The following is a 72,089-nucleotide window of genomic DNA, read 5'->3' as shown; positions in this document are numbered from 1 at the left end:
GTTCAGGAAACATAATTATCATAAACCAGGAATTATAAGTCTATTATTCTAGTTGGGTATTGTGTTTAAATTTAGTTATAGAACTTTATTTCAAATAGTGAATAAAAACTAAGTCCGGAAGATTATTAGAAATGTTTCCCCCCTCTGAGAAAAATATAACTCTTGGTAGAAACTGGATATATACATATATATGTACATATATGTGTGTATGCAACAGAGTCTGAAACCAGTATTCTGAGACTATAATAGAAGCCTTAAGAGTAAAACAAATTTGTTGAGAAGAAGTAAGACAGAAAAATCCCATCACTGGTGCCAGCTCCGAAACAGCACAGCCAGATCTAGACATCACGGTTGCCAGTTTTACACACACTTTCTTGACCTACAACACTAAACTGAGTACCTAGTGTAGACTGAAATTATTTATAATCACATTACCACATAAGAAAAGTGAGTTATCTGTAGAACTGTTCATTTAGACATTGCGTTTAACCAATTTCTCTCCAATATGGAGCCAACAGAACTGGTTCGTCAGGTGTGGTTAAGAGGATTATTTCTGGTTTGTTTCTGTTCTCCTTGTTGCTTTACTCTTATGTACCAGAATTTTTGTTACCATTTATAGAAAAAACAATAATTCAAACAATGAGGCAACTGACATTTCATTTAAAGTCCTAGACATATTCCAAGATAATGATGTATGTTCTGAATTGTGCCCACCAAGAGGGATGATTATTTTAAAAAATCCATTTGCTTCCATTTATATACATCTATTATTTATTTGTATATTTAGCATTTATGCATGTGTGTTGTGCCTATGTGCATACCTGATTATCTATTCACCCATCACATGAGTGCAGTGTCCTCAGAGGCCAGAAGAGAGTATAGGAACCACTGAAATTAGAGTTAAGCATTGTGGACCACCTGATGTGGATGCCTGTTGGGCCATCTCTTCAGCCTCTACCATTACTTCAGCCTTGCTTCCCAAACCCTTTGTGTTCTGTCTGTACATAAATGACTAAAAAAATTCCAGTTGCTGTTCTAGAGGAAGATTTTGCATATTTCATATTTTCATGCTACTCTTGGTTAATTTAAATTCGTTTCTCCAATGTAGCATCAGAAACTTTTCTTCTTGCCATGTTTAAAGCAGACCTCTCATAACATATTCAACACGATTCTGTGATGTAAAGAATGCATACTGATTTATAATGTCCAAGAGACAGTGAGCTACACTTCATCACTCTTTCTGTTCAACCTCCAACTGGGAATTGTAATCTAGCTAATTAGGAATGTAAGGCCACTTCCCCTTATCCCTTCCAGTAAAGAAGCAAGTTGACTTGTAGAACCAGACTAAAGAACAAAGAAAAATTTTACCCAGTTCTCTGCCTGTGAGGACACAGTTCTCTTCTAAGCTGAAAGGGAAAAAATATCAACAAAGCTTCTAACTTAAAAACAAGTGAAACCAGCATAAAACAAACATTATATAAAATGACAACTCCAAAGTAAAATCAGATTTATATATGTTTCCATATGGGCAGCTGTGACTGTCTGTAGCAACTGTTTTCATAATCTTAAAAAATATATTGTGTTTGTATTTTATTGTTTCTATGTACCATAAAAAGAATATTCCCTCTAACTTTGATGCATTGATCTTTTAATCAAGCATTACTTGATTTTTTTTTTTAAATAGAGCTTTCTGTATGTGACATAGAAAGTTTTGAAAAGTGTTTTTTCCACTCTTAAATCAATTGTCTTGTTATTTTGGCCTCTCATTTGCATCATCCACCTTCACTGAAACCCTTGGGGCATCTCTACTGCTGCCATTTCTTAATTAATCATTTCCCTTTCTGTTTAACTGGTAGGAGGCCTCCCAGTTTGTCATTCAGTCTCTTTGGCTCATATTCATCAAATTCTTCCTGCTTCCATGTGTGTTCATGTTCTCCACTGAGGTTTATTTTTTCATCTAGTCATTGATTAGAGGGTCACCCCAGGGGGCGGGGGTAGAGAAGCTAATTCACAAGTGGGAATCTTGTGCAAGAGGAAATTGTGAAGATCTTTATTTCTGGGGAGATTTAAAATAAAAAAATAAAAAAATGACATAAGACAGAACACACTTTCCAGAGATTTGAGTAATAGGACAAAGGCTTTCAGATTAGCCAAGATCTGTGATGACAGGATTTCCTCCCATAAAGCTCTACCTCCTAATCCTTCAAAGAACAATTCTATCAACTGGGGTCCAAACATTCAAATAAACAAGCCTTTCAAGACCATTCTTATTCAAGCCATCATATTCTATCCCTGGACTCCATAAGCTTATGGCCATACCACAATGCCAAAAACAAATAAGCAAACAAACAAAACACAACAATAAAAAACATTTGATTCGAATTTAAAAGTACTCATAGTCTTTCACAGTCTCAAGATAGTTTAAAAGTCATCCAAAGCCTCTTCTGAGACTCAAGCCAATCTCTTAACTGTAATTTCAAGTAAAATCAAAAGCAAACTACATACTTGCAATTCCAATAGCACAGAATATACATTATCATAATGAAAGAGAGAAAAAAGGGATAGTGAGGAAACACTGTACCAAAGCAAGACAAAAATCCAGCAGGGCAAACTCCAAATTCTGTAGTTCTATTTCTGTTGTCAAAGAGTAGAAATGGCTTTTCAGGTCTCCCACTCCTTCCAACTTTGTTGACTATAATACACTTCTCTTTTGGATTAGTTCCACTCCCTGAATGTAGCTCTTCCTGTAAGACATCCAAACATCATGGGGTATCCAACCCAATTGTGATTTACTTTTACATCTTCACCCAATGGCTTTTCTGGGTGTCCATATAGGGTCTTCCCTGCCACATGTTGACCTCAGCATCTTTCCTCATATGTGGAGGAAGATTTTACATCCCTTTACTTCTGGATCCTTCATAACTTTAAATCCAGAACAATGTGGTTGATGCTGCCAGTTTCTGTGGCCTGTCTGGGACGAAACATGACCCCTCTACTTGAATTACATTTACATAAACTTTGACCTGTTGCTGTTCTTAGGACTGTTACTTCCTTAGGCTTTTCCTCCCCATAAGTTGTAGTCTTTCCCTGAGAGCACCACTCCCTCTATTCCACTTAGCACTGGGCCTTTCTATATATTTCTCATCTCTTTGAACACAAGACTTGGCCAAAGCATTAAGTTTTCTGATGCTCTTTTTCTTCTCAAATTATAAATTTTGTATTTCTCTTTTCCCTGCTTGTTCTTTTTTCACTGTAGATCTGAGTAAGAGTGACCACTAATAGCCATAAGACAGAGTCGGTTTCTGGTTGTCTTGAAATCTACTCTACTGGAGAAATTAGTTCAAAATGCTTTAATTTGGGCTCAGGCAGATTCTGTGGACAAGGACAAAAGCAACCACATTCTTTACTAAAATATCACAAGAATAGTCTCTAAGTCAGTTGCTAGCATTATTTCCCTCTTAAAACTCTTGAGCTAGGCTTCCACAGTCCACATAGCTCTCAGCGCTACTATCTTCCAAGATTTTACTAGGATGACCCAATTCAGTGTCCCACCACTTTTCTAGTCCAAAGTCCCAACATCTTTCATATTTCTCCAAAACCCAGCATAGTTGTCATGGCAATATTCCAGTCCCTGGTACCAACTTCTGTCTTAGTTTCTTTTCTATTGTGAGGAGATGCCATGACCAGGGCAACTTATAAAAGACAGTATTTAACTGGAGGCTTTCTTACAATTCCAGAGGTGAATCTATGACCATTAAGAAGCATGGCATCAGGTATGTGGCACTGGAGTAGTAGTTAAGAGCCTACATCTGATTTAGAAGCAGAAAGCAGAGAGAGAGAGACAGAGAGAGAGACAGAGAGAGAGACAGAGAGAGAGACAGAGAGAAAGACAGAGAGAGACAGAGAACTTGGCCCAAGAGTAGATTTTGGAAACCCCAAATTCGACTGTAGTAACATAGCTCCTCAAATAAGATCACATTTCCAATCCTCACAAAAAGAGTTCCATTAGCCTGGCGGTGGTGGCGCACGCCTTTAATCCCAGCACTTGGGAGGCAGAGGCAGGCGGATCTCTGGAAGTTCGAGGTCAGCCTGGTCTACAAGAGCTAGTTCCAGGACAGGCTCCAAAACCACAGAGAAACCCTGTCTCGAAAAACCAAAAAAAAAAAAAAACCAAAAAAAAAAAACCAAAAAAAAAAAAAAAAGTTCCATTTACTAGAGATCCAGCATTCAAACATGCAAGCCTATGGGGTCATTCTCATGCCAACCACCCATAACTGCTACTGGCATTATGAGTTGCCTTATCTACTAAGGGTTTTCTTCAATTTTGGATGAAGTTAATCCAAATTATTTCCTAGTCTTTCTCAATTTAGCTTTAAAATAAGGAATTTAATTGTGCCCATGAATCTGTAATTGCCCTTTTAACTGTGTCATTTTGTTACTCGCTATACTCAAAGGACTTTGTGTAGGTGGGCACATTCCAGGTGAACTCTGTAGGTTTTCCATGAACCTTATGTACATATTCAAATATTAAAAATAGGTCCTACTGAGGTCAACTTATGTATATAGGTGGTATATCTAGTATTGACTGTTGGTCTTTCTACTATGTTCTCTTCCTTAATGTGGCATTTGAGGTCCTTGATATTTTTCTTAATTAAAATCTTTAATCTGTGGCATTTTATTATAGAAGTTTTAATATATTTATTCCTTAAAAGAGAGAGTTGAGTCTTTTCTTAGTTCTCATCTCAGCAAATAAGCCTAATTTATTCTCTAAGTAAGTTAGTTGAACTTTTCCAATGCCAAAACCTTGGAAAGAGAAGTCTTAGTCAACTCATAGGAAGTCCTCCCTTTCATTAAAAAATGGTTACAATCCACTCACTATGCTGTTGTATTTCATCAAAACCATAGCAACAGAGATCAATAGTGATCTCTGCTACCATCATTGAGACTGAACTATCTAGAAACTTCTTTATATTGACATCTCATCAGTTTCCTCTTTGAGGAGGAGATCCATGCATCCCTCTCAGAGATCTCCTTGCAACCTAGCTTCTCTAGAGCTGAGGACTGTAGCTTGGTTATCCTTTGTTTTACATCTAATATCCACTTATGAGTGGGTACATACCACGTTTGTCTTTCTGAGTCTGGGTTACCTCACTTGGGATGATTTTCTTTAGTTCCATCCGTTTGCCTGCAAATTTCGTGATGTTACTGTTTTTTTTTTTTTTCTGGCCGAGTAATACTCCATTTTATAGATATATAATCCACAAGGATGACCCCAGCTAAGATACCTCACAATAGTGGAGAGGATGCCTGGTCTGGCCTTCCCCTATTATTAAATTGGTAACTGTCAGGAATATTTCCTAAGCGAGCTCTCTGACGATGCAAAATTCCCAATCAAGCCAAATCAAAACAAGCCAAATTAAGAAATATCCAGGTTTAATGGGAGATCTGCGCTCTCGCGTGGCCCCGAGGGGAAAACCGGGAAGACACAGGAACACGACCCCCGGGAGGAAGAAAGGGAGACCACATGTTTTTCTTTTGGGGCATCACTTAAGTACCCTGGCCTGCTGGGATTTGAAGTCCAGACCAGGGCTGGTGGCTGAGATAGATGCCAGGAACTGGGGCCTAGGCTCCCAACCTAACAGTAACTACCCTAATTGTCATCATGGAGCCCTTGTACAGTACCTGATTGAAGTGGATGTAGAGATCCACAGTCAAGCACTGAACTGAACTCCAGGAGTCCAGTTGAAGAGAGGGTGGAGGGCTTATATGAGCAAGGAGGGGTTAAGATCATGACGGGAAATCCATAGAGACAGTTGACCTGAGCTTTTGGGACATCACGGGATCTAGATGGACAGCTAGGGAGCCAGCATGGGACTGACTTAGACTCACTGCATAATGGGTAACAGTTATATGACTTTGCTTTTGTGGGGCCCCTAGCAGTGGGACCAGGACCTGTCCCTGATGCATGAGCTGGCTCTTTGGAACCTATTCCCTATGGTGGGATGCCTTGTTCAGTCTTGATGCAGGGGACAGGAGCCTGGCCTACCTCAACTTGATATGTCATGTTTTGTTGATTCCTAGGCCTTACCCCATCTGAATGGAGACAGGAACGGATGGTGAGGTAGAAGGGAGGTGGATGGGGGAAGGAACAGGAGGAGAGGAGGGAGGGGAATCTGTGAATTAAAAAATAACTTGGAAAAAGTAAAAGCTTATCAGAACACGCTTTGCAAATATTTAGTTCATTAACTGTTTCAATGGTCTCCTTCCTTTTGTGTCGATGAAGATGGGCAGATTAATTGCCTGGTCAATGGGCCATATCTCCAGAAGACTGATCCACCACAAACAATGCTAAGGTGATAGGAGGAATAATTATCCTTTTAGTGAAAGTATGTACTTTTCCTTCCCAGAATTCCAGACCTCCTAAGGTGGTTCCTGTCTCTATAAGGTTCTGCTGGAACTACCAAATTTTCTGAGAAAGTTGGACCCAGAACAATATACCTTTTCATTTATCTTCTTCTGTTTCTTTCTTTTTGGTGCCAGCCAGAGCCCAAGTCTGGGCTTCTTACCCTCTTCCCCATCTTTGTCATGAAGTTGCTTGCCAAATGTGTGGCTGACCTCTATGCCTAACTTAACATGCATAGCTTACTCTCTCTCTCTTCCTGTTAAGTTCCTGCCTAGGAATATATAATAAACTTATCTCTAAAAGTGAAAAACGATCTCAATAGTGTTAAATGCTAGTATTCAAGTGGAAACTCATGGGTACTACTCACCACAGAAAGCAATATTCTCAGAAAAGGGGACCAAAATCCTCTTGATCCTTTATACTCATTTCAACTCTGCATTAGACCATTACAGAAAATCCTCCCCACAGTACATTCAATTAGTAAGCAAATAATTTTATCCCAAGAAATTATTTTTCCTACCCTGATGTGATTCTGTTCTGAAAATTGCTTGATAATTACAGTAACAAGTGATATTTTAACCGTATATGCAATTCTATTAAAATTTTATGACTTAGTTGTATTGTATAAATTTCTAAAAGTCAAGTTACATAAAAGCAAAAGACTATTCGTGGAACACTAGAGAACACTATTGCATAAGAGTTTGTATTGTTTTTAATGTATAACATCATGCATTCCAAACATCTGTTTAACGTTATGTTCATAATGCCATTTTTATATTGTCCTGATTATAGAAATGAAAAAATATAAATTGAGTTTCATTCACACACTTCCAAAAGTCATACCGAACAATCAAAAGTCAAATCTGCTCTTCCCCAGTACTTTCTTCAAGAGGGATACTCATGTTAAGATTCTAACAAAAGGTTTAAGCTAAAGCAGTCATGTCCTACAAAGAGACAGCAGTCTATCTACAGACTCCTGGAGTAACTTAAACTTGAATGCTTACATTTATCCTGGTTCAAGAATCCTTTTCTATGATCCAACTAGTGTTGGACAATATGTATGCTTCATTACCTGACTCATATTAACCCAAGCTAATGAGATCAATGCCCCCCAAACAGATGGCTGATGTGGTAATTTAGAAATTTACAATGAGACTGTAACTAATGGGAAGAAAGGAAAACTCACCAGCAGATTACCATGGGCATCAAAATGATACTTTGAAAGTATGGAAAATAGTTATTACAGTCACTGTGTCAAATGTTATTATGCTGTGACAATAGTGTTCCCATTTATATAAAATTAAACTATCTATATTCAATAAACCCCAAGAAAGAGCTTTAGGAAAATATGCCATGATTTTATTACGTATCAGAACAAATCATGGGTATGCAGTGTTTATAAATAAATGTATTTTTGTGATTGGTAAAGAGATCTAAATTTCATTATGCAAAACTTCCCCATACATTATGGGACACTTAGCATAGCTAGCCCTTACTATAGAATACAGTGATGCTACCCAATCATTCCAATACACAAGAGAATCCTGTTTTTCTTTTAGAAAAAAAGATTTAGCCGGGCGGTGGTGGCGCACGCCTTTAATCCCAGCACTCGGGAGGCAGAGGCAGGCGGATCTCTGTGAGTTCGAGACCAGCCTGGTCTACAAGAGCTAGTTCCAGGACAGGCTCCAAAACCACAGAGAAACCCTGTCTTGAAAAACCAAAAAAAAAAAAAAAAAAAAAAAAAAAAAAAAAAAGATTTTCCTCTCTTAATTGACTTCACTGATTGACCTTAGATGAAATGGATCAAGAAATTAAAAAATCCCTTTCCAAAACTCCCTTCCCTCTGCATACCAAGAATACTTTTTTCTTCGCATCTTTCTAAGATTATTTAGTGAAACACTTCTTTTTTAAAGGAATCTCTGAGTGGTCAATGCCATAGATATAAGATACCCAGGAACATCTCATAGGAATCTAACTGGGAACCAGAATGGAGCTCATGTAGAATAAGTAGCCCTAAGTGTCTTGCTTGCATAGTCTGTGAGATATAATATACATTTTTTTTGTCAGAATTTTCCCAAGGAGATTCTAATGCTACAAAGAGCTTCATACCTGCCTTCCTTTTGTTTCAAAGCATGGGTTTTTCCTGATGGGAGAATGGTACTTATTTCCTGAGACTGCTATAGGGTGGAGGGGTGGGGCTATGCATTGGAACTGTAGGATCCTAAACTCCTGTTGATGCCCACCTGTGCTTTCTCCTACACTGTTCTATGGTCCCTGCCTACTTTTGACTACATATCACAGTATCCTTAGCTGTTCCCTAATTTTAGAGGCATCTATTTTTAGGATGATTTTCCATAGCTCTGTCTTAGTCTCTCTTTGTTATTTAACAGTATAGTGGCAGTCTTAGATTTCTTTGGAAATCTGAAGTGTGCTTCTGTGTTCCCCCTCATGTAACTTCTGTGGCTATGGGTAGGTAAATCCAGAGGGAGATCTGCAACAAAACTAAGAGATCAAAAGAAACCTTGACTTTCATTTTGTAGCATGCTCGTATCATATTTTCAGTAATTAGTAAGATGAACAACTAACAATGAGATGTTTCCTATCAGTCCCAAGTGGTGTATTGTAAATACAGAATGGAACATTTTTGACTGAAGTACAACTGAAGCAGAAACACCATCTGAACTTCCTCTTCATGGAAAATATTCACTGCCAGCCAATTACATGGTGAGTGTGTTTTCCAAATCTAAGGTTAAACTGAGATAAAACATCTTTTTCTTTAAAAAAAAAAAAACGCAATTATTAACTGTCTAGATTGGAATGACTCCTTTTCCCTCCCCTTACGCTCCCACTTTTGAAACTAATTGCCTATTTATTTCCTTTTTATGTTGCCACATCAGCTCCTTAATAATTATTCTTAACTTTAGTTTTTAAATAGTAACAAAATTATCTATTCTATTAAGTATATAAGATGAATGTTTATTGATTCCAGATATCGGGCAGTAAGGAGGTAAGTAAGCAATACATGTATGAGATGAAACTCTAGAGACTGGATGCCACTCTATGTGGACCCCTTCTCTTCCCACACTTCAAGGAAAAGGACTTGAGAAACTGGTCTACTTGAGCAACTTTAGCTTATCGGAGTTTATTGTTCATGTACGTAAAAAGTACTCGCCCTTCTAATTCTCTTTTATCTAAGAGAATGAGTAGATCCATGCCCTCATCTTGGCGTCTGTGTGGCCATTTCTTTCAGCATAAGACATAAACTATTCTGCAGAACAAGAAAGCTCACTTTGCACATCTCTAGATTTCCCTGCTCTATAGACTTCACTTGAGACATTTATTTAAGAAACACTGAAATCTATTTAGCACCTACATTTCCTTTGCTTACTTCAACCTCTCCTACCCGAATACTCCACTATGTTATGGGTGCAGCTATCGACAAAATGGCTATTGTCCTTTCATGGAGTTACCATAGATAATTTCACTGATAGCACTGAAGAGGGGAGTGAAGGAGAGGACAAATTTCAGCAAAATGGCAGCATTAATTGGCAGAACAGGACCAAAAAATCCTAGATCAGAGGCAATGATCATAGTGATGTGTCCCCAGTTCACTATTCTGATGTATTAAACTTGTTACAATTTAAACAGGTAATTAATTAATATCAGTCTATTGTCTGTACCAGATTGAGTAACTTGTATGTATGTTTCCAGTAGTATCAACACATCTTCCAGATTTGCCTGGTAGGTGTTATTATTAAAGTTTATACTTAGTTTAAAATCTGGCGTAGAAGAGCAAAGTATAAATATTTCATCACAATTGAAATTGAGATACACTGCACTTTCCTGAGAATTTTAGTTGGCTACATGAGACACTAGCTGTACTTAAGGTATGCTGAAGGGTGTTGGGAAAACTAAACAGTCTTGATGGTTAGCCCAGCCATTGGTATACAGCACCCATAAGGAGTAATCTCCAATAAATCCACTGCTGTCCTCAGAACCAAAGTTAGGAAAGTTATGGAAAGATAAAAAGACTGGCATTAGTCCTCAAAATCATGCAATCATAGTTTCTGACTTACAAGGCAAGAGGCTAAATGGGTACTCTCTTAGATCCTCAAGCTTATAATACAACAGGATAGATGCAGTACTAAGGAGAAATAATAGCAAAATAAGTTTGTCCCAAAAAAGTCTAGCTCAGAGCTTTACAAACACAGCCAAGAGACAGCCTGGGGCAGACGGCACACAACTCTGGACTTAAAACCAAGTGATGTGTGTGCTAATCTTCACACACTAGTTAGTGACTGCTTTCACTTAACCTCTCTGAACGCGTCTTCTTATTTGTAGGATTTTATAGCAAGAATGCTCCTCTAAAGTACAAATAAAAATAGAGTGATATTTTAGCTTTTCTTTTTGCACACGCATGTGTGTATGTGTGTTTGTGTGTTTGCATGTGTGTGGACATGTGTGCCAAGAAAACAAATATATGTGAAGGCCCATGGTTGATGTCAGGAACCCTCAATTGTTCTCTACCTACTTCATTGTAACAGGGTTTCTTGACTGAGCCTAGAGTTCATTGATACAACTAGTCTAGCTAGTGAGTTTGTTCTGGCTCTACCTTTTGGGAACTGGAATTACAAATGGGTCAGCACCAGGCATTTGCTTGGGCTCTGAAGTCTGAACAACAGTGCCATTACTTGCATAGCAAGCACATTATCTACTGAGCCATTTCCCTACCCTCAGAGACTTTCTGAGTGAATCAAGTTGCAATGAATTATGAGTATCAGTGAATAAAAAAATATTCATCTTCCAAATATCTAACATGGTATTTTATAAAAATAAACACAATTAAAGATCATATTTAACTTCAATAACACATCAGTAAACTTATACACAAAAACTGAAAGTTATTTATTGGGATAAGTTCAAAAATTTGTTTCTAGTTGATATTGTTTCTTCAATTTTTTCTAATTAATGTTGCCTTTATGAGACAAGCAGCTAATTACAGGGTTAATTCAATCTGGAAAATAATAACTGATGAAGTAAAGGTCAAGGTGCAGTGTGAGGCTCTATGGGGAAGTGGTAATCATGGCCTTGCTTCTGTACTTATGGACTTGGCCATGGTGAGCATCCATGCTCATTCATGCTTGCTTTGTAATGGTTGCTGCTTGCTTTGGCAATAAGCTGAGCATAAAGAGATGGATAGTATATATATATATATATATATATATATATATATATTCTTTTAGCCTTGTGTCATTTCAGTTAATCTAGTATATCAACAACATTTTATTGATTAAAATGTGTTCACTCTTTGATTTAGTTGATCCTCAGCATGTGTTTGGCCAATCTAACTTAAATTTAGATTTTATAGGGAAGATCTTTGGCTTCCTGACTTCACTGTTTCTCTGGTACTTTATTGAAGACAATCTCACTGACTGTTAATATAGTCTACTTATAAACAACTTGTATACCAGATGATATATTAAGCCTAGATCTACTAGTTACTTTGCAAAATCAATTCTATTCCCATTTATAAATCAAGTAGAAGTAATTTGTGCATGTCTGAAGGAGTAATGACTCAGGAAAGTAAAGGGGCAGACCCCAGGCCTACCTGTGCTCACAGCGGACCTTTCAACCATTTCTATTGAACGACTAGCATGGTTAACAGGACTTGTCCTTAGCATGGGTTCCACTTCTCTAGCTGTATTCCTCTCCAGCACTAATATTTTTTTCCCATCAGATTGCAGTTCCAAATGGAGGCCCATACTTACACAGTAAAAACCCAGAAGTTTCCTCTCTGGTGCTAGCTGTGAAGATAAATGGCATTTATGTTATGATCAGATGAAAACACATCAATTATTAGAACAGAGTGGGTAGCTCTTATTTAATTAAAATCCATTTCTAGAAATTTCATGAATTTATGGAGGGACAGGAAAACCTCCCATGAATATCTGTAAATCCAGACATGAAAGCCTCTAAGCATCATCCAAACCAGAAAGCTGGATGTTGTTGGACAGGGGTGAGGAGTGGGAGTCTGCTCATCGATCAGATCATTGCTGTATGAAGGACAATAAACTGGGGGTTTCATTTTCTCCTTCTGATTTGTGACTTGCCTTCACTGCAAAGCACCTTGTGACTCTGGCTTCTTGACAATTAAGCATGAGCCAACCTGTGCTAACCTTTGTAGATTCTGTTTGGTCTCATTTCCTGTTTCTCCTTCAGGTCTAGCCAGATTTTATTTAAAAGATCATTATTGACAGATTGCTTCCTAAGGATATTTTTAGTGCTATGGATAAGAAAATCTCCAACAAAGGTCAGATATTTTACTGTCTTAATTAAATTGCAGTGGAAAAAGATTCTATCATGAAGGGAACAGCCAACTCATTATGCTGTAATATACACAGGGGTGCCACAAGTCCCCTTCATTACTATGCTCACGGAAGAGTGACGTGGGGAACTAAGACCCGGTTTTAATTTAAAATGAGACTTTATAATTATTTAGTTATCTTCAGAGATGTCAAGGGATATTTAATAATGTTTTACAGATATACTGTGATCATAATTAGTTCATTTTATTGGGATACTATTTCATTACTTTCCCTTCTGATATGAGGAGGTGTTTCTAACACATAAGGTCTTGTGATTAGTCATTAAATGCCTCCAATGAATCTGCCCAGTTACTTTCAGAAAATATGTCTCTATTGGAAATTTTCCATAGCATTTTCCACTTATTTACCTCATCACATATTCTCCTGAGGACAAACTTGTTAGAGTCCATTTCAAAAGAAAACATTACACAAATTTCAGAAAAGATGATTTATTCTGTGGAAGAAATCCCATTAAAGATTGTGCAATGTTATGGCTGAGATGAAGGTGAAATACTGTTGCTCTTAGATGAATACATTCTCACTGATGCTACATCTCTCTACAGGACTACATCCCTACTGATGCTACATCTCCACAGGACTACATCTCCACAGGACTACATCTCTACTGATGCTACACCTCTACAGGAATACATCTCTACATCTCCACACAAATGATTCAGCTTTATCTGCTTTGCGGACTTAGCAGGCAGTCATGATTTTTTATTTCATTTTAAATTGGTTTTCATGGGTTGCAAATTAGATAATAACATCTTTATTTAAAATGCCAAAAAGTACTCTCAAAATTGCTTTTATGGGTAAAAGAAAGCTCTTATTTCAGAACTACTTATCACATGGAAACATTTTGTAAATTTATAGTAAGTGGTACCTATTATTTATCATCGTTCTATGTATCTTTCTATTTATCATCAATTATATATATAATTATATACGTATATATGTATATAATCAATTATATACAATTAATTATATATTTATATATATGCATATATGGGGTGTCTATGTATCTATATATCTATCATCTATCCATTCATCTTTGCTGGGGATCTATCTGTCTTACTTAGGGTTTCTATTGCTGCAATGAAACACCATAACCAAAAAGCAAGTTGTGGAGGAAATGGATTATTTGGCTCACACTTCAGCACTGCTGTTGATTACTAAAGGAAGTCAGGACAGGAATTCAAACAGGGAAGGATCCCAGAGCCCAGAGCTGATGCAGAAGCCATGGAGTGGGAACTGCTTACCGGTTTGCTTCCCATGGCTTGTTCAGCATACCTTCTTATAGAATCCAAGACCAGCAGCCCACGGATGGCACCACCCACCAAGGGTTGGGTCCTACCCCATTAATCACTAAATGAGAAAATACTTTGCAGTTGTATTTCAAGGAGACATTTCCTCAACTAAGGCTCCTTCCTCTGATGAGTCTAGCTTGTGTTATGCTGACACACGAAACAATCCAGTACAGAACTCATGACCTGGTACATGTTGGTCAAGAAGCACACTATGATTTAGCCATACTCCCAATCCAATAAGTGTTGCTGATTAAGCAAAGGCAAATATTGTGTCAATAAGGAATAACATCAAACTACACAAACGTACATACAATAGTGCTGGATAGTGGCTGTTAATGCTTTTTGAATGAGTTTATTCATACATCATCATATTACTTCATCATTTGTTCTCCAGAGGACAAACTTGTCAGTGTTAGAAAATGTAATATGATATAATATGATATGATATAATATATACATATATATGTATATATTATAAAATACCTGTGTATGTGTGTATCCTTAAAATTTATAAGAGAAGAAAAAGGATGTGGTAAAGATAATAGATGGAAGAAGGAAAGAAAGAATAGGGAAGGAGGGAATTAAAATACAGATTTACTTACCTTTGAGAATGATCCCAATGTCTTCCATTTTTACTCCCCTTTGTCTGAATGAGAGCTTCTCTCTCCATGTGCAAATTTAGCAGTAAGCCTCCATCCTGAGAAGTCTGTGAAAGGTATCCATTATCACAAATGACTACCTTCAGTGACAATCCTGTTCTTTGTACAGCTGTTTTCAGTCTAAACTCTGTCTCCCCTCTATTTTGTCACCAAAAACTGTTTTCTCAATCCAACAGTATAGACCACCATGAATTGTAGAAGGAGCAGCAAGTTGTGTTCCTGCTGCCTGGCTCCCGGCTATCTGGCTAGCTTATGCCCCGAAATAACAACACACAAATTGTATTCTTTTAAACACTGCCTGGCCCATTAGTTTCATCCTCTTATTGGCTAATTCGCACATCTTGCTTTAACCCATATTTAGTAATCTGTGTAGCACCTTGAGCTGGTGGCTTACTGGGAAAGATCTTAACCTGTGTCCATCTCAGAGAGGAGAGGCATGGTGTCTGCCTCACTGCCTTCTTCCTCCCAGCATTCTGTTCTGTCTACTCTGCCTACCTAATTTTCTGTCCTATCAAAGGGCCAAGGCAGTTTCTTTATTAACCAATGAAAGTAACACATAGACAGATGACCCTCCTCCATCACTGAATTCTCTTAAATATCTTAATCTCCAATGGGATCACAGTGTCTGACTTCCAGTCCATTGCATTAACCACTCCTCCATCCTTACCTGCTGCTTCATCCAGTTCCCAACAACTTTAGAATCTATCAGATGTCAGTAATAACCATTGATCTGTTCAGGTCACCTTTTTACTGAAAAAATTATTGACACACTTACTTAGGACATGTTACAAGCACTAAAATGTTAACTTGTTGAAGAGTGATTCAATCTTCTCTGTCCCAAGAACAACTGTTCAACACACATTCTCCCTATATTCTTCATCTAGACTGATCAGAATGTCTTAGTATTTTCAACACAGTCCTCTGTTGTTTAACTCTCTATTTAGTTTCTTTCTCCCTATTTGTAGGAGCATAACTTGCCTTTCTGAACTATAACCCCACATTCCACTCTACAAGCAGAATGATCTTTTTGTGATGAATATTTTCTCCCTGTTGAATTAAAACCACCTCATTAAAACCATTGATATCTTCCCAAAACTCTAAAGATAAGATCCAAATGTAACCTAACTAAATATTCTGTTCTTTGGAATTCTTTCTCCCTCTTTCCTTTTTTCCTTTCTTTTTTAAAAAAACCTCTTAGCACCTTCTCTTGATTGGCTTTAGATAATTCCTCTTTACACTTCTTCCAACGAATTGACTTGCTCTCCACCTGAGCATGATGCTTTTCCCTTCTCTGCTTTTGTATTCTCCTTTGCCTTTGAAATTGCTCCTCACATTGCCTCTAGGTTTCAATTGTGTTTTCCTTTTTATAATTTGTTTTAATTCTCACCTTCCTTCACAAGCTTTAAGGCACATGAAGGCAGAGACTTCTTATACATCACTATCACCTATCATCACTATCACCATTGATCTGTTCAGGTCACCGTTTTTACTGACAAAATTATTGACACACTTACTTAGGACATGTTACAAGCACTAAAATGTTAACTTGTTCAAGAGTGACCCAATCTTCTCTGTACCAAGAACAACTGTTCAAACACATTCTCCCTAGTCTTCATCTAGACTGATTCAGAATGTCTATCATATTATCACTATCACTATATGGAGTTAAGTATTCAGTGAGTACTTTCTGTGGTAATGAAGGAATTATTATTTTGGAAAAAACAAAATATTTTTTATGTTATATTAGTCCATCTTAACGTAGTTCATCAAAGACCATGGGGATATATTAAGCATTACTTACAACTATAGTAAGATGATTGACAACATGTATCTAAAAAAAGCAACAAATAAAATAGTATGAAACTTTATCTAACCAATAATAAAGACCATTGAACTTATGAAATGTGGTAGCCCATCAAACCAAGAATGGACTAAGGCAAATATTTGTAACTTCAATTTTAACCAATGTGAATTTTGGATTAGCTGTATGTCATCACAGTTGATATGGATGGACTACCTGAGATATATAAATTTCATTGAGGTAAAATGAGACATAAAATGTAGTAGTTCTCAAAAGTGTTAATAGCAAGAATTGGTTAGATCTTTGTGTTTACTTGCATACACTATCAGTTCTTTTCACAATGGACTTAAATTAGATTGCATATTCACTTCTTAAGAAGTAAAAGCCAAAACAGCTAATGATAGGTTTCATTGAAATCATAAAATAATCACAGACTTATGAGGAAGTGTTAATGATTCAACTTTGCCTGAAATAGTATGTTATCTGGAAAATAGACTTATTTCTACTTCAAAAGAAATGCTTAAATTAGCAGGGTGAATTGAGGATATGACAAGTGGTATTTGAAGGTTTAGTTGTGTTTGTGGGTTGAATAGGTTTTTGTATGTCACTGTCTTCTGGCTTAGGTGTCATTTTTTGGCCTCTGTATCTGAAATTTTTTTTTAAAAAAAATTAGGTCTTATAGAGTCTCATTAGGGCTATAACTCACTATATTAGTTACTTTTCTATTGTCATGATAAGATAAGGCAACTTATAGGAGAAATAGTTTATTTGGTTCTTACCGTTTCAGAAGGTTACTATCCATAATTTAAAAATCTTACTTAAAATAACATGAGCTGAAGATGGACCTTAAAAAGAAATCCCACACTAGCTTAGAATTGAGTATAATACAGGGTTATTTATTTAGGGGTAGACTCACAGATCACAGTCCTCTGTACAAACGGGGAAACAGGAACAGAATCCAGCAGCCCAAAGGGGGGAGGGGAGGAGAGAGAGAGATCAGGAACTCCTGTTTTACTTCAGCATTTATAGTATGAGAGGCCACACCCAAGTGAGCTGGTAACTTAAAGGCTACTGGCTGAAGGATTTGCTACAGCAAAAAGCCTCTTGGAATCTCAAAGCCCAAAACCAATGGCATACTTCCTCCACCAGTGCCATACCTCCTAATCCTCTCTGAACAGCCACCCACTGGGGACTGAGTATTCAAGTGTCTGAGATTTTATGAGGGGCATCTCAACCAAGCCACCATACTCAGTATATAAGTAGAGCTGAGGATGGCCTCGAACTCTCATCTTCCTGCCTTCCCAGCACTGGGCGTACCAGTGCGCACCTCTTTACTCCACCAAAAGGGTCTTTTTTACAAAAGTTTGCTTGATGAGAAAAATCAGTACTCTTCTATCTCCCACTTTCTAATCTCTTTTGATGCCACAACCCTCATTTTAGAAGTACTGATTATATGTTTCAGTGTAGTACTTGTGACCTTGATACTTGAGTCAAATCAGTACAGAAAACTCATATTCTTTCATCAAAAGTAATGATGAATATGGTAACTAGGAAAAAAGACATGCAGCTTTTTCTGTTAACAGTTCCTGAAATAGTGAAGAGTCACAGGGACGATATCCATAGCCTGTCCCTCAAACCAGGGAACACCAGGTATTACCATGGAAAGTTAAAGCCCTATGGGCCAAAATATGATGGTGATTACTGGAAGGGTAATTGAAAGCAATTGTGAAACAATTTCTGAAAACACATTGTGAATTGTAAAAGTCAACTATTTTTTTAAGAAAGGTACAGGTTAGCAGATTGATAAACCAAGTGTTAAGTATAAGACAAAGAAATAAATTGGCTACACAAGAGAGTGAAGAATCTCCCACATTATGTGTTCATGTCTGTGTCTGTGTCACCAACATCGCTTTCTTTATAGATATGCATTTCCTTAGGGAATCTTAAAAAATGATAAAAGAATTATCCTGCAAATAATAAACAGACTGATTTGCCTTTGACTTATGAAACGTTAGAAAAAAGTCTACTCTTTTTTACTTGCTAAGATTGTAGGAGTTTATGTGGTTTTTGGCATGCTGACTTACCATTAGTTACTACATCAACAACCCTGAAAGAAATAGAATTGATGTGTTGCTGAGTACTTTGGGCTTCATTAAATGGAATCTATGAATAGAATTTTTTTTTTTAAAAAAAAATCACTCATGGTTGGTATTGGGAGTGCTTTCTGTTCTACAGTAATCTAAGAATCTACAGTAATCTAAGAGCTGACAGCTCATATTGAGACAGTCATGAAGAAGATGTGTCAGGACATGTGTGTGTACGTGCATGAATGTGTGAAAGAGGAAAGTGTGCTCTCAAATTTCCTAATTATCTTCCTCTTTACTAAAAATTAAAATACTGTCAAGAATGTGAGGATTTCCCTGAGGGATACACATATGGCTATTACTCTCTGTTATGCATATGACTACCCCTCTTAGTTATACATAAAAATGGAACAGCTGAGGAAATGAGGGGTCTGAAATATATAATTTTATTAGCTGTTAGCATGAAAATGATTTTATGATCTTAGATGCCATAGCAAAGGTCAAGATTTGAGGAAAAAGAAGAGATATTTTTCTGTCCTGGACATTTATAATTTTTTTATTGTAGTTCTACCTAAATATTTTCCTGGCTAACTCTTAACATCACTATAGAATTGTTGCTAGGAGGCCTAATCAGTGGTAAATGTGTCATTATGTAAGTCTGAAAATTTTCCAAGTTAATGATGTCAAGAAATAATAAGGTCAAGCAAGTAGGCATAAACATGGGGAAAACAAATTTAGTACCATCTAAAAATAACCAGAAGCCCTGGATATGGAAAAATCAGTAATGGTGTTATAAATATATTCACTTTCACCTTTTAACACATATCAAATAGCTCTTTATTTCCTATGCCTGTTTTAATTTTACTTATGAGGTTACCACCAAAAGGGAAAAAAGTCTCAGTCAATAGCATTTCATATGCTTTTAGTTTAAATGTTATCTTAATATGGAATAGCCAACAAAACAGGACATTTTAGGAGTGACTTCTTTTTTGCCCAAGAGGGAGCAGAAGAAGGGTTCTGGTAGATACAGGAAAACTGCCTTCCCAGAGCAGGACAGCTACAGGCCTTCCTTGTCCACTGGCTGCCACTAGCTCCTTATTTCTCTCTGCTATGGTGCAACTGATCTGCTCTCCCTGAAACCAGTTACCTTGACTGCGACTGATTCAGTCTAGCCAAAGAGGAAACCGTCACCTTTCCTTGGACATAAGATCTCAACACCAAGCCTCTCATTTTGCAATCTCTTTTCCAGATTCCTTTTCTTTGTGCAATGTTTTGGCAATCCACAACTGGGTATGGGAATTTACAAGTTTCCTGCCTGCCACATATAGGCAGAGTGAATTAGCAAAGTAAATCTGTGCTCAACAGAGCATGCTACACACTGTGATCTTTCAGTTCAGAGGTTCCTCTACTGGGGTCCTTGGGTCCTTCTGACCCACTTTACAATAGTACATTGTGATTTGATGAAAACACTGCAGGGCCTGGAAATTCTGTTTACAATCTCATGACTGTTTTAGAATGGACAGGAGAATATCCAGAGATTTTATTATTTATGTTTCCCTGAAACTGGAGCTGGAAGTTAATCTTAGCTAGGATTTAGAAGTTTCAGTTTATGAGGTGCAGAGGGAAAAAACTTTCATGTTAATAAATTCTTATTAATTCACTCTAGATTAGGACACTACCTGAGGGTGGAGAGCAGGGAGGCTATGTACCTAAAAACTCTTTTAGTCTTAGTGCTTTATTTTTCTCTAGACTGACAAATGGGACATGCTGACAGAACTAGTTTTTAAAGTAGTATAAATACAAGATTGATCAAGAGTAATTACTAGTCTGAATCTGGGACCTTAAACCTCCTTACCCTTTTTAATAATAATATGTCATGTTGAAGAGAAAAGTTTTATAGCATTTCAACTCCAAACAAAGAAGTACAGTGAACAAATGACTGCTGAGAGAAGGAGAATTATCCTTTCCCAAAGATGAACCCCCATATTGGTTGTTCAATCTTTAAAACCATATAAACCACCAGCAAAACAGATTCAGGGCTTGAGGGCGCAAACTCCACAGGAGCAGGACTAAACCAATGACCTCGGCTGGAGTGGACCTGAGGCAGTGAATTGTACAGGAGCAGAACTGAACCAGCAACCTGGGCCAGAGTGGGTCTTGGATGGTGAACTCCACAAGAGCAGGATGGAGCCAGCAACCTAGGTAGGGAACAGGCCTGAGACAGCAAACTCGACAGAAGCAGGACTGAGCCAATGACCTAGGCCTGAGCAGAACCAGATTTAACCAAAACCTAGCCACAAACCCAGAGTCACACAAATTACTAGAAGGAAAACTCCATCCCAAGGAAGTTGGCTACATCAACAAAAACACAGACAATTAGTGATCTCACAGCAGTAAATCCCAAAGAAAGGAAAAACACACAAATTAACATCACCAACTAAAACTAAATAAAAAAGGAGTTTATAGTCACTGGTCATTATTATTCCTTAATATCAATGGACTCAATTCACCTATAAAAAGACACAGGCTAACAGACTGGATTCAAAAATGGAATCCATCCTTCTGCTGCATACAAGAAACACACCTCATCCTTAAAGACAGGCATTCACTCAGAGTAAAGGGTTAGGAAATTTTTTTCCAATCAAATGGACCTAAGAAACTGGTGTAGCTATTCTAATATCTAACAAAATAGACTTCAAACTAAAATCAATCAAAAGAGACAAAGAAGGACATTTCGTATTAGTCACAGGAAAAATCCATCAAGAGGAAATCTCAATACTGAACATCTATGCCCCAAATACAAGGGCACCCTCATATGTAAAAGAAACACTTCTAAAGCTTAAATTATACATCAAATCCCACACATTAGTAGCAGAAGACTTCAACACTCTATTCTCACCACTGGACAGGTCTGTCAGACAAAAAATTAATAGAGAAATAAGGGAACTAACAGATGTTATGACTCAAATGGACTTAACAGACTTCTATAGAATATTTCATCCAAACATAAAAGAGTATATCTTCTTCTCAAAGCACATCATGGAACCTCTTCAAAAATTGACCATATACTCAGTAATAAAACAGACCTCAACAGATACAAAAAATTGAAATAATCTGATGTATCTTATCAGATCACCATGACTTAAAACTAGAATTCAACAGCAACACTAATTGCAAAAATGCCACAAACACATGGAAAATAAACGATGCTCACCTGAATCACCAATGGGTCAAAGAAGAAATAAAGGGCCAAATTAAAGACTTCCAAAATTTCAGTGAAAATGACCATACAACATACCCAAATTTATGTGACACAATGAAAGCAGTGTTAAGAGGAAAGTTCATAGCACTAAATGCCTACCTAAAGAAGCTGAAAAAAAGCCTACACTGGTGAATTAACAGAACATTTGAAAACTTTAGAACAAAAAGAAGAAAACTTATCAAAGAGAACTAGACCATAAGAAATAATCAAATTGAGAGCTGAAATCAACAAAATAGAAACAAAGAAAATGATATAAAGAATCAATGAGACAAAGAGTTGGTTCTTCGAGAAAAATCAACAAAATAGACAAACTTTTATTCAAACTAACCAAAAGGCAGAGAGAAAATATCCAAATTAACAAAATCAGAAATGCAGAAGGGGGACATAACAACAGACAGGGAGGAAATCCGTAGAATCATCGGGTCATATTTTGAAAACCCGTACTCCACAAAATTGGAAAACTTAAAAGAAATAGACAACTTTCTGGATAAATATCACTTAGCAAAATTAAATCAAGATCATATAAGCAAATTAAACAGACCCATAATTGCTAAACAAATAGAAACAGTCATCAAAAGTCTCCCAACCAAAAAAGTCCCAGGATCAGATGGTTTCAGCTCTATGTGATTTTCAAAGGACTAATACCAATACTCTCTAAATTGTTCCACAAAATAGATACAGAAGGAATATTGCCAAACTCTTTTTATGAGGCTACAATTACTCTGATACCCAAACCACATAAAGACATTGCTAAGAAACAGAATTACAGACCAATCTCACTTATGAACATTGATTAAAAAAATACTTGATAAAATACTAGCAAATCAATTCCAAGAACACATTAGAACCATCATCCATCATGATCAAGTCACCTTTAGCCCAGAGATGCAGGGATGTTTCAACACACAAAAATCTGTCAATGCAAACCACCATATAAACAAACTGAAAAATAAAACCACATGATCATCTCATTAGATACTGAAAAAGCTTTCAACAAAATACAACATCTCTATGATAAAGGTCTTGGAGAAAGCAGGGATAGAAGGAACATACCTAAACATAATAAAGGTAACATACAATGCCAACAACCAACATTAAAATCAAAGGAGACAAAGTCACAGAGATCCCATTGAAATCAGGAACAAGACAAGGTTGTTTATTCTTTTTATATCTATTCAATACAGTTCTTGAGGTCCTAGCTAGAGCAATAAGATATCAAAAGGAGATCAAGGGGATACAAATCGGAAAAGAAGAAGTCAAACTCTCTCTGTTTGCTGAGGACATGATATTACATAAGAGACCCCAAAAATTCTACCAAGGAACTTCTACAACTCATAAACACTTTCAGTAATGTAGCAGGATACAAGATTAACTGCAAAAAATCAGTAGCCCTCCTTTACACAGATTATAAATGGGCTGAGAAAGAAATCAGAGAAACATCACTGCTCACAATAGCTACAAATAGCATGAAATATCTCAGAGTAACTCTAACCAAACAAGTGGAAGAATTGTATGACAAGAACTTTAAATCTTTGAAGAAAGGAATCAAAGAAGACACCTGAAAGTAGAAAGATCTCCCGTGCTTTGGGGTAGTAGAATTAACAGTAAAAATGGCGATCTTACCAAAAACAATTACAGATTCAATGCAATGCCCATCCAAATACCAGCAAAATTCTTCACAGACATTGGAAGAATGGTACTCAATTTCATATAGAAAAGCAAATATCCAGCCAGGCGGTGGTGACGCACGCCTTTAATCCCAGCGCTTGGGAGGCAGAGGCAGGCAGATCTCTGTGAGTTTGAGATCTACTCAAACTACAAGAGCTAGTTCCAGGACAGGCTCCAAAACTACAGAGAAACCCTGTCTCGAGAAAGAAAAAAAAAAAAAAGCAAATATCCAAGAATAGCCAAAACAATCCTGTACAATAAAAGAACTTCTGCAGGCATCACGATCCCTGACCTCAAAATGTACTATAGAGCTACAGTACGGAAAATTGGCATAAAAACAGACAGGAGGTACAATGGGACTGAATCGAAGACCCGGATATTAATCCACACACCTTCAAGCCCCTGATTTTTGACAAAGAAGCGAAAAATATCAAATGGAAAAAAGAAAGCACATCTAACAAATGTTGCTGGTATAACTGGATATCAACATGGAGAAGAATGAAAATAGATCCATATCTATTGCCATGCACAAAACTCAAGTCCAAATGGATCAAAGACCTCAACATAAAGCCAGCCACACTGAACCTCACAGAAGAAAAAGTGGGAAGTACACTTGAACGCATTGCCACAGAAGACCACTTCCTAATATAACACCAGTAGCTCAGATACTGAAAAAAACAATTCATAAGTGAGACCTTCTGAAACTGAAAAGCTTCTGTAAAGCAAAGGACACAGTCAACAAGACAAAACGACGGCCTACAGAATGAGGAAATATCTTCACCAGCCCTACATCAGACAGAGGGCTGATCTCCAAATATATATAAAGAACTAAAGAAATAGGTCATCAAAAGAATAAATAATCCAATAAAAAAAATGGAGTAAAGACCTAAACAAAGAACTCTCAACAGAGGAATCTAAAATGGCTGAAAACACTTAAGGAAATACTCAACATCCTGAGTCATCAGACAAATGCAAATCAAAACTACTCTGAGATTCCATCTTACAACTGTTAAGAATGTCCAAGATCAAAACCACTAATGACTACTTACACTTGGGAGGCTGTTGGGTAATGGGAACACTCCTGCATTGCTGGTGGGAGTGTAAGCTGGTACAGCCCCTTTGGATATCAGTATGGCGATTTCACAGAAAAGTAGGAAACAACCTTCCTCAAGACCCAGTAATACCACTTTTGAGTATATATCCAAAGGATGCTCAGTCGTACCACAAGGGCATGTGCTTAACTATGTTCATAGCAGCATTGTTTGACACAGTGAGAACCTAGAAACCACCTAAATGCTCCTTGACCAAAGAGTGGATAAGAAAAATGCGGTACATTTACACAATGGAATACTACACAGCAGAAAAAATAATGATACCTTGAAATTTGCAAGCAGTTGGATGGAGCTAGAAAACATCATATCAAGTGAGGTAACTGAAACTCAGAAAGATTATTATCATATATATTCACTCATAAGTGGCTTTTAAACATAACTCCTCCCAAAAAAAACCCAGCATACAAATAACAATCTCAGAGAACCTAGACAACAATGAGGACACTAAGAGAGACATACATGGATCTATTCTGAATGGGAAGTAGAAAAAGACAAGATCTCCTGAGTAAATTGGGAGCATGGGGACCACTGGAGGGATTTGAAGGGGAGGGGAGAGTCAGGGAGGGGAGCAGAGAAAAATGTATAGCTCAATAAAATCAATAAAAAGACAGACTTGGAAAGTTGTATTTGTTTATATTTCTGCATATACACACATATATGTAAGAATAATAAGCAAAGAAAAAGCCATGGACTCAAAGTGGGGGGAATGAGTGGGGTGAGAAGGAGGATACATGGAATGCACTGGAGGGAAGAAAGGTAAGGGGAAAGTGCTATAATACTATTTCAAAGAAACATAATAAAATATATAAAAATGAAATGCACAAGAGAAAATCTGGCTTTATTACTGATGTTATTTTCAAAACTACATTTAATTTTGTAGAAGAAAATAAATGATTGCTAAAGCAAAAAATATGGGGCTAATAACATGTACACTGTGTAGGTCCTTTAAAATACTGGTAGTTTCCTTCTTTTTAAATTTTCTTTGCAAAAGCTAAACCTAAATTCTATTAAAAGGAATCTAAATAGATTCCTTTCTCATACAATATATCCTGTTTACAATTTCCTTTTCCTTTATTCCTCCAAGTTCCTTTCCACCTCCCTTGCTCCTTAGATCCACTCTTTTTCAGTCTCTCATTAGAAAAAAACAGATTTCTAAGAGACCAAACATGACAAAACAGAATATTGTAATGTAAAACAAACAACATCAGATCAAGCATGGACTAGACAACCCAACAACAGAAATCTTTCAAGACTCACTCATTCACATATTCAAGAATTTCATAGAAACACTAGGTTTTAGAGCTGTAATATAGAGGTGGCGGACTTGGTCCAGATCCATATTGGCTCTGTGCTTGCTACCTCAGTCTCTGTGAGCTTTGGTCAGTTGATTCAGATGGTCTCATGATTCAGATGGTTCTCATGATGTCCTCAATTCTTTCTGGCTCTTACACTCTTTTTGCTTCCTAAGATCTGAGGGAAGGGATTTGATGGAGACATCCTATTTAGAACTGAGTGCTGCAAGGACTCTGTCACTATGTACAATGCCTTGATGTGGGTCTCTGTATCTCACCCATCTGCTGCAGAAGACAGCTTCTCTGATTATGGTTGAATTTTTAACATGCTGATCTATGAGTATAGCAAAAGATCATCAAGAGTCATTTTATTTATACTCTTATTTTCTTTGAACAGTAGTGTTTTGTTTCACCCTGAATCTCTGGGTTTTCTAGTCTCTGGTTCTTGGTCAACAAAGCAGTGTCAGATGTGGGGGCTATGTCATGGAGTAGGCCTTAAATCACGTCAAATATTGGTTGGCTACTCCCACAGTTTCTGTGCCTCCATTGCTCTAGCACATCTTTCGGGCAGTACATATTGTAGGGCAAAGTTTTATGACTTGGTTTGTATTTATATGTTTCCTCTGGTAGCCTGTAGAGCATCTTCCCATCCCAAGGCCATAAACCAGAGAACATAGGGATAAAGACTTCATAAAAACACCAACCAGACTTCTCCATGTACAATGACTTGTATAGGTGTTGTTCTCAGCAATAGTGTTCAATTGTCAGTTTGTAGAGAGAAACCCATTGTCTTGGCATCATTCCAGACTGCTTGGGGATTCCCATGGGAACCCTTGGGCCAACAACTTAATTGAATGCAACCCAGTCCTGGTACTGGAAGCCTCATGTCATAACAAGAGATGACCAGATAGGACTCTCTCTCTCATTTTACTAAAAGGCTCCTTTTGAATCACCTCAATATATTTTAGGAACCTTTCACTATACTAGCCTTCCATACCACCTCTCAAATGCCTCTCAAATGCAGTCATCTCTCCCCAATTTCCCTCCCTCAACCCTATCTTTCCTCCCCCTCCCAATATGATCTTCCTATTTTCATCCCTCCCAAACTACTGGCTCCAGTCCACCTACAAAATCTCTTCTATTCCCCCATCTCAGGGAAATCTATGTGTCTGCTTTAGCCCCTTCCTCTATGCCTAATCTCTCTGAGTCTATAGATTATAGATTGATTATGATTTATTTAATGACTAATAATATAAGTGAATTCATACCATATTGATCCTTCTGAGGCTGGGCTACCTCAATCTGGATGATATTTTTCAAATTCCATCTATTTGCTTGCAAATTTCAAAATGTCATTTTTTTTTAACTTCTGAGTTAGTCTGTTGTATAAATGTACCATATTTTCCTTATCCATTCTTCTATTGGGAGATATCTAGGCTTTTTCTAGTTTCTGGCTGTTATAAATAGAGCATCAATGACCACTTTTAATAATGCATGCCTGTGGTAAGATGAAGTGTCCTTTAGATATATGCTCAAGATGGGTATAGTTGGATCTTGAGGTAAATTGACTCCCAATTTTTTGAGAAACTGCCATATTGATTTCTGGGGCAGTTTGAATAGTTATGCACCCCCCCCAACTCATGTGTTTGAATGTTTGGGCCATATGGAGTGGCATTATTAGGAATGTGGCTTTGTTAAAGGAAGTATGTCACTGTAGAAATGGGACTTGATGACTTATATGATCAAGTTATGACCAATGTAATACAGTCTACATCCATTGCCTACGAATCAAGATATAGAACTCTTAGCTCCTTCTCCAGCCCTATGTCTGCCTGCATGCTACCAAGTCTAACTGTGATTATAATGGATCAGACCTCTGAAACTGTAAGCCAGCCCTAACTAAATATTATTCTTTAAAGAGTTGCCATGTTCCTAGTGCCTCTTCACAGCAATAGAAACCTTAACTAAGACAATTGTCATAGTGACTAAATAAGTTTGTATATAAACAAGGAATGGAGGAGTGTTCCCTTTATTCTACATCCTCATCAGCATGAAGTGAAACTTGTGTTATTGGTATTAGCCATTATGACTCTTGTAATATGGAATCTCAATGTAATTTTGATTTGCATATCCACTATGGCTAAGGATGTTGAGCATTTTAAGTGTTTCTCAGCCATTTGTGATTCCCCTATTGGGAATTCTCTGTTTATATCTGTACTCTATTTTTTAGTTGGATTGTTTGTTTTATGGATATCTAGTTTCTAGAGCACTTTATTTATTTTGGATATTGATTCTCTATCAGATGTGGAGTCAGTAAAAATAGTTTTCCAATCTGTAGACTGCCACTTTGTCAGAATGATGGTGTCTTTGCCCTTTTCAGTTTCATGAGGTCCCACTTATTAATTGTTGAACTTAGTCCCTGTGCTATTGGTGTTCTGTTCAGGAAGTCTTTTCCAGAGCCAACGACTTTAAGGCTTTTCTCCACTTTCTTTTCTATCAGGATCAATGTACATAGTTTTATGTTGAAGTATTTGGTCCATTTGGAATTGAGTTTTGTTCAGGGTGATAAACATGAATCTATTAGCTCTCTTCACCATGGAGACATTCAGTTTGATGAATGCCATTTGTTAAAGATGCTGTCTTTTTCTACTGTGTATTCTGGCTTCTTTATTGAAAACCAGATGTTCTAAGGGTATGGATTTATGTCTAGGTCTTCAATTAGATTACTTTGATCAACATGTCAGTTTTTACTACTGTAGCTCTGTAGTACAACTTGAAATAAGGAGTGGTGACACCACCAGCAGGTCTTCTGTTGTTCGGATTGTTTTAATTCTCCTTTTTGTTTTTTGTTTGTTTGTTTGTTTCTCCATATGAAACTTAGAGTAGTCCTTTCAAGGTATGTGAAGAATTGTGTTGGAATTTTAAATGGGATTGCATTTACTATGCAGATTGCTTTTGGTAGGATGGCCGTTTTCAATATAGTAGCCCTATCTATTCATGAGCATGGGAGAGGAGAACTTTCCCTCTTCTATTATCTTTTTCAATTTATTTCCTCAATGATTTGAAGATATTATCTAACAGATCTTTCACTTGCTTGAATAAAGTTACACCAAGATACTTTATATTATTTGAAGCTATTGTAAAAAGTGTTATTTCCCTGATTTTCTCCTTGATCCATTTTTCAGTTATATATAAAAAGACTACTGGCATTTTTGAGTTAATCTTGCAACAGCATGTTTGTTGGAAGTATTTATCAACTATAGAATTTTCCCTGACTATACTTCTAGGGTCCTTATGTATACTATCATATCATCTGCAAATAAAAATACTTTGGCATCTTTCATTCCAATTTGTATCCCCTTGATCTCCTTCAGTTGTCCTATTACTTTAGCTAAGACTTCAAGTACTATATAATTATAGATGTGGAAAGAGTGAACAACCTCCCTAGATGTTGATTTATGGTTTGTCTTTGTTAGATAGTTGTATCGTTCCTTGGTTTCTGTTTCCTCTCTGGATTTTCACATAGTGTGATGACTGTGTGTTGTCTGGTAGAATATATTCTTTAGAACTGATAGGTGGGGCCACTGGGGGTGTTCTGGATAAAATGTGTTTCTGGGTATTGGGAGCTGACTCTTAGGAATGGAGATAGACTAGGAGTCTGAAGGAATTCACAGGAGGATAGAACAGTATAGTTAACCAGCTTCTGCTTATTTCTTCTTGGAATAGGGGGAGACAGTAAAGAGAGGTTACCACAGAAGATCTGGGAATGAGACTTGGGGGTGGATGGATCTAGATGTACAGAAAAAGAGGGGAAGATTTATAGACAACCTACATGCTTCCCTGGCAGAAGTGTTCTGTGAGTTAGCAGGAGCTGCCTGCTGAATTTAGGGGCAAGGATAAAGTAACAAGTGGGGGAACTGAAGTTAGGATGATGTGGTAGTTTGAATTATGGCCCCCATAAGCTTATAGGGAATGGTATTATTAGGAGTTATGGATTTATTAGAGTACTGTGACCTTTATGGAGGAAGTATATCACTGTGAGCCTGGGCTTTGAGGTGTCCTTTGCTCAAGCTTCACTTATTGTGGCACTCAATTCACTTCCTGTTGGCTGCAAACCAAGATGCAGGACTCTCAGTTTCTTCTCCAGTACCGTATCTGCCTGCATGCTGCCATGACCCACTATGATGACAATGGATCAAACTGCTGATATTGTAAGATACCAAATTAAATATTTTCCTTTTTAAGAGTTACTGTGATCATGGTGTCTCTTGACAGCAATTGAAAGCCTAACTACGACAGATAGAATGGTCTGTGGGATCCTCAGGAGATGTTGGCAAGGGGAAAAAAGCTGCACCTGGTGTTCTAATGTAGAGTTAGGGATGAAACTGGGGGACTGAATTTGGAAAGGAGGGGAGAGTGGTGAAGGTCTTCAGCTTTCTGGGGGTAGCATTGTTGTTGCCTTCTAACTTTAATCCGTGGTGATCTGATAAGACACAGGTGGACACTGGTATTGTTTTGTATCTGTGGAGGTTTCCTTTGTTTCCGAGTATGTGGTCAATTTTCGAGAAGGTTCTGTAAGCTGCAGAGAAGAATGTGTATTCTCTCCTGTTTGGGTGGAGTGTTCTATAGATGTCTGTTAAGTCCATTTGCTTCATTACCTCCAACAATTCTCTTAATTCTCTATTAGGTTTCTGTCTGATTGACCTGTCCATTGGTGAGAGAGGTGTGTTGAAGTCTCCTACTACTAGTGTGTGTGGTTTGATGTCTGCCTTGAGTTTTAGTAATATTTCTTTTACATAAGTGGATGTTTTTATATTAGGGGCGTAGATATTCAGGATTGAGATGGTGAAGGTCTTCAAATAGCTTACCTGTTTCCCTGGAAGGAGTGGTCTCCTAGGTTCCTTTTTGTTAAATATTTGTTGCCTTATGAGATTAGATGAAACCTACACTAAACTAGACTAGCAATTCTTAAATGATAATGTTCATACTATGCTGTTTAGAATGTAGATTGTGCAGGAGGCTTCTTTCACATTTTTAATTTTATTCTGCATTGTATCTATCCAATGTATAAATGTGAGATCAGAGTTCAAGAAGCCTTAGATCAGTGTTATCACCATTTTGAATGCTGCCATACTTTAACACAGTTCGTTATATTGTGCTTATCCCCTAACATAAAGTTATTTTCATTGCTACTTCATAACTAACTATACTTTTTCTAGTGTTGTGGATCATAATGTAAATATCTGTGTTTTCTGACGGTATCAAGTCATCCCTGTGAAGGTCATTAGACCCAAAGGGTTCTAAACCATATGTTAAGAACCACTGCCTTAGAGTAAGTCACTTTCTCTAATCTCATGTTACATTTACAGATCTGGAAAATTACCATATCTTGGTAACCATATCTAAAAATCTATTCTACATAAGTTACTGTGCAATTCATTTATGATTAAATACTAAAAATTTCTAAAATAAAAGACTAATATAATTAGAGTTAATTTTAGTTTATTTGAATAGGTCTTTTTGAGTCAGATTTTGAAGAAAATTAAGAGTACAGGTACAGGAAAAACAGCTATGCTAGCTTTACAACTGTTGGGCATGTTGGTCTGTGACTTGTTCTGACACATTCTTAAATCTAGCATTATAGTGGAGAAAGTTGGAAGTATGCTTGTAATTATTGGCATTCTAATTGGAGAAAATTAAAGATGAAGAAATATCTTCAGAAATAGGTACCTTTGAGCTCCATTTTAAAGAAATTTTTATATTCTAGAAATAATGTGTTTCTCCTGTTGTCTGAACTTCAACTTTATGTCAACAATTCTTCCCAAAGCTGCTGGATTCAATAAATAGAGTGATCACTACGAGCAGATTTAGTGCTTAGAACTCATTACAGAGGAATACTTTCTCTTTGTCTCCTCTTCCAGTAATAAATAGGTAGCAGGTGATAGGGACTCCATGCCTATGATTCATTCACCAGTATTATGTCTAAAAGTAATTTATGTGTCAGCTCAACCACTGAGCAATTTCATATTTCTAAACAGATGGCAAAGTACATGAGCGTGATTAAATACACCCCCACAAGAATAAGTGTTTGTTCTCCATATCATAACGTAGCCTGTACAGCTCTAATTCCAGTCTAGATATTAAAAACAACTGTCAAAATACGTAGAACATGATTATGCTTTGTATAGTGGCAAGGTGCACGAAAAGGTAAAGTTCCTGACTCAGAAGCAAACTTTGATGTGCCCTCTTTTCTCAAATAATGACTCAACTGCATAGGTGATATTTTGTTCTAGGAATTATTCCAAATTACACAAAAATATGCTGCATATTTAGAAAACTTGTTCACTTTATTTCATCTGGATAACTTCTCAGGTTGGTGACTTTAAGAACTTTAAGACAACATAAGGGGATCAAGGGGATCCGTATTGGAAAGGAAGAAGTTAAGCTTTCATTATTTGCAGATGATATGATAGTATACATAACCGACCCCAAAAACTCTACCAAAGAACTCCTACAGCTGATAAACACCTTTGGTAATGTGGCAGGATACAAAATCAACTCCAAAAAATCAGTTGCCTTCCTATACACTAAGGATAAGGGAGCAGAGAGGGAAATCAGAGAAGCATCACCTTTCACGATAGCCACAAATAGCATAAAATACCTTGGGGTAACTCTGACCAAGGAAGTGAAAGATCTATTTGGCAAGAACTTTAAGTCTTTGAAGAAAGAAATTGAAGAGGACACCAGAAAATGGAAGGACCTCCCTTGCTCTTGGATTGGGAGGATCAACATAGTAAAAATGGCAATTCTACCAAAAGCAATCTATAGATTCAACGCAATCCCCATCAAAATCCCATCAAAATTCTTCACAGATCTGGAGAAGACAATAATCAACTTTATATGGAAAAACAAAAAACCCAGGATAGCCAAAACAATCTTATACAATAAAGGATTGTCTGGAGGCATTACCATCCCTGACTTCAAACTCTATTACAGAGCTACAGTACTGAAAACGGCTTGGTACTGGCATAAAAACAGAGAAGTCGACCAATGGAATAGAATAGAAGACCCTGACTTTAGCCCACAAACCTATGAACACCTGATTTTCGATAAAGGAGCTAAAAGTATACAATGGAAAAAAGAGAGCATCTTCAACAAATTGTGCTGGCAAAACTGGAAGTCAATCTGTAGAAGAATGAAAATAGATCCATATATATCACCATGCACAAAACTCAAGTCCAAATGGATTAAAGACCTCAATATCAGTCCAAACACACTGAATCTGATAGAAGAGAAAGTGGGAAGTACTCTACAACACATGGGCACAGGAGAACACTTCCTACGTACAACCCCAGCAGCACAAACACTAAGGACATCATTGAATAAATGGGACCTCCTGAGACTGAGAAGCTTCTGTAAAGCAAAGGACACTGTCACTAAGACAGAAAGGCAACCCACTGACTGGGAGAAGATCTTCACCAACCCCGCAACTGACAAAGGTCTGATATCCAAAATATACAAAGAACTCAAGAAATTAGACCGTAAAAGGTTAATCAATCCAATTATAAAATGGGGCACTGAGCTGAACAGAGACTTTTCAACAGAAGAAGTTCAAATGGCCAAAAGTCACTTAAGATCATGCTCAACTTCCTTAGCAATCAGGGAAATGCAAATCAAGACAACATTAAGATACCATCTTACACCGGTCAGAATGGCTAAAATCAAAAACACCAATGATAGCCTCTGCTGGAGAGGTTGTGGAGAAAGGGGCACTCTCATCCATTGCTGGTGGGAATGCAAACTTGTGCAACCACTTTGGAAAGCAGTGTGGCGGTTTCTCAGGAAAGTCGGGTTCAACCTACCTCTTGACCCAGCAATACCACTATTGGGAATATACCCAAGAGATGCCCAAACATACAACAAAAGTATATGCTCAACTATGTTCATAGCAGCATTGTTTGTAATTGCCAGAACCTGGAAACAACCTAGATGTCCTTCAATGGAAGAATGGATGAAGAAAGTATGGAATATATACATATTAGAGTACTACTCAGCAGTAAAAAACAATGACTTCTTGAATTTTGCATACAAATGGACGGAAATTGAAAACACTATCCTGAGTGAGGTAAGCCAGACCCAAAAAGAGGAACATGGGATGTACTCACTCATAATTGGTTTCTAGCCATAAATAAAGGACATTGAGACTATAATTCGTGACTCCAGAGAAGCTAAATAAGAAGGTGAACCCAAAGAAAAACATATAAGCATCCCCCTGAATATTAACCTTCATCAGGCGATGAAAGAAGACAGAGACAGAGACCAACATTGGAGCACTGGACTGAAGTCTCACGATCCAAAGGAGGAGCAGAAGGAGAGTGAGCACGAGCAAGGAACTCAGGACTGCGAGGGGTGCACCCACACACTGAGGCAATGGGGATGTTCTATCGGGAACTCACCAAGGCCAGCTGGCCGGGGACTGAAAAAGCATGGGACAAAACCGGTCTCGCTGAACATAATGGACAATGAGGACTACTGAGAACTGAAGAACAATGGCAATGGGTTCTTGATCCTATTGCACGTAATGGCTTTGTGGGAGCCCAGGTAGTTTGGATGCTCACCTTAATAGACCTGGATGGAGGTGGGTGGTCCTTGGACCTCCCACAGGGCAGAGAAACCTGCTTGCTCTTTGGGCTGAGGAGGAAGGAAGACTTGATTGGGGGAGGGGGAGGGAATGGGAGGTGGTGGCGGGGAAGAGGCAGAAATCTTTAATAATTAAATTAATTAATTAATAAAAAAAATCAGCAAGAAAAATAAAAAAAAAGAACTTTATTAAAAATCAACATAAAAGATTCCTTTGAGGTATACCCATGTGTTTAAAGGAGGGCCCACTTGTTTGTCCCAGCTGCATGGCTAGCTTAGCCCTGAAATAACCACACTGAAACTGTATTAATTAAAACACTGCTTGGTCCATTAGCTCTAGTTTCTTATTGGCTACTTCTTACATCTCAATTTAACCCGTTTCTATTAATCTGTGTATCACCACATGGCAGTGGCTTACCAGATAAAATTTCCAGCGTATGTCTTAGGCTGACCCATGGCATCTCTCTGTCTCTGCTTCCTTCCTCCCAGAATTCAGTTCCATCTTCCCTGCCTACCTAAGTTCTGCCCTCTCAATATTCCAGGGCAGTTTCTTTATTCATTAACCAATGAAAGCAACACATAGCCAGAAGGACCTCCTATACCTTTTCTGTTTAAACAAAAAGGAAGGCCATCTTAGCTCTGAAATACCTATGGGTCAATGAAAATCTGTTATCAGATTTCTATCAAGAAATCATGCAAATAACACATACATTCATACTCTTAAACAAGATTTTCAATAGATACTATTCCTAATTTGATGACGACAAGGTCTTCTGGAAAAAATTTCTGTAGAAAAGCACCCTGCACTTAGTAAGACACAATTTGTCAAAGACATACATGTATTTTTACATTTGTATAAAATTTCCAAGGAATATGGGCTTAAGAGACTCCAAAATTACCAAAAATATGGTATCAATTAAGATATAAAGTGTATTGTAGCTTTAATCACTAAATGTTATTGTACTTGTTTTAACCAATTTTATTTCAGAAAAATTCAGTGGGATTTTCCTTGGTAGAATCTTAAATCCTACCCATATACCCCAAATATTGCATATTTCTAGAGGTAAAATTAAGTAAAAACAAGAAACTACACCTGTTTAAATGAAAACACAACAAGGGCATGTTATTTTAGAAATAGTGAAATGAATGATCTACAATGCACAGACACATTAATTTAGAAATTTGAAATTATGGATAAAATATTATTGGTTCACAATATATAACACCATGAACTATACTATAGCATCAACAAAACTATGTAATAAACAGTCACATAATGATAAACAGTCAGATAATGATGGATGTAAAATAAGACTGAATAGGCAAGAATGGAAAAAACATGAGACCGCTGGCATTCATATTATGTGTCTACATGAAACATTTTAACCTACCTCTTGTATAGTGGTATGTATCAGCTGGGGTTCTAAATAGAATACTGACTTTAAATCCTCAGCAGCATTAGTTAATGTGTCAATTTACGAATATCAACTATTTAATAGTTATAGTACATCCATTAACTTAGTAATAAGTTGCCATAGGTATTACATGGGAGTAAAAGATGAATTTGCATATCCTTTAAAGTTAAGAACCAAGAAGGGCCAGGCCAATTATGAAGGTTGTTTTATATATATATATATATATATATATATATATATATATATATATATATATTAGTAGGCTAATGGTGATCTTTGGATGCTATCTTAAGAGTCATTGATCTACATAGCTAAAGGAAATATATCTACTTTTCTAAGTTTTATAAGTCTAATGCATAGAGACTGTGTTAGTTAGGGTTTCTATTGCTGTGATAAAAACACTATGAGCAAAAGCAACTTGTGAAGAAAGGGGTTTATTTCATCTTACAGTTTGTAGTTCACTACCCAAGGTAATTAAGGCAGGACTTAGAGCAGGAACTTGGAGGCAGGAGCTGATGTAGAGGCTACAGAGGAGTGCTGTTCACAGGTTTGCTCTCCATGCTTGCTCAGGAACACTAGCCCAGGAGTAACACCACCTACAGTAAGCTGGGCCTGCCTTATCAATAACCAATCAAGAAAATGTACCACAGACTTGCCCACAGACCAATTATGTAGGGACATTTCATCAATTTAGGTTCCCCTTTTCCAAATGGGTCTTGCTTGTGTCAACCTGACATAAAACTAATCAGCACATATATGTAGCAATTTTTTTTCTTGAAAATCACTCTGTGACATCTTAATAAGTTTCAATACTCAGATAATATTAGGCAGTAGGACTCTCCTCATGAAAATATATTACAGAACAGAGAAGGACTTTGAGGTCATCACAGTAGCACATCACTTACAATGGGGCTGAACTAGGTTAGACTGACCAGGAGATCCATGTAATGGAGTTCAGACCTAAGGACCACAGAAACTAAAAGTGACTGATGTCTCTAGACAGATTAAAGACAAGATAAATTTTTAGTATTGTAATTTTTAAAACATTGAATCAATAGCTCCCAGAGTCATCATATTCTTCAATGTTAGATGAGAGAAAATTAATTTTTTTATTTTTTGATATTTATTTATTAAATTTATTTATTTATTATTAAAAAATTTACACTTCCTCCTCTCCTCCCATTACCCTTCTACTCCCCCACTCACCCTCCTCCCTTACCTTCCCTCCTTAAGAGAGGGCACCCTAGGCTTCCTAGGCCTAGATGTAGGGGGGAGGGCCTTGGAGAATTAATTTTTTAACACAATATTTACCAGAAAGGAACTAGAAATCTCAGCAGTTAAAGAGAATTCTTGCTATGCAATCATGAGGATCTGAGTTCAGATCTCCAGTGATCATGTAAAAGATCTGAACATAGAAGTACACACCTTTTACATGATCTTAGTGATGGGGTGGTGGAGACAGAGATCACAGGGGCTTGCCAGGTCATCTGGTACAGAGAAACTGGTGAGTTCCAGATTCAGTAATGACCCTTTCTAAGAAAATAATGTGGACAGTGAGAAGAGGAAGACATCCACTAGGAATGCCTTGCCTTTGTATGCACAGGCATAAACACACCTGCATGTATATATGTTCACATACAAGACACATATCTATACATACACACAACATGAACACTTACATACACATCTAGATGATTGATAGATGATAGATAGATGATAGATAAATGATAGATAGATAGATAGATAGATAGATAGATAGATGATAGATAGATAGATAGATAGATAGATAGATAGATAGATAGACAGACAGATGATAGACAAATAGATATATTTACCAGGAAACTCACACTGAACTAGATGTTGTTACATCAGAGTTTCATATATGTTATCATGGCATTCTCAGGTAATATTTTCTGGACAAGGTTATGCTCCATTTCATGTTTACACAAACAAAATATGTGAAAAACTTCACATGAACTAGATGAAACAGTCTCACAGTGATGATTAGAGCCTTGCTATAAAATAACCTGCTGTATATAAGTGAGAATTTTAGGGTTCACAGATAAAGAATACTTCACTATTCTGAAAAACCCATGTGCTGTAGAGCATCTGTTTCCAGATCCTTACTGAATCTCTCCAGATTTTAGAGTCATCTGGACTGAGACCAAGGGAGTCCCTCCAGTGAGTCACTGCACCATTTATCATTGCTGCATTTCAAGTAAAAACAAATGCCCAGTTATTCTGTCTTTTCCCAATTGGATTATATTTCAATGAGTACACTGTAACCCTTTCAGATGGAGAGACACAGAAGAGAAAGGAGAGGGAGAGGACATGCATGCACCCTCCTGTTCTCACTGGTCTCTCTTCTGACCCAGAAGCAATGAAAAGAGCCAACAATGAGTTGAAACTTCTAAAATTTTGAGACTAAATAAATAATGTCTTTTGATAAATAGATTACTTGATGTGTTATAAAAAGCAACAGAAAGCTTTGGACAGGTATGTTTTATTTTCATTTTATCTTAACATTTTAATACAGTTAATTTTAAATAAAGTAATCAATTGATTGCAATCCTAATGAAATACAAATGTACAGATGTTAAAAATGTATCTAAATTTAACATAAATCACACAGTGACAGGGAAAGAACAGACCTAAGTAGCTTTATAACATTTCACAGCAACTCCAAGGCAGAGGAAGAAAGGGTCTGTGAACAAACATATTACTCTGGTTAGTGAATTTGGATTTTGCAGTAATGTGTGTCATATATTTAAAGCATACATCATGTGTACTCTGTGACTGAGAAAACAAGCAAATACATTGTGGTAATGAGATCCAGATGTTCTTGTTGGAAGAAAGAATTACAGATAAGGAAAGGCGGGAAGCTATAATGAATTCTGTAATGAATTCTAGATTGGAATTGGAGTTATGAGTTAAAACTCACAGACAGACAGATTGTAGATAGATGGATGCACACACATACACATACACACACACACATTTGGATGAATAGATCTGTGGATGTGTAAATGAACCCATTCATGTTTTTCCTGACTCTGGTTTATAAAGTGTAGAAAAGCAAAGACAATCCAAGTGGTAAATGTTGCAAGATTCAATATGCTTTGTGACTTTAAAAGTATCAAGATGAGGTTTAAAAAATGTTCTACATTGGATAAAGGCTCACTAACTATCCATAACACTGACAATACTCCATGATAAATAAAATGAAGGTATACCCCCAAGACATGTTCTTTGGCATCAGCATTTCAGATTCACGTTGTACTGAAGTCCTAGCAGATACTAGAAAACAGGCCAATAGGAAAGAGGGTGAAAGGAAGGACTGATAATTAAAAAGAAAAAGTCAAAATTAACATTACTTTTGTTCATATGATCTAACATCTTACATGCCTGAAGAAATCTTCACTTATAAGAATTGCAAAGAGGAAAGAGGCTCAGCCATCACCAGCACTTGTTACGGGAGGACCCACAAGGCAGGTCATACCAATCTGCAATTCCAGTCTCAGGAAACAGGACACATTCTTCTGGTCTCTGTACTCACCGGACATGCAAAAAGAACATGGACATACATACAGGCAAAACAACCATGATACAGAATAAAATAAATTTAATTTAACAAACAAATCATAAAGATAGCTGTGGAAATTCCCAAGATAGAAATATTCAATATATAAAAAGCAATTTTATTTATAAACATCAGAGCATAGAAAGTACAACATTTTCAAATTAGAAAAACACTGAACCTGTCAAGTATAGATGTGTCAGACATCTACAGAGAAAAATACAAAATATTCTGAGAAAATAAACAAAAAACAAATACTTGATGGATGTATTATAGTCTTTGATTGGAAGAGTCAACTTTATTGTTAGTTCTCCCCCACATTGATCCATATATACAATGCAAACCTTATCAGAACCCCAGTGAGATTTCTATTAGAATGTGAATATCTCTTTCTGAGATATAAATGGAACAGCAAGGGGAGGAGATACAGTAGTCCTGGCGAACATGTAGGGAGCACTTACTATGTTGGATGTCAATAATACCATGATCTATAGCTGAAAATGTGTGCTATTTATTGGCCTCTGTAATGACTACCTAGTGTTCACAATATATATTATGCTGTACATTAGAGCTTATTCGCTTCTTTGGAGTAAGTCATTTTATTATGATATATTTTATAATAAAAATGGTATTTAAGAATGAAAGTTGTACAAGATTTTTTTTCTTTGTATCTATCTAAGTCAAAATTCATTCTTGAGTTTTAAGTTTGAGACTACACATTTCTCTAAGCCAACGTTGTTCATGGCAGTTTGGTGAAATACTTCTTGACCCGACTAGAATTAGTTGAGGAATCTCAAGCATACTGGTCTTCATGTTCAGGAATCAAATACGAAAAACTACCCTGACTAAAGTATCTTTTAGATGCACATTAGGCTGGCCTACAATGCAGTTGCATAACCAGTCCTTTCTGAAGGTCTGTTTTCACTTTTGGCTGAACAAAAGAGTTCCTAAGTCATATTGAGAGGAAATAAGCCCCTCAAAATAGTTTGTGTGTAATTTTATTTTTAAAAAGAGACATGTTCATCAAAAGCCTAGATGTTAAAGATGGTCTGATCAGCAAGATTCTTTCCCACAGTCTAGCCCCCACAGTACCAGAAAGTGTTCTGCAAGTTGCTGAAGGAGGGAAGCAATTAATAGCCCTGCAAAATTGCAACTCCTATGAAACAAAATGATGACAAGCACAACAGTGCAATCAATGCAGTGCAATCAATATCTGTTACTGTTGATGGTAACCAACATCTATCTTACTGGCTTAAGTCCAGTTCATCAAGAGGGAACTCACACCTATTTCTATTTTGAAACAGTATCTCTTAGAAGTGGCTGCATGGCTGGGTGTTTGTGGCCCATGAACAATCCCCAGGATCATTGTGAGCTATAATGGCAATATTATGGCCATATTAACACAGAAGGGAAAGTTTTTATGAGGTCCCAGCTTTAAACAACTAATGACTGTTGTGAGTAGAATTAGTTTCTCCTATAAAACAGTCCTCTTATTGGATATTCAATAAAGAAAGGTCAGTTCTGAAACCATGTACATATAAGCAACAAAAACACACTCAGCAGGTTATATTTATGTATTTGTGCATGCATATGTATGTATTTAGCAATAATAATTAAAGGCTTTCAACTTAAGAATTGGAAGCATGAGAGGGGTTTGAAGAAGGGCTATAGAGAGGAAAATGATGTGAATATTTCAATTAAAAATATATATTCAGCCCAGCTATGATGGCACATGCCTTTAATGCTAGCACCTGAGAGGTAAACACAGATGGATCTTGTGAGTTCAAAGACAGCCTAAACAGAAAGTGAATTCCAAGACAGCTAGGGCTGTTTCACAGAGAAACCCTGTCAAAAACCAAACCAAAACAAAACAACAACAACAAAACACAAAAAGGAAAAAAAAAATAGTTGGAGACAGATATGGTGGTAGCTGCCTGTAATCCTAGAATCTGGTGGAAGGCAAGGTATCTCTGTGAATTTGAAGTTTACTTGGTCTAAATAGTGAGTTCCTGGACAGCCAATACTACATACAGACATCCTTTCTTAAAAAAGCAAAAATAAGTAAATAACCACACATAATCACCATAGCTCTTAGTCTAGAAACTTTTTTCTTGATATTTTTTGATAAGAATGTATTCATTTCTAGATTGAGTGTTGGGCTCAACTGCATACTGACATGATACAAACTAGAAGAAACTAAGAAGGGATGAAAATTGAGAACTGATTTCTTCAGATTGGCTTCTGGGCACTTCTGCTCTGGCACTTTCTTGATTAATAATTGATGTGGGAGGGCCCAGCCAATCATAAGTGATGCACTCCTGAGCTGGTGGTCCTGGGCTGTATAAGAAAGCAGGATGAAGATGACTTGGAGAACAAAACAAGCCAAAGCTTTATCCTCCAGGATCTCTGCTTTAGTATCTACCTTCAGGTTCCAGCTTTGGTTTGGAATAGTGATGGACTATAACTCATAAGTCAATAAATCCTTTTCTCTCCAAGTTGGATTGGGGAGGAAGAGCACAAAAACGCATGGAAGGGAGGGAAGTCAGTAATAAGATTCTGTTGTCTGGCTGTGCTCATCCAAATAAGAGTGGTGTTGCAATCTAGAGAGTCCTTTTACACAAACTGATTAATATCATCCAAAGAGATTGAATCTGAGGAACAATCATTCTTTCATAATGAGTGAGAGCGTCTAGAAATTAATATTTTTTGTTTAGAATAAAATCAGAAAAACTAACCTTAGACTTATCAATAAGAGTCAAAAAAAGAAAGAAAAGAAAAAAAAGAAACAGAAAAGACGTGGTCTTCCTATAACATGATCTCCCAGGTAACAAGTTACTTTGGGAATTTGAAATGCTGCAAAAAAATGACCTTTTCTAAGATAGAAAGCAAGAGATGCACAGGATTTGATCTCACTGAAAAGGACACTTGAAGTCTTCTGAAATTTTCTACTCCTCTCCTGCTGCTTTGCTGTGTATCACCCATGTATGAGAAATAAGACTAAACTCCAAGTCTCAATAATCTAGAGAAAACCGTTGGTTACTTAATATGACATTGTCCTCATGAATGAAACTGCATTCCATTCAGCAAGCTCCTCCATATTCATGTTTGTCTAGAACTCCATATCATTTTCTCCAGGAATGGGATATTCATGGCTACTGCAGATACTATGCTAAGAAGTAGAGTATCAGAATTTCAGAATGGGAGACATTATAAGTGAAACTTTAATTTGTATTAGAAAGATACCAAAAATGAAAGTCATAATTTAAGTAAAAGGTAAGTACTTATCAACTGCTTATAGTATGTTTCTAAAATAAGTGTCTTAACTGATACTAAATGTAGCCCTCATAATAGCTCAATGAGGTAAAAATATATAATTTTATAGCTAAGGAGCATTACACACATACATAGAGAGGTACTATTTACTTGAATTGGAGTCAAGACCCTTTGATTCCCAGGACAAAGCCCTACAGAACCTCATGAGATACTGATCCATGTAACTCCACTAGGAAAAGGTCTAACTAGTCATTAGTAAGGTTGTGTTCCTATGCCGCTGTGTTCCCAAGAATGAAGAGTATATCTGCTTCAAAGTAGGATATAATCACCTCTTTACATATACACAGTTTGCCATTGACAAAGTCTCACATATACTAGACTGACCTCAAACTTTAGCTTGCTATGCAGCCATGAATGTCCTTGAGCTTCTGATCTTCCTGCTTCTTCATTGTAAGGCCTGAGGCTATAAGCATGAGGCACTATGCTGGGTTTATATGATTCTGAGAATCTAACCCAGGGCTTTGCACATTTAAGGAACCCATCTATCAACTGACCCTCTTCCCAAGTGCCAAATTATGATAATGATTTATATACAATACAACTTGACTTTGCAAATGAAAGCATGTGTAAGCATTAAAACTGGCATATGAATGCTATCTATTGACTGTTGAAGGAGCTGTGGGCTGCATTCCTGCCACCCAGCTCCCGGCCACCTGGTTAGCTGATGCCCCAAAATAACAACACACAAACTGTATTCTTTTAAACACTGCTTGGCCCATTAGCTCTAGCCCTTACTGGCTAATTCTCATATCCCAATCAACCCATCTCTAATAATCTGTGTAGCACCAGTCTTACCGGGAAAGATTCAGCATGTCTGACCTGGCGGCTTGCTTCATCGAGTCTGGCCCTGAGAGGAGCTGCCTTGCATCTGAGCTCACTTCCTCTTCCTCCCAGCATTGTGTTCTGTTTACTCCACCCACCTATGTTCTAACCTATGAGGGCCAAGCAGTTTCTTTATTAGCCAATGATCTTCCTCCATCATTTCACCTTTTTTCTGTATAAACAAAAAAAGGAAGGCTTTAACTTTAACATAGCAAAATTACATATAACAAAATAGTTATAAAGCAAGAATTAGAGTTACAATATTTACATCTACTTTATCTTTTATCATAACAAAGGAAAACTATAACTATAACTAACCATTCTTTAACTCCATCAAAGACTCCAGAAGGATATAATATTACCTAAGCAAACAAGAAATAAGCAACTTCCAAACTCTAGAAATAACAGAGACATCTCACTGCCTGGACAGTCACCCAAAGTTCTTTTGTGCTGCTGGGGCATCCATCTTCAGCCTTCAGGCCCTTATATCCAGAGACATTTCCATGAAGCAGGAAATTTCAAAGGCAGTTCAGTCACTATCTGCTGTGTCCTGTAGAATGTCTCGCAGACTCTTTCATGAATCAGGAACCCCAAAAGATCATCTCACCTTTAGGTAAGTTCAGTAGTCCTCTCTCTGCGGGTTCTCTGTGTCCAGTTTATGCAATAGTTCAGACAAGAGCAGTTTCTTGCCCAAATGTCTAACAAACTCCATAAGGATCCTCTTCGATGCCCATCTTTTTCTTGAAGTAGATTGGTGCTGCCTGGAGTAGAGTGTCTCATTGTCATGAAAAGTCCTAAGTTATTAAGACATTTAAAATGTCATATTCTATAATCTTTGAAAGATATGAAGAATGAAGAATGTCTATCTAAAATATAACCAAGTACATCTAGAAAATCTAACTAACATGACTACAAACTTGACTATTATTAATGATTATCCATTAACAACATATATACATTACATTTTTACATGAACTACACAATCACAATACCCTAATCAATATGAGAAATATATATACATATATATATATATATATATACATATAACAAAATTGACCTTAAATTTATATCAACAAAGCAAAACTTATACCAATGTAAATTATCTATATCTATATCATATCCCCCTTTAAATGTAAAAGAACATTTATAAACAATATTTGAGAATATGGGCGCAGTTATTTCTCTCCAAACTGCTTCCTGATGAATGGGAGCGCTGTTATTTAATTTAGGTCTTTTATGGTATAACCTGTGTGCTAGGTTCATGTCAGTTGGCAGTTGAGTGAAGTAATTTTTTGAAGGTGTTCACAGCAACCTTTCAGGAGGGCGTGGTCTATATCATACCATATGGGAATAGAAACAATCGACAGGGTCTCATCCTCTGTGAAAACAAAAGAAGAAACTCCTTTCCAAAGCATCATGTCCTTAGATCCAAATTTTAAAGTCAAGGTATTTTCAAAATATCTATGTTGGATTAGTTCAGCAGCATTTATAAACAAATATCTTTTAGTATCTGTTGCTCTTTCCTCAGCATTCAAACAATTCAAAGAAATCATAATAGCATACAGTATCAAAATTCTCTGTGTATTTTCCATCTTTGTGCGGCTATATTTTACCCTTTATTTCATTTATTTTTACTTTTAACTTTTTGCTTTTTGAGACAGGTTTTCTGTATATCTTTGACCTGGAATAACTCTGTAGACCATACTGTCCTTGAACTCTCAGAGATCCATCTGTCTCTGCCTCCCAGGCATTGTGATTAAAGGCGTGTGCTACCACACCTTGAAGTCACAGAGGTCAATCTCCCTCTGCCTCCTAAGTGTTGGGATTAAAGATGTGTACTACCACACCCAACTACTTTCTTTCTTCCTTTTTTTACTTTTTTTAAGAACATTAACTTTTAGCCTGCATATATTTTTAAACACACTGTAAATCATTTAGAGGTTTTCTTTGTCTTTGAATCTCTCTTTACTATATATCTCTCTTTTTCTGACCACACGAGCCTTTAAATTACTGAGCAATATGGGTAGGATTAAAGCCGTGGCTTTGCCAGCTAGATCCAGCCCATTCCTTAGCTTTCCAGCCTCATGGTGGAGGTACTGCTGAAGCCATTTTTATTGCCACAACTCTATGGCGTTTCAAGGTCCTTGCCAGCAAGCAAGCTTCAGCAGCATGTGCTTGCAAACCACACGAACCGCCTGCATGAAAGAGTCAGAGTTTGTTCTGGCAGGACAGCCCAGAAAGCCAACATTTTAAAACAGCACAACTTTTTTCCTGCTATGGCTGGAAACAAACAAGCATGCAGCCAGCTTTTATCAATACCATTTAAGTGTTTCGTGACAGGACCTCTTAATGAGCTGCAGGGTTTTGCTACACCCTGGGTCAATACACAGATTAATAGAAATGGATTAAATTAATATGTGAGTTAGCAAATAAGAAGCTAGAGCTAATGGACCAAGCAGTGATTTAAATAATATAGTTTCTGTGTGATTATTTCAGGGCTAAGTGGTAGGGAACTAACTAGCAGACTCCTTACAACATCCCTAGGATGGCTGTTAATAACCAGTGTTAATGGGATGTAGAGGCACTGAGACCTTGAGTCTTTCTCGGTGAAATTAAAAATGTCCCAGCCTTTTTGGCATCAGTTCTGGGGAATTCTTAAGTTAAACATAAAATTGCCAAACATTCCAGCAATCCCATTGCTATATATACAAGATAGATGAAAAATGTATGTCATATAAAACTTGTATGTAAATGTCCATGACATTCTTATTAAAAATAGCCCCAAGAGGAAGTAATTACAACATCCCTTAACTGATGAGAAATACATTGAAATACTACTAAATGATTATAAGGAATAAAGTAGCTACCTGCTTTGTTTTTTTTTTCTGTTGTTGTGATAAATATACTAAAAAAACAATTTAAGGAAGTAAGGGTTTATTCATTTGATGTACAGAAGTTACAGTCCCTCATGGTGCTGAAGTCACAGAGGTAAGGAGTTTGAGGAAGCTGGTCACTTCAGCATACACACCAAGAAGCAGAATGCAGTGAATAATTATGGCAGCTCACTTTATCATTTTTTATACAGTTTAGGGAATGATGCTAGAATAAATCTACCCAAAATAACCTCTCACAAATATGCCTAGGAATTTGTCTTCCAGGTTATCTAAATCTCAACAAGTGGACCAGTATCTGCTATAATATAGAGGAATCTTAAATGCATTACACTAAGTAAATCAGGGTTAACACAAAAGGCCACACACTGTAAGACTTTAATTGTGTGCAATGGCCACAATGAACAAAATCACAGCAATAGAGAGCTGTTTCCCATTTCCAAGGCCAGAGAGAGGAAGAAAAGAAGGGTTACATGCAATGGGTCTAGATATAGGAGGACAATTAATGTATTAAGTTGGGTCATGATGATACTTGCATAAGTATAACTAAACAAGCATTGTTAAAAGAGAAAGCTATTATCTCACTTTTTTTGTCTAGAGATATATAGCTTATACAAAAATCATGAAGATGATGAATATTTTCATATATTTTTATTCACCCTAAAAATATAAACAAAAACAAAATAAAAAACTCAGAATAATGTGAAGTGATTCAGGCCTAAAAAATGTACTTTAACTATAAATATGCAAGTGCTTTATTCAACCACAATGTTTTTCTATTGTACTGTCTTCCTTCTCCACTTCATTGCCTTTACACAGACAAACAGAACTTCCAGTGCCACTTTCAATTGTGAGACAAAGCTCTGGACCTGAGGTTTCTTTCTTTCCTAATCATATTCTTATAATTCTTCTATCTCTATCTTCTCCAGATTTTCAAGCATTCTCATTTCTTATTGACTGTTTTTAGATCCCATGTCTTGGTTATGCGCTGAAAACGTGTTAAACAGTACCTTACACGCACACTATTGAACTCCAGCGTTGAACACGTGTCATTTCCCACACCAGAGTCTCTTGTTCTTTGGCATCAGGTACTCATCAGCCCTCTCATTTTCTGGCCATTGACCTGTGCATTTTCCACTCCTTTCGCCTGGTCTGGAATTGTTAGCCAAACAAAAGAAACCAAGGTACTCAGCCTGGAGTGAAGGGCAGCTCTGAAGCAGCTTCCTGTTTGCACTGCACGGTGTGGGCAGAGGAGAGGGCACGGCCTCCTGCTGCTTATGTCTGTTTGAACAGAACACAGGGAAGGCTGTTTGTGTTTCACTTCCCCAGGCGCTATTACTCGGAACTGCTCTCTGGATCCATCTGTGGTAAAATCTGAAAATGTGCTACGCGCAATTACACAAGCAAACACAATGTCCCAAGACAAATATGCCCTATTAGTAAGCAAGCCAGAAATGAAGCAAAAACAGGTGTTTCCTATATTGGGCCTGATTGCCTACATGTGTGGCTGGCTACTTTGTATTATTGCATTATTTCCTTTTTTTAAGGGACATGATTTTTTTAAAACAATCTTTTCTCATTTTACATAACAATGCCCATTCCCACTCCCTTCACCTTCCCCTCAAACCACCCCACTATCCATTCCTCAGAGATGGTAAGGCTTCCCATTGGGAGTCAATAAAGTCTAGCACATCACTTTGAGGCAGGGCCAAGGCCCTTCCCAATTTATGTAGGTATTACTCCAAAGAGAATGAGCTCCAAAAAGCAGTAGGGATAAATCCTGGTCCCACTGCCAGTGACCCTACAAACTATCCGAGTCATGCAATTGTCACCCCCATTCAGAGGGCCTAGCTTGGTTCTATGCTGGTTCACCCTCTACCAGTCCAGAGTCAGTGAGCTCCAGTTAGCTCAGGCAAGCTATTTCAGTGGCATCCCTATCATGGTCTTGATCCCTTTGCTCATATTATCGCTCCTATTCTCTTTGACTGGACTTTGGGAGCTCAGCCCAATGCTTCACTGTGGATCTCTGCATCTGCTTCCATCAGTTGCTGTATGAAGGTTCTATGATGACAACTAAGGTTGTCATCAATCTGATTACAGGGGAAGGTCACTTCAGGTACTCTCTCCACTATTGCTTAGGATTTGGGGTGGGGTCGTCCTTGTGGATTCTTGGAAAATTCCTAGTACCAGGTTTCTTATAGTAGCCCATAATGACTCTGTCAATCATGGTATCTCTTTCCTTGTTTGCCCTCTCTGTCCTTCTTCCAACTCAACCATATCGTTCCCTGATGTTCTCCACCCAACTCCCCCTCTCCTGTTCTCTTCCCTTTCTGCCCTCCCTTTTCCCCCCACCCCCATGCTCTCAATTTTCTTAGGAGATCTTGTCTATTTCCTCTTCCCAGAGGCATCTATGTATGTTTCTCTTAGGGTTCTCCTTGTTACTTAGCTTCTCTGGGGTCATTGGACTATATATAGGCTTATAGTCCTTTGCTTTATGCCTAATATCAATCTATGAGTGAATACATACCATGTTTTTCTTTCTGTGTCTGTGTTACCTCAATCACGATGGTTTTATCTTTTAAATTTGCATGCAAATTTCAAGATGTCATTGTTTTGTTTGTTTGTTTGTTTAGCACTGAGTAATATACTCCATTGTGTAAATGTAGAACATTTTCTTTATCCATTCTTTGGTTGAAGGTTATCTAGGCTCTTTTCAGGTTCTGGCTATTATAAATAATGCTGCTATGAATATAGTTGAGCAAATGTCCTTGTAGTATGATTGCACATCCTTTGGGTATAAGCCAAGAGTAGAATTTCTGGGTCTTGAGGTAAGCTAATTTCCAATTTTCTGAGAAATTGCATACTGATTTCCAAAGTGGTTGTACAAGTTTGCCCTCCCATCACCAGTGGAGGAATGTTCCCCTTATTCTACATCCTCTCCAGCATAAGCTATTATTAGTGTTTTTGATCTTAGCCATTCTGACTGGTGTAAGATTACGGTATCTCAGAATTGTTTTGATTTACATTTCCCTGATGGTTAAGGATGCTGAGAAGTCCCTTAGGTGTCTTTTGGTCATTTAAGATTCTTCTGTTGAAAATTCTATTTAGTTCTGTATTCCATTTTTAATAGGATAATTTGATACTGTAATGCTTAGTTTCTTGAGTTCTTTATATATTTTAGAGATCAGTCTTCTGTCTGATGTGGGGTTGGTGAAGATTTCTTCCCAATCTATAGGGCTACCATTTTGTCTTATTGACTGTGTCCTTTGCCTTACAGAAGCTTCTCAGTTTCAGGAGGTTCCATTTATTTGTTGTTACTCTCAGTGTCAGTGCTATTGGTGTTATATTTAGGAAGTGGTCTCCTGTGCTCATTCATTCAAGGCTATTTTCTACTTTCTCTTCTATGAGGTTCAGTGTGGAAGGATTTATATTAAGGTCATTGATTCATTTGGACCTGAGTTTTGTGCATGAAAATAGATATGAATCTATTTTCATTCTTCTACATGTTGATATCCAGTTATCAACACCATTTGTTGAAGATGCCTTTTTTCCATTGCATAATTTTAGCTTCTTTGTCAAAAAACAGGTGTTCATAAGTGTGTGGATTAATATTAGGGTCTTTGATTTGATTTCATTTGCCTACCTGTCTGTTTGCATGCCAAAAACAAGCTGTTTTTCAGTGTGGTAACTCCATAGTAGTGCTTAATGTTAGGGATGGTAATGCCTCTAGAAGTTCCTTTACTCTTCAGGATTCTTTTGGCTGTCCTAGGTTTTTGTTTTCCATATGAAGTTGAGTATTGTTCTTTTGAGGTCTGTGAAGAATTTTGTTGGGACTTTGAAGAGGATTTCATTACATCTGTAAATTGGTTTTGGTAGTATTGTCATTTTTTTTATGTTGGTCATACCTATCCAAGAGCATGGGGGATCTTTCCATTTTCTGATATCTTCTTCAATTACTTTCTTCAAAGACTTAAAGTTCTTGTTACATAGATCTTTCACTTCTTTGGTTAGTTTTACCCCAAGATATTTTACATTATTTGTGGCTATTGTAAATGTTGATGTTTCTCTGATTTCTTTCTCAGCCCCTTTATCACTCGTATATGGGAGGACTACTGATTTTTTTAAGTTAATCTTGTATTTTTCCACATTACTGAAGGTGTTTATCAGCTGTTGGAGTTCCCTTGTTGAAATGTGGGGGTTAGATATGTATACTATTATATAATTTATAAATAGCAAAAGTTTGACTTCTTTTTTTTCCCGGTTTGTATTCCCTTGATCTCCTTTTGTTGTCTTATTGCTATAGATATAACTTCAAGTACTATGCTGAATAAATACAAAGAGGGTGAACAGCCTTGTCTATTTTGTTCCTGATTTTAGTGGAATCACTTTGAATTTATCTCCATTTAATTTGATGTGGGCTGTTGGCTTACTGTATATTGCTTTTATTATATTTTGATATGATCCTTGTATCCTCAATCTCTTCAAGAACTTTATCATGAAGAGGTGTTGGATTTTGTCAAAGGATTTTTCAGCATCTAATAACATGAGCATATGGTTTTGTTCTCTCAATTTGTTTACTGGATAAATTACATTAATAGATTTTTGCATATTGAACCATCCCTGCATCTCTGGGATGAAACCAACATGATCATGATGGATGATGTTTCTTATGTGTTCTTGGGTTTGGGTTGCTAGTATTATACAGAGTATTTTTGCATCAGCATTCATGAAGCAGATTGGTCTGTAATTCCCTTTCTTAGTTGAGTCTTTGTGTGGTTTGGATATCAGAGTAACTGTAGCCACAAAGAGTTTGGCAATGTTTCTTCAGTTTCTATTGTGTGGAACAATTTGAGGAGTATAGGTATTAGATCTTCTTTGAAGTTCTGGTAGAATTCTGCACTAAAACCATCAAGCCTTTTTTTTGTTGTTGTTGCTGTTGTCTGTTTTTGTTGTTGTTGGGACAATTTAGATGACTGTTTCTATTTCTTCACAGGTTATCTATCTAAATTGTTCATCTAGTCTTGATTTTGGTATGTGATACCTATCCAGAAAACTGTTCATTTCTTTTAGATTTTCCAATTTTGTGGAGTACAGGTTTTTGAAGTATGACTAAAAGGTCTCTGGATTTCTTTAATGTGTGATGTTTTGTCTCCCTTTTCCTTTCTGATTTTGTTAATTTGAATATTCTTTCTCTCACTGCTTTGATTAGTTTGGATAAGGGCTTGTCTGTCTTGTTGTTTTTTTCAAAGAACCAGCTCTTTGTTCCATATATATATATATATATATATATATATATATATATATATATTTATACTCTTGTATTTGTGATATACATGTTCAGGATTGAGATTTCTTCTTGATGGATTTTTTTTCCTGTGGTGTGTATGAAGTGTCCTTCCATCTCTTTTGATTGATTTTAGTTTGGAATGTATTTTGTTAGCTATCAGGATTGCTACACTAGCTTCTTTCTTAGATCCATTTGATTGGAAAAAAGGTTTATTTGATTTTTTCCCAACCATTTACTCTGAGGTAGTGTCTGTTTCTGAGGTTGAGGTATGTTCCTTGTTTATAGCAGAAGACTGTTTTCATAACCAGTTTGTTAGCTTGTGTCCTTTTATAGGTAAATCGAGTCCATTGATATTAAGAGATATTAATCACTAGTGATAGATAATTCCTGTTATTCTCTGGTGGTAGTGTTTGTGTGTTTCCCATCTTTGAGGTTTGCTGATGTAAGGTTATCTGTTGTCTGTGTTTTTGTGGATGTAGATGACTTCCTTGGGTTGGAGTTTTTCTTCTAGTGCTTTATGTAAAACTTTGTCTGTGGATAGGTGGTGTTTAATTCTGGTATTGTTATGGAATATCTTGTTTTCTCCATCTATGGTATATAGTAGTCTGGGCTGGCATCCATGTCTCTTAGTGTCTACAGCACATCTGTTCATGACTTTCTGGTTTCAAGGTTTCCATTGAGAAGTCCGACGTTGGTTCTGATAGGGCTGCCTTTATATATTACTTGGCCTTTTTCCTTTGCAGATCTTAATATTCTTTCTTTATTCTGTATATTTAGTGTTTTTATTATTATATGGCAAGGGGAGCTTTTTGGTCCAGTTTACTTGGAGTTCTGTAAGCTTATTATACCTTCATAGGCATATTCTTCTTTAGGTTGGGAAAGTTTTCTTATATGATTTTGTCCAATATATTTTCTGTACCTCGGAACTGGAGTTCTTTTCCTTCCTCTATCCCCATTATTCTTAGGTTAGGTCTTTTCATGGTATCCCAGATTTCCTAGATGTTTTGTGTTAAGGATTTATTGGATGAATCTATTTCCTCTATCATATCTTCAATGTCTGAGATTCTCTCTTCCATCTCTTACCTGTTGGTTATGCTTTCATCTGTAGTTCCTGTTCATTTACTCAGATTTTCCATTTTAGAATTCCCTTGGTTTGTCTTGTCATTATTGACTCTATTTTAGTTTTCAAGCCTTGAACTGTGTAAACTTTTTGCTTCATCTGTTTGATTATCTTTTTTCTTGGGTTTCTTTAAGAGATTTGCTGATTTCTTCCAATTTTTGTCTTTTCCTCCATTTCTTTAAGGGTATTTTTTATTTCCTCTCTAAAGGTCTCTATCATCTTCATAAAGTTATATTTAAGGTCATTTTCTTCTGTTTCTTTTGGGTGCTGTATGCAGTTCTTCTGTTGTATGACCATTGGGTTCCGGTGTTGCCATGTTGCTTTTTGGGTTGTTGAATGTATTTTTGCATTGCCACCTACTCATCTCTTCCTCCAATTGGTGTAAAGCAGTGTATTTACCTCTTGGTCTGCTTCTTGCCATTATTGTATGTATTTCAGGGGTCCTCTCTTATACCAATCATTGTAGTTGCTGTCTGTGTGTTAGGAAGATGTTCTTGGTCAACTCTGTGCAGTTACTGTCTGTCTCAGGGAGCTTCTGAGGTCTCCAGGATGGGCAGGTTTGGGGGTGGAGTAGGACTTCTAGATTCATGAACCTGGTCAGTCTGGGATGTTGCAACAGGCTGCCTGCAGGTGGCTTGCCTTCTGACCAGCTAGTGAAGATGAGGAAGGTTGTCGAGGGACCCAGGGTTTTTCGCAGGTCCCTAGGGCCTAGACCCTGGGCTGTCTAGTTTGGAAGCTGATCACTCACTTCTAGGTTCAATCTGTGCAGTCACTCTGAAATTTCTTAATGATCTGAAGTGTGATCTCCAGCAGAAAAAAAAGAAAAACCACTCCACAGTGCTACTGAGGGCCATTTGATCCTCTGCCGAATTAAAGCTTAAAAGCTAAGTCTTGTAATTAACTCACATATTTTAGATCTACCATGATCTATTTTTTCTAAGAAAGCAAATTATAAATTCTAATTCTGAATTAGATTTCCTCTTCTTGTTATTCCTGTAGAATCATAGACTTTTAAAGCCCAGAATTCTAATTAGATAGAGATATTGATTAATTGTATGCCACACAGCTTGTAAAGTATTTCTGAATTTTAATGTGCTTTATATTTTCCAACTCTCGGAGAAATGAAGTATGTAGAAGGAGAAATTATCTTAAAAGTGAAAGGACCTTCATTCTTGTTTGTGTTGTCAGGCTGAATTACACCAGCCAGCTCTAGAAAGCAGCATTATACTTATCAAGTAGAAAATACTGTTGTTGATCTTGTTTATTTCTCAATGTTAGTATTTTATATAGAAAAACAGAAGGGAGAGAATTCAGAGTCAGAAAAGTCCTCAGTTATGGAGACTACAATACAGCAGCAGTGGACATAGTCATAACACACCAAGAGGTGGGAATAAAAATCAGACTACCTTCATTTTCAAACACATTCAAGGATACTAAAATGAAATTGGTGTTCAGAATATATAAATAAAAAACAATATACACTGACTACTAAAACATGGTGTATTGTCTCATACTACAAGCAATCATATTAGGGTGAGATCTGAATGGGTGAGCTAAAGATACAGTGAAAAACAGGACAACCTAGATAGAAACTGGTCAGACTACTAGCATACTACCCAACAGAGTTAATTCTAATTGTTCTCATGGTGTCATTAAGAGCTTATGCCCAGCAGAAGATGACCAACATTAAATGAACTGAATGTTACTTTTGTAGAATTTGTGTTTTATATAGCTTTGTTTGGACATTTTTGTTTATTAATGGACTTTTACTTGTATATTATGGCTTCTAATTATGATTTTTATGATGTGTGTGTCTGTCTTTCTGTCTTTCTATCTGTGTGATGCTGTATTTATCTATTCCTTGAGGTTTTCCTTTCCTTTGTTTGTTTTGTAAGTTTTTATTATAGTTTGTTTTGGAAGGTTGTTTGTTTGCCTGTCTGTTTTCTAAAGAAAGAGACAAAGAAAAAGTCCAAGAGTTGAATGGGTTGTGAGGTGGGAGGATCTGGGAAGGAGAAACAATATTCAGAATATACTGTATGAAAAATTTTATTATATGTATATCATATATGTATGTATAAGAGTTTAAATCAAGAAAATTAAAGATTAAATTAATTAAGCAATGAAGCTCACTTCCTCTATATAAAAAAATGATGTTCAATGAAGATGGATACTTAAAAGAAATCCCACACTAGCTCAAAATTGAGAATAATGGAGGGTTATTTATTTACGGGTAGACTCACAAGTCACAAATCCTCTGCTGGAATAGAGAACAGCAACCGAATCCCACAGCTGGAAAAAGAGGACTGACACTCACTTTACATCCGCATAAATAGTATAAGAGGCCATGCCAAGTGGGCGGGTAACTTAAAGGCTACTGGCTGTAGGATTTCCTACAGCACCTCAACTCAAGCCAAGTATCTGTAAAGTCATGCCTTTGTTCTAAGGACACACCGCAAGGTGGCATAGCATGTTTATTAGGTAAAAAATTAGATTTTCTCCTTTATATCTCCTGAAAGGAGGATAATGGAAGTAGGATTAAGTATGGAGAAGGATGGGAAGGTAAGGAAGAGGAAAGGGTCAGGAAAGGGATTAACTAACTCTAAGGATGCTGGAAAACTTCATATGGAAGCACATTTTATAAACTTCCTACATGTAGATACACAGAGACATAATTGTGAGTTTAACTAGCAGACTATACCCCTCCCAGAGGCCATAGGTTACTAACTAAAAAGCATAGTGCTAAGTGTGGGAATCTGTCCCTTCAGTTGTTGGCTAGAGCTGTTTCCAAGTCCCTGAATCTTACTGATGTTTTTTGTTGCCCACAATAATGCTGATAGTACCATACTGCTGTAGATACCACACACAGTCCCAAGAAAATTCTCATGTAAGGCTTTGAACATTAGATTTCTTTCTTTTTAAATCATATCCTTACAATTCTTCTCTCTGTCTCTGTTTTCTTCATATCTTCAAGCATCTCTTCTCATTCCTTATTGACTGTTTTTAGATTCTATATTTCCATTGTGCCATTAAAGCATGTGAACATGCAGCTACTAAAACTCTATTAGCTATTATTATCCAGTTTTCTCCAATGGCATATCACTGGTTATATCAACTATGCTCCAGAGGAAAAGTTCTAATAGCTAAAGTTCAAGAAGTGCCAGAGCAAATCAGTATGTTTGAGACCTGATAGGAATTCTGTACTCATGAACTCACAGCAACAGTAATTGCCTACACAAGACCTGCAAAAGATAAGCCATTCCACATGCTGACATGACATAAAAAGAAACTCACGAGTACTCAACACCAACTGAGGCACTAAGGACAGTTGATGGCTTCTCATGAAGGAATAGTCATCTTTATTTGAATGGTGTAACTGCTAGCAAGTCAACCACATGCCAGTGGGTGGTCCACACCCATAACAATATGGTCATCACAAATTGGAGTTGACAGGATTTTCAATTTAAAAAAAAAAGAAGATATGAAGATGAGACGTTTAAAGGCAGAAGGTAGAAAAGTGAGAGGGACCTAAGAAAATTAAGGAGAGGTGAAAGGGATCAACATGTTCAAAATAAATTATATGAAATTTTCAAAGAACTAATAAAGATATTTATTATAAAAGAAACTTTGGCAATGATATATTTACTCTTCTCTTACATCCTTAAATTTTACTCAGCTATGAAACCTCTAAGTTTGTTGGTCATTTCTCTAGATAAAGCTTTGTATAAAGGAACAGATAGGAAATGCTCTAGGCTTTGTGACTCACCCTGGTATCATTTGCAACAACCCAAATCTTGTAGTGAAGGAAAAAAGCAGTAAGAGACAACACAGAGAAACTAGGATGATTACATTTCATGAAAATTTAATTTGCACACAGAGATATTACTTTTATAAGATTTTCTTGTCTTACAGAATTTATATTTTCATTATTTCTAACTAATTGGGAATATGATAAATATTCTTAGCTCCCAGGTTGCAAAAATAGATTGGGTATATTTGTCCTGTGGTTCAAAGTTTGCTGACACTTGTTCTGGATGACAACAGATTGGGCAAGTCATTAATACACAGAAATGAAAGCAGAAAGACTGATTTTGACAACTTTTTATCATGATAATTTCATTTTCTGTAAATACATATCATCCTCCATCACTCTGACACAACAAAAATAAGGAACATAAAAAGAATGAAATATGCTCGTTTCAAACCAGAATACAAGTTGTATGATACAGAAAAACTGTGGCTGCTCACCTGAGTGGCTTCCAAGTCAAAAATGATGGCCACCCTTAGTGAGTTCAGGAAGACATAAGACCATCAATCCTTTAAAATGATTTGCATAAAAATGATAAAGGTTAGTTGAGTATTAAAAAGGATTTACTTACACATAGAAGGAAGCATTCAAGTTGAGTTTAAGAACAACAGGTAAGTCAAAGGATTTGGGCAAACAGCTTAATGGAAGGACAAATATGTTCTCTTAGGGCAGACTAGAAGTCTGTACTTCATGGTAAATGTCAGAGGTTGGAAGTGAGTTGTCAGGGAATACACTATATATATATATATATATATATATATCTTTCAAATTCTAGTTTCCTCTTATAAATCAGATCTGTCAACATTACTCTAGCATTTTCACACCTGTTAATGAATGAGTACCTCACTTTTCCATAGTTCTAAACTCTTGTTCACTAATTTTGATATATCAATATAAGGGTGGTTCAGCTGCAGTTCATACTCATGAAACCATTATGTATAATTATACTCATCTCCAAGCCTGAATACACACACCACATGCACACACATTCCACTTCACTATTCCACCATGAATAATGATATAGTATTTAATATGTTTCTGGATGCTAGGAATAAAAAAAAAATAAAAGATAAAAAATACCATTCAATTCTCTTGGCACTTAATTAAAGGTTTATAGACAATCAGTGAATAAAAAGTTAATAAGTAGTCTGGAAGAAAGTATCAAGTAGGATGAAGAACACAAAATAGAATGAGGGCTGAGCACTGTGGGTGGGGAACAAGATGCTACCTCCTGTAAAGCATAAAAGTCAGACTTTGTTGGCAGAGTGACAGCAGAGAACGTACATTAAGGGAGCTAGGGAGCAAGGCATGTGCATCACTAAAAGAAGACTGGGCTAAGTGCTAAGCACCCAGAACAAAGCCTTGGACTTCATGGTGTATTAAATGAGACCACAGCATCTGGAACAATGCAATGGGTGAGGTGCAATGTAGGAAATCACTGAGAAACATGAAATTTATTAGAGAGTTTTCATTAGGGAGAGGACATGATTTCTAATGAGGGTCATACTTGCTTTTGTGCTGAGGACAGACTACAGCAGGTGGCCAAGGAACTAACAAAAATTCAAATAAAATTCATGTTGACTTGGGCTAGAGCAACCTAACTAGAGAACAAGGATAAATGAAAAATTTAAGAGAACTAAGATATAGCATTCATCATCTGTGAGGATAAAATTGATATGAGAAATGCTGGAGAAGGTCAAATAAAGTACATTAACATGCTCTAGGGATATCTTCTTAACACCCATCTAAATACCTCATGGGACAGAAGTTCAAGAATTACAAGAATATGTCCATGTTACTTATGAATTTTTCACTGATGCCTGGCATAGTATACATATTACAACTTTTTAGGTAAATTGATGAATAAAACAAACTGAATGCATTAAAAAGAAAGTTTATAACCATAATGTGTTTGGAAGATAAACCTCAAGACAATGGTCTAAACTTTCTTAAAGTAATTAAGCCAAACAGAGGAAAATATGCTGAAGTTGTTAAACATCATTACCACTTTAAGAGATTTTGGATTTGGGAAACCTATACAGAGGACAAAATTTATCATAGAAGCACAGGTCACAAAAACACATACAAGTATGTTTAACTTTTAAAGTAACAGATCTAACAAAAGCTTCTATTCAAATCAGCAATTCACATAAAATTTGAGTTTCTAGCCTCTGAAATCTTCAAGCATTCTTGAAATCATCTTGAATTTTTCAAGAAGAATGCTTTGTAGAAACTAAGTCCCATCCAAGTGTCTTTAGGGCCTACATTGTCCCTCCTCCAGGTCATCAGGTTCCTCATTCCTTATTATTCTAAATGCCAGAAATGAAGGGAAGTTCTCCTCTGTCATATCCCACTCTCTTTTCTCATTTCTATTTCCCATTTTGAACCTGAGGGTCAGGGAGTTGTCATTAACTGCATCCCCTGAGAGGCAACTTTATCTTCTTCTGATTTCACCTTTGTCAGCTAGGAAACTCAGGTTATAATTTTTCTTCTATTTCATTGTTCGATGTCTTGTTGTATTAGATACTGCAGGTGCAATGGCCTCCAAGTAGACCTAGGGATTTATCAGCAGAGATCTTCAAGTATAAAGATCTCCAAAAGACTTGAGAAATAAGAACAGACTAACATAGGTTTAAGATACGGTCAATGCCATATAGAGGGGGAGTGGAACCTAAATAATTTGATCCAAAGAGATATATTTGTATATAGCATATACAAAGTATAGTATATTATATATAGTATATTGATCCAAAGAGATAACTTTGTATATAGCACATACAAAGTATAGTGTATTATATATATAGTATATTGATCCAAAGAGATATCTTTGTATATAGTATATACAAATTATAGTATATTATATATAGTATATTTATAGTATATTGATCCAAAGAGATACCTTTGAGATGGTAGATAAACTGGATGAAGACAGAAGAGATCTGGAGGCAACAATATGACAAGGACACTGTAACACTAGTGAAATGAGGCTAAACTTGCTGTGGGATTCTGAGTCAGGCCAGAAAGTGTGAGTCAAAATTAGAAGGCAGGGAGACAAGATGCAGACTCTGCAGGACACTGAGTGACAGCTGAAGTGCTCCTGTCTTCTTTTCAGTGCTGTGTGCACCCATCTGGCCTGTGAAAAATCTGTCACCATCCTCAGAACTCATTATCAGGGAAAGATTGTACATGCTTTCATGTTAAACTAAAGTAACTGGAGGTGAGTGATGTCAACTTCTTGGTGGAGGTAGAGTTTTATTTTAATAGGAGTCAAGACCTGAAACATGTTTGCCATGCCATAATGAAATGCGTAGTAGAATGTCTAGAGGCTGGACCGTAAACCTCACCACCACTCACATGTATGAAAAATTAAATGTTTCAGAGAAACAGTCCCCATATTAGGAAGTATTCAGGCAGAGTAGTAAAGCCAAACTGAAGGATAACTGTGTTTCAGAGTAACAATGGGGTTTAGATAGTACTTCAGCACCTCCCTTATTTAGAGGTCATGGGTCAGGAAGTAACTGGCTCTGATACAAAGAAAATAATTCTCCATACCTGACATGGGCCCAGGAAAGCTCTCCCCTGCCTCTCTAGAGAACCTATTTTTTAAAATTATTTTTCAAAATCAGGTAAGTAAGAGGAAATATCAAAAAACAGTAGAGTTTGGAAACTTGACCATACCAAGGCCATTTTGGTACAGTGAAATCAATTGACTTTATGATGCTGCTGATACCAGTGAGATCAGCAGTTCTGCCTGCTTTGTTAATTTCCGTAGTAACAACCCAGATGCATGCAGGTACTGCTCACTCAGTGTAGACTGGAGATTGTTTTAGAAGTTAAGGAAGAGTAAGAAACGCCATGGGAAGATTTTTTTTAGGACATGATTTTATAAAGGTAGTTTCAGGAATTAGATAGTGGAATTTCTTAATCCAGTCAACAAGGAGGAAAGGATTCTTCCTTATATGTTTCCCTGGCAGTCATAACTCGACGTCCATCTTTGGAGTGTCAGCATGTGAAAAGTGTGAAAAGGTGGATAATGTGATGAAATTACAAAGCTTGCTTTGTGTGGACTGTGGATTCTCAGACAGGGTTAGAAAAGTTAGATCCCTTTGTTGTTTGTTTGCACTGTAAAGGGAAAGGTTGTACAAAAGGCCCCCTTAGATATCCCAGTGCAGCCACACACATATTAAATGCTTATCCTGGTTTAATTTCCTCAAATGAGACTCTTAATTACTGGAACCACAATGCCAACATTTATTATCCTGATCGTGTTAGAAACAACTTGGGTTTCTTCCCAAAGGTTATTTATAGCTTATCTTGGATGGAAATTACTTATTGGCCATTCTTTTATTTATGATAGCATCTAATTACTGAAAGCAATGCTTATATGAGTAGTTCTTAGTTCACAATTTCTCTTCTGCAAAATATGATTTTTCACTTCTGTTCAGTCTTCACAGATAGCAGAATAGCCTTTTCTTGCACATGATCTGAGCTTGATCATTGCCCAAAAGAAGTACAGGGTAGGCTGCCCATTATATACCTGTTTTTGGTGGTGCTAATTCAAGTCATTCTTCTGAAAGGTTGACTTTCTTGCTTTAGCTTAAACTACTATTTACTATGAACCATTGTTATATGATTTTATTATTTTTTAATTTTATTTAGTTGACTTTATTTCTACCCTAAATCAATTTAGAAATGAAATTTCTACCACTACCATAAGTGAAAAATTATCATCAATTGTCATAAATCAAATAAATCAAATGTGTTGTTGTTTTTCAAAGTGGTTTTGAGCCAAATATCTGCTTTGTTTTATTGACAAGGAATTTAACAGCAGTTTTAAAAGCATCTTAACTCCAGCCATCCTTGTCGATGGTCATTAAATGAATACAAAAGCCATTACATCTCTCTTATGATTCAGCATTGATTCAGAGTCAGTGGACCACCTAAAATAATTTAGCCGGGCGGTGGTGGCACACGCCTTTAATCCCAGCACTTGGGAGGCAGAGGCAGGTGGATCTCTGTGAGTTCGAGACCAGCCTGGTCTACAAGAGCTAGTTCCAGGACAGGCTCCAAAACCACAGAGAAACCGTGTCTTGAAAAAACCAAATAAAATAAAATAAAATAAAATAAAATAAAATAATTTCAAATGTTATCTGCAGAATATCTGGGAAATAAAATAATTTTGAAAAGAAAACAATCCCTGCTTAAGATAACATCCATAAATTGATTATTTTAATGATAAAGATTATGGCACAATAAGATGACTGCATGGAAATACACAGTCATTCTGCTGAGACTATTGGTAGTCAATACCAATGCATTTTTTTTTAAAGGGCCATTCACTCCAGAATTAGATCCCAATCTAGTTTAAGAACTTTACTCTTTCAGCTCTTATGAAGGTGTTTTAACCTCTCTTCTTTGATTTCCTTGTCTCTTATATGGGTCTGATAATGCCTCTCTGATATGAATGTTATCAGGATTAATAAAATAACATAATGATATGTCTGCCACATACTAGGGGCTTAGTAATTGGGAGCTATTTTTGAGGGCAACATACAGACGGTTGGTTGTATTAGCCCAAGGCTTTGCCATATAATATAAATGAGAAAACAAAATTTATTTGGTAAACTAAGCAAAACCCCAAATCATTTCTATGAACTCATATGGAAGAGAAATTTCAAGGAAATTGTCCAAATTATACAGATCAAAACCTTTGCTACTTAGAGCTACCCAGCGCTAGCATGGCAACTTTTTATTTGCTTAGTTCTTTGTGGCTGAAGTCATCTGGACAATTTACTAAATTATATATATTTTTTTTCTGTTGAGGTAACAGCTTGAGAGGCTTCATTATGAGGAAAGATAAAGTGCTAAACACTTCTCTAGTTCAGGTCATTGTACAAAAGCAATTAGTTATGTTTGTGACTTCAAAGAGTCAGCGAATCCTAGTCATACACACTTTGAAAAAATTACCACATGCAGGTTCAGCTGAGCATGGCCACTGAGAATAACCCAGCTCTTCAGCATCCTTAGGAACACCTCCTGTGGCTACCTGACACTCACTGTGATATGACCACAACTGACACTTTTAATTTTATATTGTACCACTCTTCATTTTATAAGAAATTTTATTCTTTTAAAACGTATCTTACTGTTAAGGACTATTACTTCAACAATGTAAAGTTGTGTCATGTTTCTTTATGTTACAGAATATTACTTTAACTATGTAAAGGGAGTTATATTTTTTTCATGTTGCATTTGTTTAATGATGTAAAGATGTGTTGTTTTGTCTGGCTAAGGCACCTGATTGGTCTAATAAAAGAGAATTAGGTGGGGCTGTCAGGAAAAGAGAATAAAAAGGAAGAGAAATTTAGGTTTAAGTGAACATGAGAGGAGAAAAGAGGGAGAAAGAAACGGACCAGCCGGACACCCACCAGCCAGCCAGATACAAAGAAACTGGAAAAGTAGAACATACAGAATGAAAGAAAAGTAAAAAGCCCCAATGAAAAAATAGATAAAAAGAAACAGGATAAATTAAGTTATGAGAGCTAATGGGACAAACAAATGATAAGGCCAAGCATTAATAACTAATAAGTCTCTGTCATCATTTGCGGTCAGGTGGTCCCCAAGAAGGACTGTTACATATTATTTATATACTTCTCTACAAGGATTTTATTAAATGTCACCACACACCAGTGAACTAGGCATGTATGCAAAATAAAGTTAATATGGAAAATAATATTATAGAGTAATTCTCTTACTATTTACATACTTACTTAAATAAAATTAATAACTCTGCTCATGTTGATACCATTGGGATCAAAACTGGATTTATATGCACATATAATGGTAAAAATTAATAGGAAAACAATTACTCCATAGGACTTTTTCAAGTGTTAGGGCCTCAGATATGTAGACAAGCACACTAGCACTCAGCTGAATCCAAGCTCTCAACTGACATTTTTGATTAGCCATTTGTATTGTATTTAAGATTTAGAAATATAATGTTGAGGTTCTTACAGTCATCATAACCTGAAGGCAATTTTTGTTTTTTGGGGGGGGGTATGTAGTCTTCCTTAAAAGTAAATGAACGTTTTTTTTTTCCTTTAGGATAAAATATGCTTTAACTGCTTTAAATTTTTATAACAGAACATTCTTTAAATATAAAATGTTTGTCTTGTTCCACTTTTTCACTTACCAAGAACTTAACAGTGGTAAGAATACAGTTAGATTTTTTTTGAAGCAGTGTGGCTCTAACAATTGTTTGAAGCAGGTGATTGGTGGTACATAAAAATATGTAAAACAGTACACTGCTTTCCAGAGAGTTGCAATTTGTAATTAGATAGAGTTCATTTAGGCATCAGGAATGAAGATATGCTTGATTCTGTTCTTTTGTGTTTAGAAACACTTCCCAAACTCTCAGGTTATATGTGGATATAGTTGTCAATTATTGGGCTCCATTTGTAGTACAAAATTCCTGTCCCACCCAGTCCTGCAACTGTTCAGTCCAAAATAAACACACAGAGGCTTATATTAATAATAAACTGTTTGATCTGTTGCTCAGGCTTATTACTAACTAGCTCTTATGACTTAACCCATAATTTTTATCTATGTTTAGCTACATGACTTGCTGCCTTTTCTCGGTAATTTATTTTTATTTTGTTCCCTCTGCATCTGACTTGCAACTGCATCTCTGCCTTTCCTCTCCCCAGAATTCTCCTAGTCTGGTTGCCCTGCCTATACTTCCTGCCTGGCTACTGGCATGCTGCCAGTTGTTTATAAACACCATTTAATTGTTTTTTAACAGGGCCTTGTGCTTTTTGTCACTAACACTGAGTCAGGAAGTCTCTCTTAAAGGAGCTGCTCCTCTGCTTGCCTCTAGAAAACAGAGCCCACTCAAGAAAATGTTGCTAACCAAGAAGATATGCAACTGGCAACATGCTTCTGGACTGAAAAAAGGCAAAGATTTAGTTGTAAGCCAAATGCAGAAGAAGCAAGATGAGCATGCCTTACTGGGAAAAGGTATCAAGGCACATGGCTAAATATAGATAAAAATTAAGTTGCAAGAACTAGTTAGTAATAAGCACAGGACTGACATAAACATCCTGAAGGTAGAAAAATTGTCAGGGCATGGGAGTGACCAACTGATTCTGACTAACCTTAAGGCTTGCTCCAGAGGAAGTGAGTCATGCCTGGTTCTGTGTACTTTGACAAAAGCCTGTGAATTAGATAGGAAGTCATAGGACCAATTATGGAACTTACTACTCATGTTTTACTAAATTTCATGCTGTCAAACTACCTTCTAAATACTCATGTTTGTACCTATAAATCAGTGGTATCCCCAGAAGAGCTTCTTACTATAGAAGATGGCAATTAATGTTGAAATCCATAACTGACCAAAATGCCCGAAATAAGTTATGATAGATGTAATGTTGAGTTGGAGGTGAAACCCCAGCCTGCCAGATGCTGACCCCTCCCTGGGGAGGGCTTGGAGCACCCCGACAGGTCATGCCAGAAAGAGGAACATGTAGGTTTGGGTTTGCGTGTGTGCTCCTTCTGTCTTTCCCTCGCCATGCTCTCCTGGCCACCTGGGAGTGTGCTGCTATTAAACACAGGCATTTAATTTGGCTTATCTGGCTGATTGGATTTCTTTGCACTTGCAGAGATGCTTGTTTTAAATTTTTTTTCCTAATAGATGGAGGTGCCACTGGCCGGGGGGGGGAGGGGGAGGGCAGCCTTTCCCGTGGGCCCACAGCCACGTGTTGGAAGCGCTCTTGTCCCCCGAGATCTCCATACCAGGCTAAAATGGCTCCTGAGCTATAATGGCTGCATCTTGGTGAGTCTCTTTCTCTTGTCCATGCTACTTGAGTTTCAGGGGACCCATTTGTGCTTATTTTTGTTGATTATCAGGCTTTTGTGGAAGAGGCAGTCTGTGTCAAAAGCCTAATCCAAGTGGCAAAAGCTGAGACTTTCACTGAAGTGGACTTTGTTTCTTTAGCAATGCCTAACATTCAATTTTCACAGCCCCATTTTGGCCCAAAAGCTATTTCAGTGGACACACTGTAATAGACTTGAGCCACACAATTGATGTGAAGGTATCAGATCCCCTGGAACTGGATTTTCAGACAGTTGTGAGCTGCCATGTGGGCGCTGGGATTTGAACCCAGGTCCCCAGGAAGAGCAGTCAGTGCTCTTAACCACTGAGCCATCTCTCCAGCCCCAAGCCACACAATTGGGCACAGACTTTTAAAATGGGCACTTGCAATTCAAAGCCAGATCCACTATCATCCCTGGGATACCTCTTACAAAATCATTTTAAATTGGGGCTGGCTAACTTAAAACAAATAGTGCTCCAAAAGCCCATGGATTTTAGATGTGTGCTCCCACCCTGCTCCTCTCCCTCTCCCCCACTCTTCTCCCTCCCCCACCTTCTCTAAGCTGTCTGCTGTGTTTTTCTGGCCTTTGCTCCACCACCTCTTACAGTGTTTACTAAAAGTACTTTATTTGTCTGTCTGTTAGAATGATGTGGCCACAATATATCTGTGTGAGTATGTGGATTTATATTTCTGTGTCCATGTGTACTTCCAGATTACAGCAGCTCTAGAAAAATATAATCACATGGGTAGCTGCTAGTTTAACCTCACCGCCATCTTTGATAAAGGCACCCATGTGTGCTAGTCTGCCATCTTTGGTAAGGGCACCCACATGTGCTAGTCTGCCATCTTTGGTAAGAGTAACCACATGTGCTAGTATTCTGTTAGCACTAGTAAACTGTAACTAATTAAATAAAATATATCTAAATTTAGCTTATATGCCCAGTTTAAGTAACAGGTAATAAATACCCAGTTCTCAGGTGCCTTTACATATCTGAGATTATGGCATTTTAACAAGAGCCTCTAACACAGACATGAAGCTTCCATGGCATTCTTTGTCTCCTCCAATAAGACAGAAGATCTTCTGCCTCCAGCCCTTGCCTTTGGGTTAGGCATAGCCATCCACACATCCACACAGCAAAAAAGCAGCAGTGGCCTTTAACCAAAACCAATTGCAAATTTAACTGCAATATTCATTTGTAAATTTAGATCAATTTGAGTGGCCAAGACATTTGCATCCTGCCCTGATCAGGTATCCATTGTGCTAACAGAAGAAACTGACTGACTAATAGAAAATCCAGCAGCCCTAGTCACTCTGGCAGCCACAGCAATGGCTACCATTATCATGGGATGGGTTGATAGAGGAACAATCCTCGGCACTCGGACCACCACAGCCAGCTTGCTCAGGATCCCAACAACTCTTCAGTTGACAAGCCAGTGTCTATTTGATCTCCAGGCTCTGTCCTGTCTTCAGGCTTCTGGACAGGAAAATCCACAGCATGCACCAGATGCTGAGGTATCTATATTGGACTGTCAGCATCCTGTGGGAAAACACAAACAGCCCCTCTTCCCCACACCAGTTCAAAATCTGGACCACACCAAGTGCCATCTGTTAGATTTTTCCATTTGACATGAGGCATCCCAGAAGAAACTGGCTGCCAATGCTGGTCAGCAGCGGTACAAGATTGAGCATCAACAGCCGAAAAAATCTGGGCTGGAGAAATTGCTCAGTGGTTAAGGGCATTGCCTGTTCTTCCAAAGGTCCTTAGTTCAATTCCTGGCAACCACATGGTGGCTCACAACCATCTGTAATGTGGTCTGGTGCCTTCTTCTGACCTGCAGGCATGCACGCAGATAGAATATTGTATACATAATAAATAAATAAATATAAAAAACAGTCAAAATTTTAAAATGTATAAAATAAAATATAAATGGTCTCTGGGGGTAGAACAATATTCCCTCTTTTTGTTTTATGTGAATAGGCCTTGAGCATATGATGTGCTCTCTCCACTGTAGCTTGTCCTTGAGGATTATAAGGTATTCCTGTTTTATGAAATATAGAGAACTCAGAGCAAAATTTAGCCAAGCCAGTGCTGGTGTAGGCTGGCGTATTGTAAGTTTTTACAGTTTTTGGGACTCCCATGTAGGCAAAAGCTTGGAGACAGTGACTTCTAACATTTCGTAATTTTTCTCCTGTATGGGTTGAGGCAAAAATAAGATGAGAATATGTATTCACAGTTACATGAACAAATTGCATACACCCAAAAGAAGGAACATGGGTAACATCCATTTGCCATAAATGATTAGGAGCGAACCCACAAGGATTAATTCCAAAAGGGAGAACAAATGCTAAAAGTTCTGTACACAGAGAACATTTTTTATCAATATCAGTGGCCTGCTCTCAAGATATCTTAAAATGAAATCTTAGAGACCCAGAATTGAGATGAAAACAATTATGAGCTTTTTCTGTAGCTTCATAAGATTCTTGCACAAATTTGGTGAGCAAGCTATTCAGCCAATGCATTTCCCTTGCTCAAGGGACCAGGAAGGTCAGTATGAGCCCACAAATGCCCTATGTAAATGGGAACAGATAGAACCCAAAGCAATGTTTCAATAGCCAATAACTGCATCTGGATTCAAGATACAGAGGCAATATTAGCTACAGTTTCCAAAGGTGCAAGAATTTTGTTTATATATTGACTGTCAGTAAAAAGGTTAAATGGAATATCAGCATATTTCTCTAAGTCCATTTGTACAGTGACCAATTCAGCCACCTGAGCAGATTTAACATTAACAGGCTGAATATCAAAATCAGGAGGGGAGGCCACTACAGCTCTCCCAGTGGAAGGCCATCAGTAAACACATTCCATGCCCCCGCCAGAGGCTGCAAAGAAATAACTTTAGGGAAACATACCGGATGATTTTTGAAAATGGTGACCAACTTATCAGAAGGATAATGATTAGCAAACCTGCAGGGATTAGTGCATAAAAACAAGGTCCAATCTTCAGCAAAATTTTGCAGCCAAGTTATTTCTGCCTGGGTATATGGTGTAATAATCTTATCAGGTAACATTCCAAAGGTTTGCATACTAAGTTGATACCCTTTCTGATTAACACTTAGCACAGTTGATGAATACGAGATAACAATTTTTACAGGTGACACATGTTTATGTACCCATAGCATGGGTCCTTGTTGCCAAAAAACTGCAGTAGTTCTATGCTGAGATGGAAGAATTATCAACAGCAGTGGCTGACTATAGTCAATATAATGAATATGAGCAGAGGCAAGCTTTTCTTCAATTAAAGTAATACATTGCCTTGCCTGAGGTTTCAACTTACAGACAGAGGTTGAATCTGGATTCCCCTGCAGAATGTCAAAGAGTAGTTTTAAGACTCCCATAGGAATTCCCAGACTGGGCCAGACCCAATTGAAGTCTCCAAGTAATTTTTTTTTATTATCACTTTTTTTTAAATTTATTTATTAAAGATTTCTGCCTTCTCCCTGCCACCACCTCCCATTTGAAAATCATTCAAAATTTGTAGTCTATCTAAGCAAAGAGTAACTTTCTGTGGTTTTACTCCTGTCTGCAACAGCGGATGCCCCAAGTACCAATATGGAAACTATTGTTGTACCTTTTCAGAGGCTATCATCAACTCAGCATGTGCTAGACATTCCTGTAAGTCAGCAAAGCCTCAAGAACTATATCTGGGTCCTGTCCAGATAATAGGATGTTATTCATATAATGAATGATATATATTTGAGAATACTTATATCTTATCAGGGCAATAACCTGGACCACAAATATTTGGCAGATGACAGGACTATTGGCCATGCCCTAGGGTAAAGTTATCCATTGGTAGCATATATGGTTCTTTGAAATTTATAGATGGTACACTGAAAGCAAATTTATCCGAGTCTTTTGGATGCAATGGAATGGTGATAAAACAATCCTTCAGGTCAATAACTAAAAGAAGGAATACCCACAGGCTGAGGCAACCCAGGTTGAGTTGTCCACATAGTTTCCATACAATCATTTACTGCTCTAAGATCTTGCAGCAGCCTCCATTTACCAGACTTTTTCTTAATAACAAAGATAGAAGAATTCCTTGGAGAAGTAGATGTCACTATGCATACTGCCTCTAGCTATTCCTGGACCAGGGTATGAACAGCCTGTAATTTTTCCTTACTTAGGGACCATTGCTCTATCCATACAGGTTTTTCAGTTTTCCATTTTATGGGATTGCTTTCTGGATGCTCTGCAATGGCCCCTAAGAAAAATTTCCTAACCCTGCACACTGTCCAGGTAACTATTGTATTATTTTGTCTGTTAAAATTTGCATATCTCCCTGCAGATTTTGCCCAACCCCCAACCAGGGACAAAGCCCTGGTCTGTTAACATGCTCTGCACAGATTCAGTGGTCAGAACTGCTCCCATAGCTTGCAAAATATTTCTTCCCCACAAACTGAGAGGAAGGTGTTCTAGGACAAATGGTTTAAAAATGCCCTTATGGCCTTTTTTATCCTTCCAGTCTAAATATTGAGTACTGCACTCTGGAGAACTAACCATTATTACCCCCTGTAATGCTGTAGAGGTCAGACTGTGGGCCAGTATTTTTTAGCAATCACAGAAGAATCAGCCCCTGTATCTGGAAGGCCTTGGAACCTTTTCCCATTGATTGTTAATGTAAGTGTGGGGTCATTCTCTAAATTAGAAACACCAAAAGCTTCAGGGAATCCCATGGAGCCAAACCCTTTGTCCCCTTGTTCTTATTTAAAGAATGGATAAGTAGAGTAAAACATGAGCAAAAGCACTAGTTGAGCTATTCTTGCTCCTTGAGGGATGACAAGGACTCCCATGCCAGCTTCAATCATAATTTTAATTTATCACAGTCTATAATTTCTGGTAAAATTTTAATTCCTGTAAGTGCAGAACTACTTCTACCCAAGACTATACCTACTGATCCCTCTGGAATAGGTCCATATAATCCAGTCCCCAAGGCCTGCACACCCATTTGTGGGGGTCAATACTGCTCAGGCAGAGGTATGAAGGTCTAGTCCTGTATTTCCTAGGGTGCCTTCGACAAGGTAGTAGACAGTGAAGCATTTCTTTGAGGAATGAATCTGATGGGAACAGCTGGTCTGCTCATGGCCCTGTACACTTGTGTTTTGGGGGCTCAGGGCAGGCCTCTTCTCCTGTTTCCCAACACGGGGATGAGATTTCCTTGAATGTCAATGTTAGAGTGACAGTCATTAGCCTAATGAGCCCCCTTTTGACATTTTGGACAAACACCTGGATTTCCCCTGGGCTGATTAACTGCCCCTTTACCTGCAAGGAAATTTCTTTTGATGTTTCCTGACCTTCTGCATTGAAAAAAAGTTCCTTGATCTAGCTCCACCTTGACTCTCCCTAAGGGCAGAAACAAATACCTGACCCATCACGTGAGTGCCATCAATGTCCTTGCATTACTGGATAAAGTCATTTAAACTCCTATTTCTATGGGGGCGTATAGCCTCCTGACAGTATTTGTTCACATTTTCATAGGCCAATTGCTTTATGAGAGTCATAGCTAAGTCCACATCCCCAAAAATGTGTCTTCTCAGCTGTAACAAATGGTCAGCAAACTCAGAATAAGATGCTGGAGGTCCTTGAAGGACCTTAGATAGTTGTTTCCCTGCTCCTTTGTTAGGTAAAGCTTTCCAAGCTTTAACGGCATGGCAGCTGAGCATAAACAGCAGAGTCACACACAATCTGTGCTACTAAGCCAGCATACTGTCCTGTACCAGTTAGCATGTCAAGGTTATGCTGGGGGAAACCCGCAGTGGCATTATGCAGTGCTGTATTTTTGCAATTTTTGCATTTTGCCTCTCTATAACAAATAATCTCCCCCTAAAAGTCAAGCCCTGCAAAGCTGCATCCAGTCACTGGGTGTAAGGTTGAGTTCCACAAAAAAAAATTCATTAAAGCCACAGCGAAGGGGGCATGAGTCCCATATGCAGTAACTGCTTCTTTTAATTGCTTAATGTCTTTAAAGGCCAGAGGGTTATGCTGCCTGGTCCTCTGTCCTTGCAGATCAATAATTTCCACAATGTATAAATTTTCCTTTCTCTACTTAGATTATTTAGTCTATTTTGGATCTCTCGAAGCAGCAGCGAAAGGGTTTGAAGCGTTAAGAAATTGGTTTTGTGGCAGAGGTCTCATGGAGATATCTCTGTTTGCTCCCTTCCTTTCTTCCTTTTCTCACTTCTTTTTTAATCAGTGCAATCTCCTTTTCTAAAATTTCTTCTTTCTCTTCTGTATCCCTTCTAGTACTCTTAACTTCCCCTCCTCAAAGCTCTTAATAGACCTCACAGAGTCTACCTCCTGAATCTCCTCAA

This window comes from Chionomys nivalis, chromosome 15, assembly GCF_950005125.1.
Source record: "Chionomys nivalis chromosome 15, mChiNiv1.1, whole genome shotgun sequence".
Taxonomy (NCBI): Eukaryota; Metazoa; Chordata; class Mammalia; order Rodentia; family Cricetidae; genus Chionomys; species Chionomys nivalis.
This window is presented reverse-complemented; position numbering follows the sequence as displayed.